This window comes from Hibiscus syriacus, unplaced genomic scaffold (genome assembly GCF_006381635.1).
Source record: "Hibiscus syriacus cultivar Baekdansim isolate YM2019G1 unplaced genomic scaffold, ASM638163v2 tig00116962_pilon, whole genome shotgun sequence".
In the NCBI taxonomy this organism is placed as follows: domain Eukaryota; kingdom Viridiplantae; phylum Streptophyta; class Magnoliopsida; order Malvales; family Malvaceae; genus Hibiscus; species Hibiscus syriacus.
This window is the reverse complement of record NW_024063488.1, coordinates 6,717,336-6,779,673: the sequence shown is the minus strand read 5'-3', so window position 1 is coordinate 6,779,673 and position 62,338 is coordinate 6,717,336. Positions and strand designations below refer to the sequence as shown.

The following is a 62,338-nucleotide window of genomic DNA, read 5'->3' as shown; positions in this document are numbered from 1 at the left end:
TAATATATTATAAAAAATTTAAAAATATTAAATTTTCATTTTATTGATTGATTATTCATTTCAATAAATTATAAAAATCATGCTAATAAACATCATAAGTTAAAATCATCGCAATCAAAATATGTTAATAAGTTACCAAAAGATAGAGCAATATTTCAATACATTCCAATCGGAGTATGTTAATTAGTTACAAAAAAATATACCAAAAACTATTTTTATTCAATATATGAATTAGAAACCCGACCCGACAAGACACAAAATAATAAAAAAAATATTTTTATTCAATAAAAACATTGACTTAATTGGAAAAAATTATATATAGAGGGGTATTATTGTAATTATTCCTAAATATATAAGGTAAAATTATATTTTTTTTTCGGGTCGGGTCCGGTTTTTTTCACCCTAAACCCGAACCCAAACCGACCCGAATATCACACTTAAAAACACGACCCGAATATATGAATTAGAAATCCGACCCGAAATAATAAAAAATTATTTTTATTCAATAAAAACAGTGACTTAATTGAAAAAAATTATATATAGAGGGGTATTATTGTAATTATTCCTAAATATATAAGGTAAAATTATATATATTTTCGGGTCGGGTATTTTTCACCCTAAACCCGAACTCGACCCGACCCGAATATCACACTTAAAAAAACCGACCCGACCCGACCAAAATAAAGTTCACCCGACCCGATCCGAATATATGAATTAGAAACCCGACCCGAAATAAAAAAAAAATTTATTCAATATATGAATAAGTTACCAAAAGATTGATGAGGGTAGTATGGTCAAATTTCAATTCCCTCCAACAAGGGAATTGAATTCCATCAATTCTTGGATGAAATTCACTTTCTCTCATTTGATGGAAAGTTGAAGCCATGAGGGATTTCAATTCCCTTGGAAAACTTGAACCAAACATGGGAAAGTGGTGGAATTGGATTCCAATTCCCACCAATTCCAAGAGATTCATGCCAACCAAACACCACCTAAGGGTCTACTACTTGAATTGGTCTCCAACACGAAACCAAGATTGTTATATCATTTATTAAAATATTTAAAAATAAATATTTTAAATGTAATGTGATAACATACCTATATAAAAATACAAATTTTGAGAAAATTTGAATAAAGAAGAATACTCTTAATTTTTTTTCTATATCATTATTTGACATTTAAAAATAAATTTTTGAAAAGAATTATTTATCGCTATAAGGTAAATCAATATACATTTTTATAAACCTGTTATAATGTTTAACAATAAAATCATTAGTTAATGTTCATTTATTTTGAAGTAAAAGAAATGCATTATCCATATATAGCGTCTGATATAACAATGTCCCTAATACATAAAGGAAAATCAGAATAGAAAACTAAAGTAGAAGACAGCCGAATAATATGATGTTGATGATCCGAATTCAGTGTGTGTGTGTGTATCCTTACTAGAATTTGTAATGTTAATCGTTTCATCGCCTTTGAAATAAATAAACAAATAGTGTTCAACCACTATGTTGTTAATCATCACCATAAAATTACACATTAATAGCCATTAGTTTTCGACCATGTTTATGTTTTTCCTACTATTTTCCGTTATTTTATCATTGCATAGAACATAATTAACAACGGTCAAAAAGAATTTGTAGCTTTGGAGAATGAAAATTTTCTCTTTCCCCTCCCCCTTATTTTGAAGAGAGCCTATTGCTTTATGATACATAAAAATGGATCCAACGGAATTTTAAGGGCTAAAACTATGGCAGTGAAAGGTACGTCACTAAACAATGTACATGCTATTGCAGATGCTAACCATTTGCATCTTTGCTTTAGTAGACTTCTAGTACTTCTTTGCCGCATGGTACAGCTCCATATAATCAAGCGCAGGCCGGTTCCATGACCAATCTTGCTCCATCACCCTCTTGCATAACGTGTAAAACCAGTCCCGACCATCGTACCAAGCAGAGATTGCCCTAGATGGTTCAGTGATAAAATGAACAAATCGAATCAATCATATGAGTATAAACAGGAGAAAATGAGAGAACAAATGCAGCAAATGCTATGTCTCCATGTGAATTATGGGAACTCCGGAAACTAAATGACGATGAAGGGATGGATGAACAAGTGCACTTACAACAGTGCTGATAAACTCACCTATTGAGGGCATAATCGACTCCAGCACTATCAGCTCCGTCGAAATTAAATCCATTGGGCTCAAGGCCTTGTGCTTCAGCTCTAGCTTTATCGTGGTCAACATCAAATACAGTATCATACAGTCCTTGAAACAAAAGGAAACACAAAGTCGATACACTTTGAGATGATATACTTTCCAAGAATAGATGCTAAACAAGATTCATATGACATAACGTCTCCATTTTCCATCCGAGAAAAGCGAAAAATTAAATGAAATCAGATAAAATTGTAGAACATTAGGGAAATCTTTATGTTATTAATTCATATTGGCTATGATCTTTAATGCCCACCGTAATAGTTCATCCACGTATCAACAGATTCCGTAATCAAGATGTAGAAGATTATCATTCAGAGGTATCAAAATTACGGACTTAAGATGAGTACACACCTCCTGTTTTACGAACAACGGGAATGGAACCATATCTCATTGCTGTCAGTTGTGTCAGTCCACAAGGCTCAAAAATAGAGGGAACCAGAATGAAATCAGCACCGGCATATCTGTAAAAATAGTAAAATAAGAATATAAAAAATAAATAACAGATTTAAACTGCTAGGGTCATATTACAGGTATGCTCCTTCAAAGAGTAATAATAAATGAAGTAGACTTTGATAGTGCAAACCAAGTGAGAGAGAGGTTCATCATAGGTCAAAACAAGGCGAGCTCGATCCCCATGAGTTGAATGCAGCTGATTGGCCAAATTCACGAAATCGTTTTGGATGCGAGGATCAGGAGCTGAGCCAAGTAGTACAACCTACCACAAAAAATTCCATCATGCACTTACTAAGATGCATTAAATACAAGTACACAGTCAAGGAAGCCCACGAGAGGCACTAAACTTCCTTGTTTACGCATTCATTCAGAATACATCAGAGAACATGAATTCTGAATAATGCAAGCACACTCATGTTAAGAATGCAAGAAAAAGAATGGCCAAGGAAAGTCCTAGGGAGTATCACATCAATGTCACTACCATGAAATTCAGGCTGATAAAGACCAAATAGTGTGTAATCATACAAGAGATCATGCAGGAGATGGTAAAAGGAGAGAGGGAGGGAACCTGTCCGTTACGTTCTAAGGTGTGCCAAATTGCATGCTTCATAAGATGGATTCCTTTCTGGTGAGTTAAGCGAGAAATAATTCCAACCACAGGAAGATCAGATTTCTTCAAACCAAGCCTTTGCTGCAAGGCTTCCTTGGCGGCTCGTTTGCCTTCAACAACATTTTCTGAAGTGTAAGGTATCTGGAACGACCAGCATCTCACATTAAGAATGATAATAATTGCAAAAATAGGACAAAAGCATAAAAGAAATGCTCTGGAAGTCTTGTGGCTCTTGCCTATGTACAGATTCATAACAGTTCCCTTTTCAATTCATTAAGGGTTGAGGAAAAGTTCATAGGAGATTTATTTATCAAATAACAGTATATCTACTTACAGGAAGGAACTTATCGTTGTACGGATCCCAAATATCCAAGTCAATTCCATTTAATATTCCATGGAACTTGTGAAGATTAGGAGCAACTGCAGGATTTCCAGCAACCTCCTTTGCATATGTGTATGATACCTGCATAATGTGAATAAACACTAAGAAACCATCATAGAAACATGAAAGGTAAAAGACCATCAAATATCTTGTCTGAGATACCAAACATGAATTGATACAATGTAGTATAGAAAATTATAATTTGAATGGACTGGAAGCATCAGAAAAAAATCTATTACATATGCATCACTAGATCAGTATATTCTAAATCTAATGAATTAAACTCATCTTTACAAAAACAATTCAAATTCAAAGAGAAAAGTAAAGACAACGAAACTTCTTCTTTGAAGAAAAAGATTAAATTCCTCAACCACCTAGCGGTTAGTTATATCTCTTCAAAAGAAAATGGAGAAAGCTAATGCATATCAGTATGGAGGTGCCCCAATGACATGGTCCTAAATTGCCCACACTATATACCTTTAAAACATTTAATTTAGATAAAGAGAAACAAGACAACCAAAAGAACCAAAATATAGTCAAAAACCCATGTATAATAGATCATAAATACACTATATATAAGAATATATCTATACATGTATAGAGCTACTACATTAAATACACTAAATTAGCCATAAGGAAATTTAGGTACATACAGTTGTAGCCTTGTCTGCATACTGCATAGCTTTCCCAATGAAGTGTGATCCAAATTCAAGGTTATGTATGGTGAAGACAACCCGAGTTTTGCTAAGACCATAATGCATGTAATTGTCCTTAAATAACCACGCAACTGGGGCAGTAGACCAATCGTGGCAATGGATGATATCCTGCCAAAGGTCAAGCACACTAAAATGGTTAATCGTAGAATTTGTTTTTTGTCCACACATTCAAGAAAGATGGTCTTTTAAGAGAGTGGTGTACCCATAACATTCTTCTATGAATGAATTGTAGAGGCTATAGCGATGAACAGAGAAACAAAATGGGTATTGATAATATATTAAGAACACTGCCATGCATGTAGGAGGTTTGCATGATATACTGCCATGTATGGGCATTTAACTAGTTAAGCAAAATGCCATCAAAATGTTGGCCCAGTGGCAAGAAACTTGTGAAGAATTAGAGCTTTCAAACCCGAGCATCCCCACCCCATCCCCAAATATCCTGTACCAAAACAAAAAAATTAAGCATAAATATAAGTTGAGTCTAAACTTACAGGCTGAAGTCCACCTTGGTGTAGAAATTCGAGAGCAGCATGACAAAAGAAGCCAAACCTCTCTGCATCATTATTGCAACCATAAACACAACCTTTCCAGACAATTCTGCATGCAACAATACACCAAAGCATTCATATGGTTGTAGTTTTCTTATTAAAATGAAACATTTCAATTCTTAAAGGTGCATAGGGATTATTAAAATTACCCATTTTGTGGCTCCAGAAAATAGACTGAAAGGCCTTCCACTTTACCAAACCAAACTTTAACTTCAGTGCCACCCCAGGAATAGCTTCTTTGGTAATGCAAGTCCTTCACCTGTATCATAAAATATCCATTTGACAGGTCTGAAATTACTAAAAGACAACTTCGATAAAAAAAATGAAAAGCAATGAATGTTTTTTTTTCTTCCCTTTTCTGATTATTAAGATATGAATAACAATGAGAAGCAGATTAAACGATACAAAACATTTTTAAGTAGAGTCCACTCATTTTAAAATAAAATAAAATAATCCAATAAGAGAGGTGCATGCAACAATTTTGCACCAATATCATATTAAAGGAAAAGTGCACCTCAGCCAGCTAATGCACAATTGCTAGTGCAACGTGAAAGCGTACAAGCCGCATGCCAAGTAAGCAAGAATTAAAACCAGAAATCCATGATTTAAGGAAATTCAGGCAGCACCTATGAAACCAATCAAGAAGGAAAAAGGATCTTGTTAAAGAAACAGTAATGAAGCTTACATGGCTAAGGTTCAAGCAGTCATACTTTGGAAGAATGATGTTCACGTTGTGGTTTAAATCTTGAACAGCACGAGAGAGACTAGTAACAACATCACCAAGACCTCCAACCTGCAATATTATTGAGGGAAGCAACTGAGAATTTTACTACAGATACGAAATGCTCTATCAAATTCAGTTATATGGCTTATATCAGGTCAAGAGCCCAGATAAATGCATTGTCCTATTTCTGTAAGAGGTGCAGCATCCTCTCCCTTAAAAGGCTCATTTCCGGAATACTTTTCACCGCTGCATGGCGTCTTAAAGAACATTCTCTTCATTATGAGAATGAAAAGGTTTCAGAAAGTATCCACTCCCTTACTGTCCAAAAGTTACCTTTGCAATGGGGGCCATCTCAACAGCAATATGCACAATGTGCATAGGTGGCTCTTTCACAATTCCTCCCAAAACAGGTATATGGTAATCCATACCCTCTTTGTTGTCAAAAATTCCACCATCTTCCCTCTCAGAGAATACAAAGTCCATCATATATGCATCCAATGGAACCTTGACTGCAAAGACACACAGTGACAAGCATCATTCTCCGTGTTAAATAGAGAAGGCTATAACTGGAATTGAAAGAAGATATGCATAATTCAAAATCCCAATTCCCAACAGAGTTGACTACACTTACCAATTGCTTTTACATGAGAACTATTATCTGCAGGCAACATTCTCTGAGGAGGTAATGGACCCATACGGTGAGTCCAACGATTAAACGAACATCTGAACCATACTTCTTGTTTTCCATTAAGTACTGTGTTTGCAGGATTGTAGAAAACTGTAACAGTGCTTCCTGCATGAACATCAAGAGGCTCGGTATAAACTATATGTTTTTGAGAAAGCAGAAATCTCTTCAATGTTCTTTCCTTCAATTCAGCTTTCAAACGTGCTGTTTTTTCAGCCTAAGACAAGAGAAGAAAAAAATAAAACAGTAAATACAACTGAGATAAATGAATTAAATAAATATATATCAGTCAATTAATATGCAGAAAATGCGGGAGTGAGAGAAAATCCTCTCCCTTCTCTCTAGGTTCTCTCTAGGCTGTGATCTGAGGGGTTTAGTGTTCCAAATGGCTCAAAGCTCAGGGAAGGTAGGCGAGATTATAACTTTGTTCGTGCAAAACATTCCACCTAGATATCATTGGAGTGGGTTGAGTCAACTATTCGGGAGGCATGGAGACGTGATTAGTTCTTATATAGCAAGGAAGAATGATAGAACAGGAAAGCGCTTTGGGTTTGTTAGATTTTCCAACAGAGATGACACAGTTAGAGCAGTCCATAGATTAAATGGATTCTGGTTATTAGGATATCGATTATCAGTCAAAGAAGCTCGGTATGGAGTTAGGAATCAAATCTGGAAACTGAAGTATCCATCAACCTCCATTCTACAACCAGGGTAGAACAAGGTAAAAGCGTCAGTGGAGATAGTTCGGAGGATCTAGCAAGAAGGAGGACTAGGCTAATATAGGGGGATGTTGATGAGGAAGCTGTTCAAAAGCTCCAGAAGTGCCTCGTTGGAACGATGGCGTCGTTTTGCTCTTTCAGTCAGGTGGTAGACAAATTACAAGCACGAGGTCTAGGAGATATTAAGACCAAGTTCCTGGGAGGGAGAGATTTCTTGTTGCAAATAGATGATGAAGAGTCATACAGAAATTTGAAGGAGCAAAACTGGTCGATATTAAATGAAGTTTTCCAGGAAGTTCAACCTTGGTCAGAATCTTACAGACCGTCGGAAAGAGTTACATGGATTAAACTGTTTGGAATGCCACTTCACAGCTGGAATCATAGCACCTTTAAGAGGATAGCACAACAATGGGGAGAATGCTTAGCGCTGGGAGACAACGCACTTCAAGAATTGGGCTGCGAGGAGATGACTATTCTGATTGCAACTAGTAGGAAAGAATTTATTGATGAAGTGGTTGACTTGGAAGCAGGTAGAGATATTTTCAGGATTAGAGTAGTAGAATTTCCCACAGTTAGAAGTGATTCTTTGTTTAGAAAGTGGGAAGAAAAAGAAGGTGTTGTTGTAGTCGTTTCTGAATCTCCAGCAGGAAGAAGCATAGACTCATCGGAGGAGAAGAATTCCGAGAGGTGTTCTGAGGAAGAAGACAGTTAGTTTTGTTGTATGGGGAACAGAGCTAGAGGCAACATCTTGTCGGGTGGGAACGAGGAGGAAAGGAACAAAGGGGAGGAAATTATTATGGCTCTGAGGAATAATGTTGTTGGTCAGGGGAAGGTTCAAACGCAATTCGAGGAAGTGGTGGAACACGAGGAAGTGTTGGATCACGCGGAGAGAGAGGCAGAAGATGACAACAGGAAAATTTGTAAGACTGAACGTGTTAATGTGGGGATGCAGGATTAATTAATAGATTTCCCCATCTTGGATGGTCGTTTAGAGTCAAAGGAGTTAGAGGATGGGATTAATATGGGCCTTACAAATAATTGTGCTCTCAAAAGATCCAAGGGAGAGGAAGTCCAACAGGATGGGGCTGTGGTTGACCGGGTGGATGGAAAACCCAAATCGGGGATAGTAAGTGAGGATTTGGACCAGAGACTTTGCTTGTCAACACAATTGAGGGACGATTTCTTCACACACAATCCCAGGCAGAACCACAGAGCAAAGGAGGGGATAAATAAAATTTTTAGCTCTATCCAATTAATTCAAGAGGAATATACAGCTCCCCAAAGGAAGGCTAGATACTGCCGAAGCAAGAATTATCAAAAGAAGGTGCAACGCGAGGAAGAATTGACTGAACTTGAAGGCTCACGTGGGTTTCAGAAAGCTATAGCGGTGGAAGAACTGGAAGTTTAAGGTGTTTCGCTTATGATTATTGATAATGGAGTTGGAGGTTCGGTTGGTCACCGGCGACATGTCGATCAATAAGTGGTAGAAAGGCGGATTGAGTGATTTCGAAGCTTGCTTTTTGTAATCTTAAAGTGTCGAAGCTCATGGCTTTTGTGTTAGAATTTGGCTTCTATGGAATGAGTCAGTTGATATTGAGGCTAGATGATGGGTTCTTTCAGAGTATTTGCAATTCCAGGATTTCCGTTTTTGCTGGAGCTTATTGCTATCAAGAGGGGTCTTCTTCTTTTGAGCCATTCTTCAGAGGTTTAAGAATCGAGGGATCGTTGATTCTGATAGCATCTTGTTGTGGATTGGGTTAAGAATTTAGATTTTGTTGTGGATTGGGTGCTATCAGAAGGGTTGACTGTACAACTTTTTTGGAAGCTGATAACTTAGCTTAGGTTGGTATTGGGTAGTTATTGTTGGTTGGATTAGGATGTTGTTCTATTGTGTGAAAGATGTGTTGTTTGGTGTGTTTCGGGTTGTTATTGTAAGGGGATTGTTGGTTTAATCTTTATGTAATCCTTTTCGTATTAATGAATTTTGAGGCACTCTTTTCCTCCTTCCGCTGATTAAGGAACACCGATTGGTGTTACGTTAATCATAAAGGGGGTTTTTAACGAGGTCTCCACTTCCTATCAAAAAAAATATACATAAAATGCATTTCCAGTAGGCAGTAGCAACCTTTGCATTCTGACAATAGTCCAAAATACACATTGTTTGGGGGCAAAGAGGAACTCTTTTGCCTAATGGGAACCTGTTGTGCAGAAATTCTACAGCACCTTAGCTGGATGGAAGGCTAAATCCCTATCGTTGACTGAAAGGGTTGTTTTGGTGAAATCCGTTTTGTGCTCTCCCCATTTATTTCCTATCTATTTTTCGGATACCAATTATTGTTTTCAACAAGTTAAATTCAATTATGGCAGCTTTTCTATGGGGAGGCTCGGCAGAAAAGAAGAACATTCATTGGTTGAATTGGAAGTTGGTGAGCAAGCCAAAGAAATTGGGAGGTTTGGGGATTCCGAATTTGGCACTTTTGAACAGGGCTTTAATGGGGAAATGGGTTTGGAAATTTGCATCAGAGAAGAGCTCATGGTGGAAGAAAGTTATGTGCAGTGTGAATAATTTGGATCCAAACTCTATGATGATTGGGAACAATTGCACAGCTAGAGTGTCTTGAATATGGAGAGGTGTTGTAAATAATTTCTTTTCTATTGATGAATTATGGACCGCCTTAGGAAAAACATGTGTTTAAAAACTGGAAATGGAGAATCAGTGGAGTTTTGGAATGATATATGGCTGGGTATGGTTCATTTGAAAGAGAGATTTCCGAGACTTTTTGCATTGCCGAATAACAAAAAGGGTAAGGTGGCAGAATTTAGGATGAACAGTAATTCCAGTTCGGTTTGGGATATACAAATGAGAATGAATTTGGTGGATTGGGAGGTTGAGCAATGGTTGCAGCTTATTTCCTTGTTGAACAACACAACTCTTTCATTATTGGAGGAAGATTGTTGGATATGGCTAGGAAATGGGGAGGGTTGTTTTTCAGCTAAATCGTGTATCACAAAATTTTATGATCAGGAGGTCAATGATGGAGAAGAGGGTATTAGGGATAGGCATGTTTGGGCAGGGGTTGCTCCACGTGTAGAAGCGTTTGTTTGGCAAATTGCACATCAAAGAGTTGCAGTTAAGGAGGAATTGTTGAAAAGGGGAGTGACTGGGATTGATGATCCTTTATGTCCGATGTGTGGGAAGTGTGAGGAGTCAATTTCACATATGTTTTTGCATTGTGAGGTGGTTTGGATTCTGCGGTCTCGATTTTTTAGGGACTGTAACGTTTCTTTTGGGTTCCTAAGAAGCTGTTAGACTTTTTAGTGATGTGGGATGATTTATTTCCGACATCTACTATTTGGAAATTCATTCCAAGGGCGGTGGTGTGGTTGGTTTGGAAATGCAGAAACGAGATTATTTTCCAGAAAAGGAAGGTGGATTCTGCAATGTTGTTCTTTCTGTCTAGATTCAGAACTGCTTCTTGGTTTGGGATGAGATTTAAGGATGTTAAAGTCCCTTTTGATTCTCTAGTTGGGGACCTAAAACTGGCAGATTCGAGAGGATTTCAGAAAAAAAGGTGTTCTCCTCCTACTAAGTGGGTACCTCCTCCAGAAGGTTTCCTTAAACTTAATGTTGATGGGGCAATGGCTAAAGGATAGGACAAAGGTGGAATAGGTGGTTTAATTAGGGATGAAAGGGGTCTGTTACTTGGTTCATTCTCAGAAAAAATTGGAGGCGGTCCTCCTATTTTTGCAGAGCTAATGGCGATCAAAAGAGGTTTGACTCTCATTGAAGAAATAGGTTCTTCTCCAAGACAAAGGATTATCTTGGAATCGGACTTGACAACGGCTCTGAAGTGGATTAAAAATCCAGATTTGTGTACCCCTTTATTCCAGGCCTTGGCTAGAGGTGTAGCGTCTTATGTGGAAGGAAAGGGCATCATTTCAAGACATTTTTTGAGAGCGGCTAATTGGGAAGCGGATGAGTTAGCAAAAACTGGTATAGGTTGATCTAGTGGTAATGTGGTGTGGTTCTTAAGTTGCTGTGCTTAGTCAATTTTTTAGGGTTCTGGTTTTACTGCAGCAGTATGTGTTATGTTTTTAAGTCTTATGTTACAAGCAATCTATGATTAGGAATTGATTGTACGTTATGATTCAGATTAATAAAATTCAGAGGCACTCTTTTCCTCCTTCCTATGTCCTTCATGTAATGATATAACATGTAGGATATGAAGGGGGTTTTAATGAGGCTTATCATCTATAAAAAAAATACACATTGTTGTCATAAGAGAAACAAAAAAATGTGGCAAAAAGAAGTCAGCAATAAATAACCTAAGCAATCATATCTCTGTCTCTGCTATCATAGTCAATGAACAAAAGCATTGATCTTTATATACATTTTTGTCACAAGACAAACAAAATAGCGTCAAAAGGAAGGCAGCAGTAAATAACTCATGCAATAAGATCTCCCCCTGCCATCATAGTTAATGAACAAAAACCTTAATCTTTTAATACAATGTTTTTAAATTTGACTACCCTAACCTTTCTGCATCTTGCCATGAAAATTAAACCTTTAATAGAGAAATATTTGGATATTAACTGCATTCTATACTGCTGAACTTGACTATTATTATTCAGAATATCATTTTATGGAAATTAACCTTTGCACGTATGGCCTCCTCTCTTAGTTTCCTCTCTGCTTGAAGCTTCCTAAACACTTGGTGTTCTTCCTCAACCCAGAACAGCTCTTCAGGAATGTTTTTGGGGACAATAGTATGAAAATCTTGACGATTGTTGTTATCATATATAGTGGCAACCTTTGGTGGTCCATTAGCAAATACCCAATCTAACACCAGGGCTCGGTCGGGTATAACAACTGCAGAACAATTCAATCTCAATCATAAGCTAAACAGCCCAGGAAGATTGATTCTAAGTTTTAGACTTACAGGAGATCACCTTTAAAATCATACACGAAGTACTAACTAAAATTTAAACACAAGATAAATTGTCAAACATACCTTCTGTATACCACCAATCACCACCCTCTCTCTCTGATCTGACAAGCTTTTCAACAATTGTTAATCCATCACTCCAATTATTATGCCCTCCATGAATCCAAAGTTCATTGGCATGAGCAAGAGCGCCTGAAGTTTTTTTATAATATAACTTGACCTTGTCTGCCCCTTTGAATTCATTAGGCTCTATGAACCAAATGTTATCAGCCGATCTTGCAGCATTTTTCATCCACCGTTCCAATATTTCTCGCCTCTTTTGAACGACCGCCTTTGCTTGTGCTCTGTCTTCTTCGTTTGCTGCCTTCTCTGCTTCTATTCTTCTTTGCTCTTCTTCCTGCCTTTTCTTTTCTTCTTGCTCTTTTGCAAATTTCTCTAGTTCCCTTCTTTTCTCCTCAAGCAAGAAATCTTCAAAAGCAAACTCATCCATTCCACCCTCCACGGTAATGCAGAAATCTTTTTTGTCATTATTGTCGTATAAATTCTGTCCATTAAAGAACACAAAATCCATCTTGTAAGCTTCCTTCGGAACATGAATCTGGCAAGACCACCAATCCGGTTTGAGATGAGTCTTATTCAACCTTATAGTGAAGGATCTCCATCGCCAGCTATTGAAGGCTCCCATGATTAGAATATCTGGCTCATCATTTAAAGGGGATAAGCTCCTATTAAAGAACACTTCTATTTCTTCACCGGGCCTTACAATCTGAGGATAAACAAAAATTTTGTTCCCCTTCAAGAAGTTTTCATCTGCAAGCCCCTCGATTTCCTGTTTACGCAAGTTTTCTTCCATCTCCAACTTCAGTTTTGCCAAAATATCTTCAACTGTTTTTTCATCAGGCTCAACACTTTCATCCTTTAGAATATCATTGTCATCAGTTTTTGTACCATCCAAATGCTTTCCTTCAGTAACAATGTCATCAGCTATTGTACCATCCAAATGCTTCCCTTCAGCAACAGTCTCATCAGTTATTGTGTCATCCAATTGCTTTCCTTCAGAAATTATATATCTTGATGTACTCACAGTATCATTTTCCAAAATTACTTCTTTCTTCTGTAACCCCGCTACATCTTCAACAAACTTACTTACACTTCCATTTTCTGCATTCAAATTGCTTTTGGCAACAGCTAGCTCTTTTCCAGTTGATGCTACATATCCAATGGTCAATTCTTCATCAGCTTTTGATTCAATTTCCGTTTTGTTGGGCTTTTCAAACTCTCTCGATGTAGGAATGCTTGAATCCTCCTCCTCATCATTATTCTTTTGATACCTCTTCTCGTCACTTGTTCCTGCTTGATTTTTCGGGGTGAAGCCCTTTGGAGATGAACCGGAAGACAATTTTCTTCGTCTCCTCTTTGAAAAATCTATAGAAAGCCACAAATTTTTGAGAAAAACAATAAATCAAAAATTTATTGTCAGGAAAATGTTAATTTGAACCCATAGCACATCAGTTGGCAACAACTAACCTGCTGCACTAGCAGTAACTTTATGTTGAACCCTTCCAGCAAGGCACTCACTTCGCCACGGAATGAACTGAAATCAATAATCAATACAACAATAAGCATAAAACGTAAAAGGCGCCCCAATACAGTTCCACTTGAAATTACACTCAGAGAAATGCTAACAACAGACATACCACCATCAGAACCAGTTGTACTACGAAAAAGAAACGAGATATCTACGGATAACAATAATAAACTGGAAACAAAATGCTCAGCTAAATACAATGGGAGAACAATCATTTTGCTTATTAAACAAAATAGAAATACAATAACCCGACATAGTGAAACCACCAAAGACGAATAACTAGTACCACTTATCAACTTATCATTTCAATTAAGAAAGAAACCAACAAACAGATACACCTACAAACCCAATCCTTGAACTCAAAATCAAACTCAACAAGCAAAAGAAGAAAAAATTAGATAGAAAATTTACCAGTACAGTTCTCGCAAAAGGCAAAGAATTGATCTTGAAACAATCAGTCCTGTGGTTAAGCAGAGCTTTGTATCTCAATGGTCTTTGCAATTGCAAAGACACTTCCATGGATAAATTGTCAGAACACAAAATAGAAAGTTTATAGTTGAGCTTTTGCTTCTATGGAAATCTCTAGCTTCACTGAGATCTACAGCCAACTGATTCATTCAATAACTTTGATCCCTCTCAACAACCGTGCACATCCAAAACCAATTCTTAGAAAAAAAAACCAAAACTTTAAATTATACAGAAAAAGAAGAGAAGATGGTAGTGAGCAGACTGATGATAAAACCCGGCATCAAAAGACCCTAGAATCTCAGCCAGAGAAGGACTACAGTTTAAAATGTTTTGTAAAGGATTGATGACGGCCAAACTTGGATTATTAGTTAATCGTACGGTGGGATATGATTTGTAAAGGATTGATGACGGAAAAACATGGATTATTAGTTAATCCTCCGGTGTGATAAGTACCTAGAATGTTTGTTCTGACAAGTTCGGTTGTAGACAAGAATAGCCCATGACAAACCATGTTATAAAGATCTGTGAATGTTTTGGAAGTAGTAAAAGAAGCTTTTAGAGGCTCTTAGTTCGTGTGAGGGTGAGATGCCGAGAGGGGGTGTAGGAAGAACCATAGATTTGGAATTGAATCAATATCAACTAGGACATTGAAACGTCAAATTGTAACATGCCACGTAGTCATAATCTTTTGTGGATTGTTTATATTCCATTGTTGTTGTTGTTTAGTTTCTCCAAGTTGATTGTCTTCTTTCACTATTCAAAACTATAATTCATTAAACTATTAGCTACCCTTCAATGGTGATACTAAATTTTAGGTAAATCATACCTTGCAGTAAAAAATAAATTCAAAATCTGCAAGCAACTTGCTTATCTTATGGAAGTTATAAAGAAATATTTTTGAAGCAGTAATCATCAATTCCCAAAATCTTTAGTCAGTTTTTTTTTTAATGCCAACTGAACTGAATTTGATGAAGCTTAGCAAACCCAAGAACATGTGAATGCCACTGTGCTAAACTTTTCTTTTCTTTTTCCTTGTTTACCTGCACAAATCTATGTGTTGTTGCTTTTGGACACTGCAAAAGCGGTGGCTTAGCATATTTGGTGTATATCGTTAATAAGGTTACTTAGGCCGCGCCCTCAACGTGCCTTATTTCCGACCTCGAATAACGTATTAAATAAATTTATTTATCAATAGATTTTATCACATTTATTATATAGTTATCACGATATAGGTAAAAAATAATTGCTTTTCCCCCTAAGATAAGAAACTTCAACGTAATTATCTTAAATATATATAATATAATAAATTAAACGACATGATATTTTTATATAATGTGATTAAGTTTAATTTGATTAGTCTTTACGTTGATACGAGGGACGGGATTAAAATTAAACGTTGAGGGTGCAAATTATTTTATATAAAAAAGAACAAGATATATTAGGTATTTGACTAATATTTAAACTAAAAAAAGACCTTAAATGTCTTCATACCAAAAATTTTGAGAGGGCAACGGTCCTTCCCAATCACAAAATAGATTTGTCCCTAGTTGATATAATACAAGTATTATTATATAAACCAAGCAACTTTAGTGGTTAATAAATTGTTGTTAGCCCTTAAGATCTTAGATCCGAACACCACATATATAAAGACGTATGAGCGTTCAAAAATTTTTGAACAAATATTACCTTATATTTACTTCATATTAATAAAAAAACATCAAATCAAACATGCTCAAACATTTAATATTTTTCTAGTTTATGGATGAAGAGTCTAGATAGTATAAACATAACATCCTAAACTACGGGTTAGTGATTAAATTGTAAAATTTCAGAATTTGTTGATTAAAGTGGAAATGTTGAATGTTTCAATGATTTATTTGTGGATATTTCCTTAAAGTTATTAGTAATTATTAAAGGAATTAAAGGGCAAAATGTCATTTGTCATGAAAGATATTTTTCTTATCTCTTTAAGAAGAGATAAACACGTTGGGGGGGGGGAAGAGTATCTAGAAAACTCTTCTTCTTGCTTTCTTCTTCTCCAATGTGTTGAACAAAGGTGAGTTTCTATTTAGTTGATTATTTGTTGATTTTATGAGTTAGTTTTGATCATTAGATGATAACTAAGCTTAAGGAAAACTTAAGTTATCTTAAAATCAAAAGATGAAGTTATGAAAGATTAAAGAGAAAGAGTTTCTAAATGAATTTTCGTAAAAGCGTTGATAAGTTGAATTTGAAGTTAAATTTGATTTGCCATCAGTTTAATTAAGAGATATGAAGTGATAGAATTGAAATTAGAACATATTGAAAATCGGGTATGATTCTTGAAGTTCATAAAGAGGAGAGGATTTTGAGGTTTTAGATGAGATAAATGGATATAAATAAGTTTAAGTATGTATATGTAAGTTAAGAATATGAAAGGGGATGAAATATGAAGTATTCAAGTTGAATTGAGTGAATTTTTGTGTTTAAAATGTGGTTTCTGGGCTTGAACGAAAAATTACAGATTACGTAGGGGGTACAGATTCCCCCCTGGGGGGTATCGATTTCCCCCTAAAGAAAAAAAATGGAATTTTGGTTCATTAAACCGGCTTAAGTTATTAACATCAAGTTTAAGGTTTAGGATTCTGATAATTGTTTTGAAATGTTATATTTATGTAGATATTGAGCCTAAACAAGTTTCGTAACAATCAAAGAATTAGAATCGAATCAAAGCAAGGCTAAGGTGAGTGCAATTTAATTGTACGTATGTTATTGAACATACATTGGCTTGCGATGAGCCAGTAGCGGAGTTACTATGGTAAGAAGTGACTCCTAAAATGTTATATAGTTGATGGAATTCTTATATGTGCATGAGTACATGAAAATAGATATATGTTATTATATGTGATTATAAGAACAATAAAATGAATACATGCATATGTCTATAGAGTAAGTGTATTTCTACATGTGATTTATGTGAATGCATATATGCGTGAATATGTTTGCTACGATTACATGATCATAAAATATAAACCATGTGATAAGTGATATGTGAATATATGAAATTATGAGACAAATGATTAAGTGCTTAAGAAATATAAGTAATGAGATAGGTGACATGTGAATCAAATGGAAATGATTTATGCATAAGTTTATATGTTATTCTATGTGCTATGTTATGTATATATGAAGAAGATGTGACATATGTGCTTGTATAAAAACATGAGAAATGATATAAGTCATATGAAACTATCTACGTGAATACATGCACTTGTGATACATGTGATATAATATGAGATATATGGTTACACATACATGTGGTATGTGACAGAAGAGAAAGAACAAGTGATATGAATATGTGAAATGATAAATAATAATGCCCATGTTATATAATACGAGATCTATAGGTATATTTGGCATGCCAAGAGTCGAGGGTCTACGCGGTTCTACGGGACAATTCTACGTGGTCCTTCAGGACATATATGTAATTCCGTGAAACATGTATGTGGTACTTCAGTACACTTATTTGGTCAATTGTATTATGTATATGGTTCTTAAGGAGTGGTCCTTCGGGACAAATGTGATATGTGGTCATTCGGGACACATGTGATATGTGGTCCTTCGGGACATAGTAGTCCTTCGGGACATTTCTACGCGGTCCTTCGGGACAAATATTCAGTGCCCTAGTGGGAATTTATACGAGCTGTGGTGACAACATTAGTGCACAACCTCAATGTACTCACATACTTTCAGTTCTCAACAATGTACGTAGGTTAATAAAGAGATTTAATAAGTATATTGAATATGATATGTATATGTGGTTTGTTATATGGAATAGATCACAAGATATATGTTTTTAGTTATATGAACTGTATTACATGAATTCTATGATGCTAAGTGTATTTCTTTATGAAATGATATATGATGGGTATAAATGATAAGTATATGATGATATGATAAAAGGTATTAATGATAATAATAGGATAATGATAAGGAAGAAGATAATCATATATGTATATGTGTGGATTTGATATATGAATAGAAATATGATGGTATATGTGCATATATGCATTTTGATATATGAAATGTTTGATGTTTTTTATTACATGTTTTTATGCCTCACTAAGTCATCGACTTAGCGTGTGATTGTTTCACGCGTAGGTTTTAAGAAGAGGAAGATTGATAAAAGTTATGCAAGACATGTCAGTTCCTCCTTTCCAAAGATCAGATCAGAAAAGAAATTAATAGTATGTATTTTGTAATAATTATAGTGGTTGGCATGTAAATAAAGTTTTGAATCTGATATATTCTAAATGGTTAGTAAAATCATATGATTGAGTTTTGTAATGTTTCAAATGTAAATGAAAATTTTATACAAATGAAAACTTAGATTTTTATGAATTTATACATATTTTACGAAAGTACTGTAGCAGGGGATTTGGTTACCCTAAGGACAATTTTATCATTCGGCACTGTTCACTACTGTTCATACGATATTGTTCACTGTTCTACCATATTTTATTGTTCATAAAACGTATATTTTCTTAAATTGATTATAACAAACATGACTCAACAATATATTATCGTATTTTCTTAAAAAGAATTCAAATGTTTTGATATTTTGTAAGAATATCGTTTTTAAAAGTCAATGTAACATCTCGCATTCAAGTCGGATACGGGATGGAGTGTTAAAATAAATATTTTGTATTGAATTGTTCAATAATATATTCCTACTAGCATAACTAATGATTTATAAAGGTAAGTAAATATGGTTTTTAAGTCGATTGCGAACGGAGTTTGACACAAAAAAACTCACCCAAAAATTATATTTAAGTGTAGGTAGATACTAGGCAAACACATAATTTATATAATAATAAAAAATTAGCAATTGGTTTATAAATGCAAAGAAAAACAACAACAATGTCTTAAAATCTATGTAAGTCGGAGCTTTTTTAATCCAAGATGCTTGGATGTGCTTCCCAGAAGCTCTGCTCAATTATATTACAATATTCTGTAATTATTTTGGTTTCAGTTTTCTCAATAGAAGAATCATCATTCTCTTCCATCGAGGTATTCTCTCTCTGCAAAAAAACCCGAATAAAAAATCAAACATCAGTATAATTTATGCAGTAAAACTTCATGAATAAACACTATGCGGAGAAGCAACCTTAACCCGGAAAATGGAAGAACCCTGGCGGAACATGAGTGGCAGTGTAGTGTAGTCGATGCCAAACTCTTTAAGCAACAATTCGTTTTTCTCACGTGCTTGAGTGCCCTGCGATTGCAGAATATATGTGGTTGATATACCAAGGACATACCATTGTTCACTATATTCTTGACAAAACACCATTTTAAGTAACTGTAAGATAATACAAACTAAATTCATGAACGCCATTTCGGAAAACATACTCGAGGGACACTCAGTCAGCAAACTGAAGAATATTCGTTGGCTAAATATGACAAAAGGAACAAGCGGAAAGCTACTATGCAAGATTTCCACACAAGAGTGCTAGAACATAATAACCAGAAAGAGACCTTTAGGTAAATTTGAGCTTCGCTTTTGCTTTTCCCCGATTTAACGAGATTCCAGAAACAGGTATTGTACTGATTATTGATGTGACCTGCATCCAAATATGTAAAAATGCCAGGTTTTGATAAGTGGTATTACACTAACAGCAGTGATCAAGAAAAGGCACGTAATAATGTTTCGTCCATTAAGCCTCCTCCGCTTCACTTTACCAGGGGAAGAAACAATTTGGTTAAAAGACACTCACAATCAACTTGTCTCCACGCCAGATAATCTTGAAGTATTTCATTTGATGGGTAACACACCGCCCGTCCATCAAAAGATGAAGGGTACTTCAAATCTTTGTTCTGGAAGACATCTTTCCATTTCATTACGTACATTGAAGAGAAAAAGGATACAATAGCAGAAACAATTTTGCTGACACAAGTGATATTATCCAAAATTTAGTAGAAAGGAGTGTCAGAAAACAAAAAATTTAAAACTTCTCAAGCTAAAGATAAGGATGATAAGAGATCAAGGAGTCAGTAGTCGCCCATAAGCATCATGCACAGACGGTGTTAAAAGTTGTAACTGTTCAGAAAAATGAAGAACAAGTGGACAACAAACCTGGCTTGCCTCTGATAGAGCTGAGAATCCTTCTTCAAAACATAGCTGAAAGCAATAACAAACTTAAAATGATTTACTTAAGTGTGTAAACAAACAGCCTAAACAAATGTATTACCTGTACTCATCACTAACTCCATAAGAGAAAACAATATCCTGAAACTCTTCTAACACAGCCATTGCACATAAATTCATAAGATCCAGAGCTTGAATATCATTAGGTTTGTTGAATTCATGAACATCAGAAAATCTGCCGAAATGAAAACAACAAAGTTAAGTTTCAAAGCATCCAGACATATAATCAAACAAAATTTTGTGCATCAAATAGATTGTATGTCACAGCAACCCATCTTTTCCAAAATGAATTCACCATTTTCAAGTGAAATGGGGCAGTTATTCCAAAATTGTCCATTGATTGACAGTCAAAGGAAGAAACATATACCTCAGTAGCTGTTTTGCAATACCTGTGAAAATGGCAGCCATCTATTCTAATTACAACCCAAGTAGATGGCATCAGCTTGCTCTCAAATACAAAGGATCTGATGTAATCGGGGTTTATTTTGAAACAGTCATCGGAGAAATTTCCCAGCTCTTTAAGAAGAATTGCATGTGCATTCCAAAATCTTCTACTAGCTATATTTTCTGAGCGGAAAATACTTGTCTTTCTCCGCAACCTCTTCACTGGTGTTCCGTCCTCATTGTACTTTACAAAATCCTCCACCTTAAAAAAGTAAAAAAGATAATATTCACTGAAAAATACAAATATGACATATCGAAGAATATAATAAAGAGAGAGGAAAAGGCTGACAGACCAAATGAAATTGCGTTTGCACTCCTAAGGTGTTGTTTAACTAGAAAACTTGATACAAAATATCAGAGAAAAGGATTCACAATATAGTAAGGTTTTGTTTGAAAAAGTATCATGTCTCAAGTCCCAAGATACAGCAATATATCTAGATCACAAAATGCTACTGAAAGTTATGCGAAGTACTTTGGTATTTGCAGATCAAGGAATGCCCTTTCTGAAATACATGATCGTTGATTCAGATATGACCAGCTAACCTAGGAACTAAACAATGAACTTTTAGAATACCTAGACCATACGCTATTCAAAAGTGTTGAAGAATACCTCATTCTTGAAAATACAAGTTCCTTGACGAAACAATGCAAGACTATCATTGTAGTTAATACCAAACTGTTGATGGAGAAGTTCATTTCTGTCTTGTTCTTTAGCATCCTGCAGAATCAACAGACACAATCATACAAAGCATAAGAACACCCAACCATACATTATCTGAACCTAAAAGGACTTCTGCTCAAATGGAGAGTTTACAATAAGAAGGCAATGGTGGTCAATTAGAATGACACATCAACTATCAACAGCCATGCATGAAATGGCATTTTTTCTCTTAAATGACAAAACAAAAAAGAATGAAATTAACATCAAGAGCTGCACTGTCCATAAACTACCAAACTTCTTGTAGAGAATGGGAAATGTGCAAACACATAGGAGCACATACACCACAAAAGTACACACACATGAAGACCCATACATTAGCAGTTTAGGACCTTTAGAAATTCTTGTGCTTCAGTTTCAGTCTTTCCACCATTTTTCACAAGCTCCCAGAAACAAGTATAATACTGATTCTGATCATGACCTGCCTAACCGTGCAAAAAAAGGATTAATATATTCTAACTGATGCAAATTTATGGCAAAAAGAGTAATTGTTTTTTAGGAATTTCATTGGTGGAGTATCATCACTTACAGTCTCTTTGTCTCCATGCAAGATACACTTGAAGAACCTCTAGTGATGCACAACAAACAACTCGTGAAAGAAATGAGGGTGGATATCTCAATTCCTTATGGGGAAAGAACTCTTTCCATTTTGTGACATATACAGAAGCAAAGCATGATACAATGACGGAGGATATCTTGCTGCATGTTCATTGCCAAATTGAAAAGGCTCAATAGTTCAGTATAAATTTTAAAAACAAATAAAAGTCGCCTAAACATGTATAATTCTAAATAGGAAAAATAAGCGAAACCTGCTTCGCCTCTGGTAGAACTTGGATGTCTTCTTCAAAACAAAACTGAAAAAACAATTCAAATAAAAAAATTAGATATATAAAGTTCTGAATAAAAGATGCCAGATGAATAACAAACTAAATCCTATTACCTGTACTCATCGCTATATCCATAAGAAAAGACAATATCAGGATACTCCTCCATAACAGCCATTGCACATTGGTTCAACAAATTTAAGGCTCTCTCATCATTCGGTTTCTCAAACTCGTGAACTTCAGAAAATCTACCGGAAAAGAAAGAATATATCAGAATTCAATAAAAACGAGTCTATTTTTCATAAAATTTATTTACCTGCGAAAATCGCGTCCGTCTATACGAATGACGATCAAATTGGGAGGCATTATTTCGTCTTCAACCTCAAAAGACTTAACGTACTCGTATTTGCTATTCGCCATTATCTGAAGTTGCGGTTTTCTCTCACCGTACAATGATCGAGCACTTGGTGCGCAACGTTGCGGATGGCACACGCGAAGACAGAAGCTTTCGAAGTTTTAAGTTCACAAAGGGAAGGCGCACTTTTTCTTAAAAAAACTTTACATATACTAGCTGGATCTGGGTCTAACTCTAATTCAAAGTCCAACCCACTAGAGGTATTCGGGGGTGGTTTTTTTTTAATTAATAAAATGATATCTGATTTATTAATCGGTTAATTCAGATTGGATACTGTAAAGGTGAGAGTGACCCTTCCACCTAGCAGTTTGCTCCATTCGCAAATATCAGTATTCGAATCTCTAACCTTACTTAAGGGATTTAGTATCTCATTCCACTAGACTAACTGATTGTTGGTCATAACGGTCTGTTTAGGTCAGCTCAATTCTTTTCTAAAATTTAATTTGTTATTTTCACGTCGGGTGAAATTTCTAAAAGAACCACTGCCTAACTGAATTTTTTAATTAACAAAGAAAAATCTCAAATAAAAAAAAATTCGAAGTGGAGGAGATGGAGAAGTACTGGACTTCAAAGCGGAGAACGAAAGCTGATGCCTATGGCAAGACCCTCTTCTTGGTGTATCAACTCGGTTTATGGTCACTTTTACAAAGCTGTATTTCATAAATTTGAAAGATTGGACAAATGAATACTTATGGGCTACCACTCGTCCAAAAGGTAAATCGTTAATTTCCGACATTTTATGTAAGGAGAAAAAATTGCAAACTTTATGCTCACGTGGAATTTACTAAAACTATTACTCTTTCTTCACAGTTACAGAAATTCAGTTAGTGAAGACATACAATTCATGGGATTTTTGTATTTAAATCAAATGTTTAACGAGGAGATTGGAGTTTGAGCTTTTGCAAAGTTGAGGGAATTTAGTTTGCTATGGAAAAAGGCCCGAGTCCATAGGCTACTACAGCATAAAGCACAAAGCCCATAATTTAACCAAACTCTCCAATTTATCTGTTACCTTTCTCTTGGGTTACCTACCCTCGCGGATCAGAAGGTTCAGCTAAGGGTTTTTGGAGCCGAAAGAGAGAAAAAAGAGATAGAGGTGGCTGGGGAAAAATGGACTTTGACAGGAGGAAGGCATCCACACTAGCATCATTGAGCTCCAATGAAGCAGACAAATCTCCGAAAGGCTCTTTAGACACACCCATCATTCCTCTCATCAACATCATCAACAACCACCTTTCTTACTTCACCACCAGCTCCTGCTCCGGCCGCATCTCTATCCTTTCCCAACCCAAACCCGATCCCAAGTCAAGTAATCCCACCAAAAAGAAAGCCCGAGGAGGCACATGGCTCTTCATCACCCATGACGCAGCCGATCCCGACTCAGTCATCTCCCTCCTCTTCTCTGACTCGATCAAATTGACTCAAAACAGTGAGCTGGTCTTCCGGTTCGAGCCTCTTATCATTGCTGTTGAGTGCAGAGACTTGAATTCAGCTCAGAGTTTGGTTTCTTTGGCGATTGCTTGTGGGTTCAGGGAGTCCGGGATTACGAGCGCCAGCAAGAGAGTGATAGTGGGGATACGGTGCTCTATAAGGGTGGAGGTGCCATTGGGGGATACCCAGAAGATTATGGTGTCTGAAGATTACGTGAGGTTCCTTGTCGGCGTTGCTAATGAGAAAATGGAAGCTAATTGGAAGAGAACTGATGGGTTCCTTAGAGCTTTTCTAAAGAGTCAGGAAGGAGCGTTGGAGAATGGGGATGTTTCAAACTGTAGTAAGAGTGGTGGCGATTGTAATGAAGGTCAAGGTAGTTTCGAGAGAAGTTTTGGATATGCTCAAGTTGGTAATTTTTGTTCTAAATGTTGATTTTATTATTTTTGCCATTATTTAATGAGCCTTGAGTTTTGTGATTAAAATGAAATTTTGCATTTATGCTCGAATCTTTAATTCTGAGCTATTTCATTTATGTGCTTGCAGGACCTTGTTCCTAGTGAATCATTGGGGGAGAGTGAAGTAATTTCCAGATGCATTTTATATATTAGTCCGATGATAATTGCTGGTGAACCCATAGAGAGGTTGTTCCTTTGGGGCCATTCGGCTTGTACATTAGAAAACATGGACAAAACTGAAGTTCTTATATTTGGTGGCTTTGGGGGAAGTGGAAGACATGCAAGAAGAAATGATTCTTTTCTCCTTGATCCATTCCATGGGATATTGAAAGAAATTAATGCGGTAAGCCGTCCATCTCCTCGCCTGGGTCACACAGCTTCTTTAATAGGAGACTGTATGTTTGTTATTGGAGGCAGGGCTGATCCTACGAACATACTGAGCGAGGTATGGGTTCTGAATACGGTAAAGAATGAGTGGAGGCTGCTAGATTGCACTGGCAGTGCTTTTCCTCCCAGGTACTCATATCTTTCTTGTTCCACCTCTTGTTTTCATTGGGTTAAATAAATGTCATACAATTGCAAAATCGCTCCTTCAACATACTATGAATGTGTATAAATTAATGTTCTCATCTCTACTGTTTTCCCTCAACTTGACCGCATCTCTTTTTATTTTAGCTCTTAATTCGTTGTCTATATGTGTCTTGCACAGGCATCGGCATGCAGCAGCAGCTGTAGGATCAAAGATTTATGTCTTTGGTGGACTTAATAATGATACAATCTCTTCATCCTTGCACGTTCTTGACACCAATACATTGCAATGGGAAGAATTGGTGGCCTATGGTGAATGGCCATGTGCTCGTCATTCTCACTCAATGGTAGCATATGGATCTAAGATATTCATGTTTGGGGGGTACTATGGTGAGGCTCTTGGGGACTTATACAGTTTTGATATTCTGACATGTTCATGGAAAGTAGAAAAGGTAGGTGGAAGAAGCCCACACGCGAGGTTCTCCCACTCCATGTTTGTGTACCAATATTATATTGGAATAATTGGAGGTTGCCCTGTAAGACAACATTGTCAAGAGTTGGCATTACTAGATACGCGAAGCCTGTTCTGGAGGCATGTGATCCTCAGTTCAATGGATAAAGAACTGTTTGTGCGTTGCACAGTCAATGTTGTTCATGATGATCTTATTATGGTTGGGGGTGGAGCAGCATGCTATGCATTTGGAACCAAGTTTAGCGAGCCAATGAAACTCAACTTGCTTCCTTTATTATCTCTAAATGACCATGACAGTTCTTCAAGGCATGGAGAAAATCACGGTAATAAGCAAGAGGGAGGCCTGATGGGAAATGATAATTTTCTTTTTCAAGCTCCACATGTTGGAATTGGTTCAACTCAATGTCCTGAGACACAAAGCTTAAATGTTGAGAACCATATGGGACTTACATGTGCTTCAGGTTGGGTTGTAAAACTTGAAAAAAGACATGCAAAATTGGGGAAGGACATATTGAAGAAGTTTGGATGGTTAGATCAAGAGAGAAAAGTGTATGCACACGAGAATGGTTTATTCATCTCTTTCCCTGTGACAGAGAAGTTTTGTGCTATATTCCTAGAAGACAAATTTGAAAGTTCGGGTGACCATCTATTGAAAACATTTAAAGCTGAAAGTTTTCTCTTAAATGAGATGTCCTCCTCAGCAGCTTTGGACGTTCTTAAGGAAATTGGTGCTATTAAGTTGCCAGATGAGGTTGTTCAAAAAAGAAAAGCTTCCAAATCTCCCCTAAAAATAATGACTGAAGCTGTTGCCTCTTTGATTAGGCAAAAGGGGTTATCAGATGAACTTCTGGAGCAGCTACCAAACAGGTTTGTTTCATTAGTTCACTTTATTTGCTCTGTGCCAGTTTCAGTTATGTGAAACTTATTTAGTCAGATATAGAGTGGCAGTGGCTTGCTTCTGTTCTCTATGTGTAAACGTGGATGCAATATCCTCTCAAAATTTTAACATCTTTTGGCTAATTCAGGTGGGAACGACTTGGTGATATTATTGTGCTCCCAATTTCTTCCTTCAGGGACCCGGTATGGGATTCAATTGGAGAGGAGCTTTGGCCAATTATTGCCAAATCCCTTAATACCCATCGCCTTGCACGGCAGGTAAGATATATCGACTGATAATTGTTTCATTCTTTACTTTCTTAAAAAACTTTTGGTCTTAGGTTGATTCAGTCTAACACCGTAAACTATTTTCTTGTATAGTTAGTTGGACAGTTGATTAATTATGACCAATTTTTACATGAAAGGCGAAATTATTTCAAGAGATGAATTTGAAGGTTTTAGTTTGTTTATGTATTTAACTGTTGGTTCCATTTTGTTGTAGGAATTATGAATTGAATTATATTAACTGTTCATATTTAGACGAAGAGTCGATAGTTTCGAATCTTATCGATACCATTCATCATATAATGTATGCCACTTGTGCACTCATTGAATTATTTCTTATAATTTGTCAAGGGTCGGGTTGCTGCAAATGGTACGAGGGACGGTACTTTGGAGATACTTGTAGGAGATAGTGGCTGGGTTGATCATCATGAAAATGGGATTCTATATTCTTTTGATTCTACTAAGTGCATGTTCTCTTGGGGCAATCTTTCTGAGAAAATCCGTATGGCCAATTTGGATTGTACAGATGCAGTCATTGTGGATCTGTTTGCTGGAATTGGATATTTTGTGTTGCCTTTCCTCGTTAGGTATGTTGTAATTATGATTTTTATTTCTTTCAAAATTTTCTCCAAATCTCGAGTATTTTCAGCTTTCTCTCTAATACATGCACATTAAATCCAAATCTAAATGCATGCTAACTTGGTTTTTGCGACCTTTAACTAGAAGTAGACTTATTTTTTCCCACTGATATTGATATTTGATAGATAATTTTGTTGGTCTATCATATTTTGCTATCTGTCTTGATCTACAGTTTATTGTAATAGTGTTGGACTATAAATTATTGAATTAATGGTATGACACTTATCATTTTGTGGGTTATGTAGAGGGTAAGGATTTCTCGTACCATTCCACCATTGTGTTCTTAAATTACAAGATTTGATGGGGAATCATTAGCATAAGGAGATTTGCTATTATAGTTTCAGTTTTCAATCAGCTGACTTACAATGCATGCAATTTCATTGATTCATTTCTCTTTTCTATTCCGGTGTTGCTTTTTTTCTCTTTAAATTGTCCTGCTCATCAATCAGGGCAAAAGCAAAGCTGGTCTATGCTTGTGAATGGAATCCTCATGCCATTGAGGCTCTTAAACGTAATATTGAAGCCAATTCTGTCTCTGATCACTGTATCATACTTGAAGGAGATAATCGGATTACAGCACCCAAGGTATGTTGACATGCTTAATATCTGCATGGATGCATTGTAAACTTCTATACCGGAAGTGTGCAATGTAGCATGTGGAAATATATAATTTTTCATGAAATGATCCGATATTGGTTTTTGAAGTTTTCATCTATTTAGATAGACTAAAAGTAATGTATTGCCATGTCAACATGAGCCTGAAGTATCAAAATGAACCGTGTGTTGATTGATTACTATTGATTATTTCCTATAGGGAGTTGCAGATCGAGTTTGTCTTGGTCTTATCCCATCAAGTGAGGGTAGCTGGCTTACTGCTGTGAGGGCATTAAGGTTCTTTCTTTTGATGTTATTACTTGTGTTTCATTTCATGTCATCTCTTGTACTTGTTTCGACTTTGAATTCAATGATGAAATAGAATGGAGCTGCACGGTGATAGGAAATATCTAGTGATTACCTTCTTTGTCTTAGATTCATTGCTTCTCAGTTCTCCCAATTTGCAATTGTTTCTCAGTCAAGTCCACAACAATATGTGTGTAGTATTTTCCACTTAAAGGAACTGGGGTGTCTGCGCATTCTTCTCTCTTTCTGACCTTGCTTGATGTCACGTTTAATGGTATTAAAAATGCAGGAGTGAAGGTGGGATATTGCATGTCCATGGGAACGTGAAGGACACCGAGGAGGAATCGTGGGCTAATCATGTTTCAAAATCGATATCGGAGTATGCAAGATCTGAGGGTATGACTTTCTTAGCTTATGTTAACACATTTCTACATGCAGGGATTCATGTTTATTTAAGAAATAGCGGTTTACTTGAGTGACTATGGTTGCGTGCAGGCCGTTGTTGGGAAGTTGCTATTGATCATGTGGAGAGAGTGAAATGGTATGCCCCACACATACGCCATGTTGTTGCTGATGTTAGATGCAGACAAATCTAGCATGAATTGTTTCGTGACAATGAGGTTTACCCATTAATGGCCTACTTAAGTAGTTGTATGTGAATTCACAACCTGCTCATTACTCATTTATTCTCCCTAAACCCGAATAACTCTGTTCAGCCTCGGGTAAGTCGGTCATGTAACACAATGTACTGAAATTAAAACATCTTTTACATTTTTCTTTTAATCTAATCTCGAAAGACTCCGTTATTTTACATTTTTCTATTTGAACTCGTTGAAATCGCAATGTCAAAGTCTTCATCATACGAGATTAAAGTCGAAAGCTTAAAGCAGGCATGTGTGGTCATCACAATAATAACCATATTATTACTCTGCTTATTCCGAATGCATGTTTTCATACAAAAGTAGTTAAGAATCTTGAAGCGTCTAGTGTTGATATTTCTATTGTTTACCATGCGAGCAAGGTCACTAAATGTGAAGTTCATAGTCACGCGGTTATACTCGGTACATTTTTTTTTCTTTTCATTTTTAAAATATTTTTACTAAGCTGCCATAATGGATCACCGTTCACGGTTATCCATAAAAGCTAGAGGATTTTAAAAGTGTCGGTGGCCATATGGTGAGTCTGGTCCACCCATTTGGTCTTCGCTCCAAGCCTCCAGCCTCTCGGCTGCCCCAATTTCTCGCATCTACCCTTCATGCAGAGAAAACTAGATCCAAAAAATTAAGGGTAAGTATTTGATCAAGTCGAATAACTAATTTCGAGTTAATTGGGTTGAGTCTTATTTCGTAATTCAAATTTGATTTGAATTTCTTTTTAAGTTGAGTTAAGTTTATAAAATTTTAGTCGAGTTTTCGAGTTTTGTTTAAATTTAAATGGTTTTATATAACTATAACTATATATATATTATTTTTTTTCATATGTAATATACATATATCATACATAGTTGTGTGACTCAACTCAAACTTAAAAATAAATCCACTGATTACTAAAAAATTTAAGTTATTCAAGTTCTTTGTGTTGTATTTTATAATTTGATTTAAACTTAAAAAATATTTTTAATCAAGTCGAGTTTATGAAATTATGACTTGAAATCAATTCGAGTTAAAATTTTCAAATTTAATTTAATTTTTCAAATCGAATTTTATTCATGAACCCTTTTGCTTTTTGGTTTTTGCTAAAAGCCTAAAAACTCACATTATTAAGCTAAATATTTAATTTCAATGAAAGGATGTATGTGACACTGACATAGTTTTTTCTTTAATAATAGTAATAGTAAAACAAACAATAATGTTAGCTTTCTTTCCTTATATTTCAATTATGTATTTGCCCGTACCATTAACAGTAATGTTACAAACAAATTTCTATTATAAAAATATGTAGCTTTCATATGTGTGGACCCGTTGTTTAAATCGTCGAAATGTCCCCCACCCCCACTTCAAATAAAAGAAAGGCAAATGTGTCTCAGTGGTAGGCTAGTGGGGATTGTCTCAGGAAAGGCGGGTTAATATACAGTTAATATATAGCAATATCGGATACATTAAAATGTATTTAATAAATTCGGTTTAGCGGTACCTATTATGTTGACAACTAATAATGTTTTAGGTAGAAAATATGAAAAACTATAAAAAAATTTGGTAACCGGTAAACTTTGGTTATCGGTAAGTATCTATCCTTTTTATAAAAGTGTCCATACTTTTAACATATCAAGTAAATTTGACCGGTTTTGTCATAATGAATCTGGTTTTGTCATATTTTTACCTGTTATATTGTAAATTATCTATCCTTTTTATAAAAGTGTCCATACTTATTTTACTGTGAAAATATATTTATTATTATCTTTGGTTAATATTGTTAAATTTAAATTCTAAATAATATTTTATAAAATATCAAAAAATCAAATAATTTTGTGTGTAAATGAAATTATTAAATTAATATTGTAGGTGGAAAACATGCAAAACTATTAAAAAAAATTGAAACATAAATTACATAACTTTAAAAAAAGTATATATCATTTTTATAAAAGTGTCCATACTTATTTCACTGTGGAAAACATATTTATTATTATCTTTGGTTAATATTGTTAAATTTAAATTCTAAATAATATTTTATAAAATATCAAATAATCAAATAATTTTTTGTGTAAATGAAATTATTAAATTAATATTGTAGGTGTAAAACATGAAACACTATTAAAAAAAATTGAAACATAAATTACATAACTTTAAAAAAGTATATCATTTTTATAAAGTGTCCATACTTATTTCACTGTGGAAAACATATTTATTATTATATTTGGTTAATATTGTTAAATTTAAATTCTAAATAATATTTTATAAAATATCAAATAATCAAATAATTTTTTGTGTAAATGAAATTATTAAATTAATATTGTAGGTGGAAAACATGAAACACTATTAAAAAAAATTGAAACATAAATTACATAACTTTAAAAAAAGTACATATCATTTTTATAAAAGTGTCCATACTTATTTCACTGTGGAAAACATATTTATTATTATATTTGGTTAATATTGTTAAATTTAAATTCTAAATAATATTTTATAAAATATCAAATAATTTTTTGTGTAAATGAAATTATTAAATTAATATTGTAGGTGGAAAACATGAAACACTATTAAAAAAATTAAAACATAAATTACATAACTTTAAAAAAAGTATATATCATTTTTATAAAAGTGTTCATACGTATAAAAGTAGGTCTAAGTCATGAAGAAATATTAAAACGATATACCAGGTAAAAATATGATAAAACCGGTAATAAAATGATAAAACCGGTAAAACGTTACCGGATATATTGAAAGTGTCGATACTTTATATAAGGATCGACACTTTGCGAATTTAAAAGAGAAGCAGTTTTAGCGCTTATAATGTGTCGATACTTTAAAAAAATATATCGATCCACAACGATATAACAGGTAAAAATATGATAAAACCGGTATCAAAATGATAAAACCGGTAAAATGATACCGGATATATTGAAAGTGTCGATACTTTCGTAAGTACGTGTAATAAATTATCGACACTTTCAAAGAAATAGGTAATTATCCTTTCGAAAGTATCGACACCTGACATAAAAGTATCGACACTTTTGTATTTGTATCGATTAAATATAAATAACATATCCGATCAAAATATAAGCTAAATCTCCTCTGAAAATAGATAGAACGGACGAGTTTTTGAAAGCGAAGCGTAATTGTTGCTGATTTTTAGAAGGCGTTTCTAAAGCGAAGTTTGTTTGTTTGTTGCTGCAGTCTAATCGAAAAGTATGTTGTCGAAACCCTAATTTTTTATTATTACAGTAATCGCGATAGGGTTTTTATGTGTTGTTTGGGGTTTTGGAGTAAAGAAGCATTTGGGAACGATTGCAGGTAGAAAGTGATATTCAAGGAAAAATATAAATATCGATACTTTTATTAAATATTATAGGTAGAAAATGATATTATAGGTTGTATAAATGTGCCGACACATTTTGGTGTGGCCATTCAAATTCTTTTGAAGAAAACCGTTTTACCACAGAGTAGTTATCTATATTTGTATATTGAATAAAGTGTATGTAACAAAATAATTTGATTTGCGTAAACTGATATATGAAGGAAAAATGGAGTCAATGGGTTGGAAAATTGTTGGTGGAGCAGATGACTTTGAAATTGAGGCCGAGACTTGAAAGCAACCCAAGGGTGGATATATGTACTTCTAGTAAGTATCAATGTCTTTTTGTTATTATTGTTGAAATGGTAATTGGATTAAAGTATCGATAAACTTTAAATTGATTACAAATTTTAAATGTTGACAATATGGCCGAATGCAAAAGGATGAAGGAAGATGGCACACAGAGCGGTTCGGTATGTAAAATGAAATTGATATTGAGTAGTATTTAGTGTTAATGTATTGATTAAGAAACGTTTATGTTTTATATTAGGTGACAAAGATGTGAGGTCCAAATGGAATTCAATGAGTGATGCTGAAAAGGAACCTTACATCACACAGTCAAGGAATGATAGTAAAGAATACAAAGAACGGAGGAAAGCACATGAAAATAAGGTATTCATTAAACTTGTAAATACGTTGATACAAAATATAAGAACTATAACATTATATATTGTTAAAAAATGTAGGAAGTGTCGACAAGATGCAACATTAAAAGGGTGCATTTATTAATTAAACACCTTAAGGAGAAGGGTCAGTTGAATGTGCTGGGAGAAATAGGTTTTGGATCGTTGGTAGGAGTAAGGGATCGACCTATTCGGAGGGAATTGTGTCGATCCTTGATGGCGCAATTTGATGTCAGGCAATGTGTTGCTAAATATGGTGATTTTTCATTTCCTCTCGGGATCCCATGTGCTGCAGCCGTATTGGGGGTAGAAAATGAAGGCAAAAGTGTTGTAGAAGTCTGTCAGAGTAAGGAATGGAAAGCACTTGCCTCCAAATATGGTTTGAAGCATAAGGTGACATATGCTGAAATTGAAGAGGAAATAAAAAGTGGATCTTACGTTGGGGATGAGCTGAAGGCCAGAGTTCTATTATACCTTGTCGGTATATTTCTTTGTCTAACTGGTAATACGTCAACGAACAAAGAACATATGAAGTTCATTTGTGATGAAGGCTTGAAGGGTGAATTCAATTGGGCTGAATATATCCATTCGAGATTGATTGAATCAATAATCAACTTTAAAAAGGGCAGTCAGAGATACCTCAAAGGGTGCATAGAAATCTTAGAGGTAAATGAGTTGAAGAACTTTATTGTGTTTTTATATAAAAATATAAATTTTATTATAAATGCAGGTTGCATTGTTCGATTTTTGGTCAGGCTGTGAGGCAGTGCCGGCTTATGAAAGAACCAGAGTGGCACGCATCCGTGCATGGGGAAAGGAAGAGGTGGTTAGAGTGATGGTGAAGTTGAAGTTGGATAGAGCGAAGAAGCAAGAAAGGGTAATAAATGTAATTAAATAATATTAAAAATATAATCAATGTCTTAATATTGTAATTTAATTTTGAAGGTTATTGGCAAGGATGTAGAGGAGGCAGTGGAGGCAGAGGAGAAGAAAGGAGGGATGGTTTTATTGGGGGATGACGGTGAGTGGGACGACGGTGAGGGAAAACGTAGTAACTTCGACATTTTGATGTCTGAATTGGCTGATATCAAAAAAATCCAATTTGAAATCATGCAAAGACAATCAAGAGTCGAAGAGAAACTTGAGAGAGTCGAAGATACACTTGAGAGGCATAAGGGGGTAGTGGAAGGAAAATAGATGGAGTGGTGAAAGAAGTAGAGGTGTTGAGGGGTGAAGTGGTGAAAGAAGTTGGGGTGTTAAGGGGTGATATTAAGATGGTGACGGGTGAAAAATTTGAGGGAGTAGTGAAGGAGGTTGTGGAATTGAGGAGTGAACTTACGGGGGTAAAGGGGGTGGTTGATAAATACTTGGATGAAGGAGATCAATTGAAGGGTGAAATAAACGAGATGAAGAGCTATGTAGAAAAAAAATACGATGAACTAAAAAAATATGAAGAAGAAAAGAGGGAGGGGGAAGAAGAAGAGATGGAAGAAGTGAGGAGGAAGGAAGTCAATGTTATTTATACACCGGAGAGTGTTATAGCAGCAGATTTGGATTCGGAATGTCCTGCACCCTAGAAGAAGAAGCAGAAGGTAAATTGAATAAAAGAAAACTTAATTTGATTTTTATTATGTTGTTGTGACAAAAATTTGTATGCAAAATTGTAGGTTGAAAAAGCGGATATTCCAAGCGGAATTGATGACATCGAAGCTACAATTTGTGATTATTTATGGAATAGCGAGTTAGAATCGGAGTAAGTGAAATATATTGTTTTGTGAGTGATATTTAAATATTTCATGACAACATATTAATCCTAATGATTCATACAGATATTCTGTAATCTCAATGGGAAATCAATTCGCTACTGTATACGACGTTGCAACGTTGAAGCCTACGGAATGGGTTGGCGGTATGGTAAGTAGAAAATAGAAAATGTTAAAACTTATTGAATATGTTCTGATTGTGTAATTAATTTTGTTAGGTTATCGATTTGCTCGCCTGGACCATATGCTACGATTCTCAAAAGTCACTCCGGAGGATTGGCTACCTTCCATACCTCTTAGCGGTGAGTTAAATTAATAAATATTGAAAAGTAGTGTTATAGACGGTAAATTAATAATGTTTGTTGCGTAATTACAGCAACAGGCGTTGGATGCCAACAACAAAGAAAGTGTTGAGAGTATTTCTACCTTCTGGGGTCTCATATTGGATAACTATGTGAAATTCACCGACTGTGAGAAGGTAAGACACCATACCAATTGCAAATGATGTTTCGGATATAGAATGTTGAATTTTGTCAAATTGGGTGTGAAATTTGTTGCAGATCATGATCACAATAAACTACCATAATTCACATTGGTATCTGTTGGTGTTGGATATGGTAGATCGTGTTGTAACAATATATGATAGTATGTTTACAACTGAAGCAGCTAAACAGAGAGTGAAGGATGCTAAGAGATTAGTATGTATGTATGTATGAAAGGACATTATGTAATTATAATGCATAATTTTTTTGGTGCATAACTTCTTCTATTTTAATGCAGATTAAAATATTAGATTCTTATAATAAGAAACGCATTTGGGTTGAATCCTGTGGATCTCTAGGAAAGTATCCCTTGAAAAATTTCAAATTTGTGGAGCATAAGAAGAATAAGCTATTGAATGGGTATGAGATGTTATCACAAATAGAAAGCTTAATTTATGCAGTATTCATCATAATTGACATGTGTGGTTTTCAAATTTTGTAACAGACATGATTGCGGCATGAATGTGATGATGTGGATGGAATCGATCGGTTCTACAGGGGCAACTGGTGATTTTGTAAGTGGATAGAAAAATTCATTTGTGGTAAAATTGTTAAAAGTCGTAGATTGAATGCTGTAGTTGACAATACTTAACGTTCTGACAATTTGAATATAGGTTGTTGGAGACTGGGATCGATCGCGAATATTAAACGATCTCGTAAGCCACAATCAAAATGAACGAAGACAGGAGATAACAAAAGCTGCAATATTACATAAGAATAACAAAAGGATGCAATGATGTAAATGTAGGGTTAATTTTGTATAAGATTTATAATTTTGTATACGATTTATATTTTTGTATGTGAATATAATTATGAATGAGATGAGAAAAGTGTCGATCCATATATAAAAAGTGTCAATCCCAAAAACATAAAGTGTCGATCCATATATAAAAAGTGTCAATCCCAAAAACATCGAAAACCAAAAGTATAATGTAATATGTAATTTTTCAATCTAACCGGTACAAGTTTACCGGTTTTATGAGAGAATATGTCTAAATGTGTCGACACTAATTTAGTTTGTGTCGATATTTTGTTCCAGAATGAATGGAAAACAGGGTGCAACCATAAAGTGTCGATCCATATATAAAAAGTGTCGATCCCAAAAACATCGAACCCAAAAGTATAATGTAATATGTAATTTTTCAATCTAACCGGTACAAGTTTACCGGTTTTATGAGAGAATATGTCTAAATAATGTGTCGACACTAATTTAGTTTGTGTCGATATTTTTGTTCCAGAATGAATGGAAAACAGGGTGCAACCATAAAGTGTCGATCCATATATAAAAAGTGTCGATCCCAAAATCATCGAACCCAAAAGTATAATGTAATATGTAATTTTTCAATCTAACCGATACAAGTTTACCGGTTTTATGAGAGAATATGTCTAAATAATGTGTTGACACTAATTTAGTTTGTGTTGATATTTTTGTTCCAGAATGAATGGAAAACAGGGTGCAACCATAAAGTGTCGATCCATATATAAAAAGTGTCGATCCCAAAATCATTGAACCCAAAAGTATAATGTAATATGTAATTTTTCAATCTAACCGGTACAAGTTTACCGGTTTTATGAGAGAATATGTCTAAATAATGTGTCGACACTTTTTAGTTGGTGTCGATATTTTTGGTCCATAATGAATGGAAAATAGGGTGCACCCATAAAGTGTCGATCCATATATAAAAAGTGTTGATCCCAATATCATCGAACCCAAAAGTATAATGTAATATGTAATTTTTCAATCTAACCGGTACAAGTTTACCGGTTTTATGAGAGAATATGTCTAAATAATGTGTCGACACTAATTTAGTTTGTGTCGATATTTTTGTTCCAGAATGAATGGAAAACAGAGTGCAACCATAAAGTGTCGATCCATATATAAAAAGTGTCGATCCTAAAATCATCGAACCCAAAAGTATAATGTAATATGTAATTTTTCAATCTAACCGGTACAAGTTTACCGGTTTTATGAGAGAATATGTCTAAATAATGTGTCGACACTTTTTAGTTGGTGTCGATATTTTTGGTTCAGAATGAATAGAAAACAGGGTGCACCCATAAAGTGTCGATCCATATATAAAAAGTGTCCATCCCAAAATCATCGAACCCAAAAGTATAATGTAATATGTAATTTTTCAATCTAACCGGTACAAGTATACCGGTTTTATGAGAGAATATGTCTAAATAATGTATCGACACGTTTTAGTTTGTGTCGATACTAATTTAAATATCAAGTGTTTTTCCACCGTTTACTATATATAGTACTCTTAATCGAGAAACCCTAAACATAAAGGCAAGCAGGCAGAAGATAACTCTTCCTCTTTCTTCTACCGTTATCATAAGTGACGATCAGATATTCAGGTAAATTTATCGATATTTTATGGGTTTGATTAATTTCTATATTGGAGTTTTTTTTCCTGAATGTGTTTGTGTTCCATTGTAATAGCATCCAACCAAAATGGCTCCAAAACGTCAGCGTCAGAAGCGAGGTCTTTCTCAAAGCTCTTCTCAACCCAGTTCTTCTCAACCACCTCCTTCTGTAACAAACGATTCTTCTGAGAAAATCAGGTCCTTCGAAACTCTGAACTTTAGATCCGACATGGAGAAACAAAGATGGCAGACGAGTTTTAAAGTAAGGAAGATTCGTCCCGAACGTGTCATTGACCTGGGTTTCTTGTTTGATGATAAATATGCATTTAGTATTAAATCCACATTTACATCTTGGGGTTGCTTGAATTCCTTGGTGTAGAACCAAGATATTATCCCAACCTAGTTAGAGTCTTCTACAACAATGCTTCCTTACAGCACGAGCCTAATAAGACTAATATAATAGGAATTAATACACATGTCATGGGGAAGGATATATATATATCTCCAGAAACTATTGCGGAGGGTTTAGGTGTAGCGAATACAGGGGATTCAGATGAAAATGGTGTAGATTGGTCTATAATTAAACGGGTTACTAGAAATAGCCCAATTCACCTTGATGTAGAGTCGAGAGTGTTTCACAAAATGATCACATGGTATATCCGGCCTAGTGGGGGAAAACATTCAACGCTTCGAGACAGCGATTATTGGTGGATAGCAAAGTATAAATCCAAAACGGCTCCAAACATTGCAAAACTCATATTTAATACAATTGTATATATGGTCACAAAGGGAGCAACAATTTCAACTACACTACCATATGGATGTGTCATCACCCATCTGTTGAAGAAGAAGGAAGTTGATTTTTCGCATGACGCCCCTGTTCTATTAACCCGCAAGATTGACATGGTATTTATTAAAAAAGCGGGATATGATTTTGTTGAAAAACTCAGTTGGAAGCGTGTCAAGGAGGTCAGATTAGATCAAGAGAGGGAGGAAATGGACCCCGTTGGCCATGAAGAAGAGCAACCAAGTGGAGACGCAATGATGGAAGAAGCTCCAGTTGCAGAGGATGTCACAATTAAGACCGTGATGGAATACATGGTCAATTTTCGGGAGCATATTGATTCCCTTGTGAGTGGAATGCGATCCGATATTTCATCATTGCAACGTGAAGTCTCCATGTTGCATAACGAATTACGTCAACGACATCAAACGAGTTAGGTAATGCATTATCTATGTTTCTTAACATTTACACGTTCTGAACTTTATTTTCTTTTAACAGATGTGGACAACCAAGCGGTCGCAGAAGATGAAGCTGATGATGAAGATGACGATGAAGATGACGATGAAGCTGGCGATGAAGATGATGACGATGATGATGATGATGATGAAGATGATGATCCAAACAAGTATATCGTGTCTGCAACGCCGCCTTCAAGAAAACTTTTAATTTTTGATCTCAATGGTGTCCTTGCCTACATCCCAAGACTGCCTGCAGGTTTTAATTCTATTCTTTTGTATCCATTATTTTAACATACAAGCGTAGAACTTTAATCTCATTTTCTTCATGTTGTAGATGTTGTCCTCAGAAGAGGATTATTTGAATTTATGCAATTTTGTGTCGACAATTTTGTTGTTGCCCTTTGGTCTTCAAAGATGAGGTTAGAACATGTTTGAAGCAATTGAATTACTGTAGTCAAAATCGTTAATATACATTTGAATGTTAACATTCAAACTTGATTACAATCTCAGACATAACGTCGACCGTGCACTTGAGAAACTACCTGTATTTTCCGAGCATTTTCTATTCGTGTGGGTAAGATGAATGTCATTACAGTTTGCTGACTTTTCGTTGTCTATGATTCCTACATATTTATGTTCGACTGTTTGTGAACAGGATCTAAAAAAATGCAAAACATACGATTCTGTTACCTACTGTAAAGATCTCAATGATGTTTGGAACGCGTGTCCAGATTTTAACGAGCTAAATACACTTTTGGTCGATGATTCAGCGGAAAAATGATTTATAATCTGGTAAGTTGCATTTATGCAATATGTTTTTCCAGTTGAACAGGTGTTCAGACATTGATTATTTTAACAACTTATGTGTTTATATAGAAATACAATTACATATGTCCACATACCTTTGACACTGCTTCCCATTCGAACGACAATGCTCTAGGTATGACACAAATTTATTCATGCTTATGCGAATTTAGTTTATTGTTAGTAAAATTGCACCTCATTAGTTTGATAATTGAAATTATTTATGTATGTCCTCAGAAAAAGGCGGAAACATACGAGAGTATTTGGAAAATTTGTTGAAGGCCTCTAATGTTCCGGACTTCGTTAGAAATAACAATTTTTCATCGAATTAATTTTGTTTGTCGGTACTTTATTTGAACATTCTTGTGTATTTATATTTTGGTGTGATTATATTGTGTGTATATTTTCATTAATTATTCCATATTTGCTTCTATGTGTACATATACATTTGAGTGTCTATACTTTTTTAATATATTGTAAAGTATCTATCCTTTTTATAAAAGTGTATATACTTTTTTCACTGTGGAAAACATTAATTTAAGGTTATCTTTTGAGTGAGTTTTAAGATATTAATTTAGTAATTATAGGCGTCTAATGATTTATTTTTTTACGTTACGATATATATTATTATTAAATTAAAAATTCTTAATATTATTTTATAAAATATCAAAACAATCAACTAATTTTTTGTGCAAATGAAATTATTAAATTAATATTGTAGGTGGAAAACATGAAACATACTTAAAAAAAATTGAAACATAAATTACATATCTTTAAAAAAAGTATCGATCCTTTTTATAAAAAGTATGGACACTTTCAACATATTATAATAAAATAGGTAAATTTGCAATGCTATCGGTATAAATATACCGGTTTTATGCGCGAATAGGTCTACAACCTATATCGACACTTTTTAATCTTGTGTCGGTACTTTATGTCCAGATTGGAAGAAAAATGTGTCGATACATTGTTAAAAAGTGTCGATATTTACACATCGGAACCCATAATTATAATGTAATAGCTAATTTTGTAATATAACCGGTATAAATGTACCGGTTTTATGCGCGAATAGGTCTACAACCTATATCGACACTTTTTAATATTGTGTCGGTACTTTATGTCCATATTGGAAGAAAAATGTGTCGATACGATTTAAAAAAGTATCGACATTTACACATCGGAACCCAGATTTATAATGTAATAGATAATTTTGTAATATAACCGGTATAAATATACCGGTTTTATGAGCGAATAGGTCTACAACCTATATCGACACTTTATAATATTGTGTCGGTACTTTATGTCCAGATTGGAAGAAAAATGTGTCGATACCATTTAAAAAAGTGTCGGTAATTTTAAGTAACGCGGTTTTTCTTCCTTCATTCAAAATATTTATATGTACATACAATAGGAGTCATGTTGATACTTACGATATATTATATGGAGATCGTTGTCATTCCATTCCGTCTTCGAAAAAATCAGTTGATGTAGGCTGTGTGCTTGTACTCAAACTGAGCTTGACTTGAGGACATGTTAGTTTGTTATGCCCCTCACCGTTGCAGTACCCACATCGCCTAATTTTCTTCTCGACCTTGTTCTTCGGCACTTCTTTTCGCTTGCGTTGTTTTCGTTGAGGGTCACGAACATTGTTTACTACAATGCTCTGGTTGACTGAATGATTCAAACCAAATGAGTTTTCTAATTCTTCTATTAGTTTTTTCATATCATCTCTTGCGGTTTTGAAAGACTCGTCTGTCTTTGATGCAATGTAGCATAACCTACTTGACGTTGAACGTAGAGCAGCGAACCTTGCCATTTGCATCACTTCTGGAGACACATTCAAATCAACATAGCTGGGTGCAGAAGCCTTCGCATCATTAGTCCACCTACTTTGAATCAAAGTCCCGGGCAAATATGTGTAGTCCAATTGCTTCAAAATGTGAAGTTGATGGCGACACGGAAGTCCAACGGTCTCGAATTTTTTGCAGGAGCAAATTAGAGTTTTCGTACGAGAATCAAAACTAATTTCAAATTTCCTATTTTTTCTACGTACTTTGACAAAATATAATGTTGACATTCATCTGATAAGGACTTAATCTCTGCCTCAATCCGGTACAATGTCTCCCGTATAAGTTCATCTTGGAACACACGAAAAGATTCGCGGGTAAAAATCGCAGCGGCATGGCTTTCAAGGTCGACCAGTTTTGTGATCTGGAAGGGCTTTGTATGGGAACTTAAGTAATCCGCTTTCAACTTGGTCATACGCATTCTACTAATTCCATCTTCAATTGCACGAACAACATCTAAATATGTCTTCTTGTGTTTCAGTGCAATAGCTAGTGAAGCATTCATAGACTCGCACCTTTGTGTTGAGCGAATATTGGCAAAGAAATGACCGGTTAGATATGCTTGTGCCCATAAGTGTCGTGTATTTCCCTTCTCAATCACCCATGGATGCTTTTGGACGTTGAATTCTGAAACAATCGAACGCCATTGAATATCAAATTCCTTGGTTGTCCACCAGGAAGCCATGCATTTTGAGAATGCTGCTGTAAACTTTGGGTCACCAATGTTAGCTTGTGCATTGCGAGAAAGATGCCAAGAACATAATCTGTGCTTAGCATAAGGGATAACAGATTTGATAGCCCTCTGCATTGCCCTATCCCCATCGGTTACAACGGAAATAGGTGATTTATTCATCATGGCTTCTAAAAAATTCTGTAGCACCCACTCGAAAGATTGAGACGTCTCGTCAGCGATTATGGCAGTGGCAAACACAATTGTGTTATGATGATGATTGACACCAACAATAGGCATAATTGGTCGACCATACAAATTATCTTTGTACGTTGTGTTGAACGCAATTACATCACCGAAGCATGTGTAATCCGATCTCGATGTAGAATCCGACCAAATAAGATTATACAATGCCCCCGATTCGTCTACCGAGTATGTCATAAAAAACCCGGGATCATCATGTTTCTTATAATCAAAGTAGGCAATAAGCGCATTCACATCCCCATCGACGATTTCCTTTGATTTACCTCTTTGAAGTGCATTATAGAGGTCTTTATGTGTAAATCCAACATTATGATAGCCCCCTGCCTGCTGCGTTAAATAGTTCATTACTTGTGACGTACCAACACCGACCTCTTTCAATGTTGTTGCCTCATCGATATCAGCCTTACTTACAGCTCTATTAGAACGCATAAATGGTGTCATAGCAGATGTGCACAATGCATGATTATGTTTCTGATCAGACTTACTTATAACCCACTGATCGTTTGTATTTGTTGCTGTAACTACGACTCTAGCCTTACATCATGTTCTTATGACTGGCGTATGAGCACGTTGAAGATCAACATTATTAACTTTTGATACTCGAAACCTTCTTTGGAACAACAAAATTCTTGTGTCTTCACATTCCCTTCCACGTCAAGCCGTGTTGTTCCCTTACGTGCACTAAACCCATGTTCCCGTGCGAATCCCTTGTAAAAGTGCCAAGCTTGATCACGTGAACAGAAGAGCTGACCAACCAATCTGTCAGATTCATCAACATTATGTACTTCATGGCATTCCTCGGTTGGCTTAACATTGTCTACATCAGTATTATCCATGGCAAAAATTTTGTTGTGCAAGTTCAGTGCTCCAGGAGTTGATGGAGATGTAAGCAAAGGTTCATTTTGAACATGTTTCAGTTGTGCTGCTTTCAATAGGATGTGGCATTGGTAGTGGTAGTTAAAGGGTGGGTACAACATTAAATTCGCAGTACATATTTAGCTATGTACAATAACTACAAGTATATATTATCATTAAATTTAGGTATGTACAATAACTACATATTTAGGTATGTTTGTTAACTACATATTTAGGTATATACATCTTTTGAGTGAGTTTTAAGATATTAATTTAGTAATTATAGGCGTCTAATGATTTATTTTTTACGTTACGATATATATTATTATTAAATTAAAAATTCTAAATATTATTTTATAAAATATCAAAACAATCAAATAATTTTTTGTGCAAATAAAATTATTAAATCAAATTACTTTATTCCAACCATGTGACAAGTGTGACAACTCCATCAACTCACAACTCAGCTTTGAACTCAATCAATATTGTCTTTTAGCTTGATGGTTCATAAAACATGTTACTTGAACAGTATGAATCAATTATGCAATTTTCATGTTCAATTTAACACTGCATTTCAAATTCATTTCATATGTAATTGGAGTTTGAATTTAAATTTCAATTTGAGTTTGAATTTCAATATATATTTCGGCTCCACTATAAATATTAGCCCAAGCCAATATGCATGTTATCATTGATTATTCCTAATTTCCATTGTTTTTTTTCCAACGTTTAAACGCGAGGGAAATCCCGACCATTGTATTTTTTGGTCAACTTTAAAGCGTCAGAAACGTTTCGGGCGTATGATCTGGGTGGTAAACAAATAGCAACTAAAATCATAAGTCCGAAATGCTTCTGAGTACCACCCAAATCATAAGTCCGAAATACTTCCGATGCTCATCAAAATCCAAAGCTCATATGGTGCCAAGCAAAAGGAAATCAAAATTCAAATCTCATATGATGCCAAGCAAAAGGAAATCAAAATCTACAACTTGAGTTTGAACATTGATATGATATGTTCAGTTGTATCATGTTGGGATTTTCTCGTTTTTGATTGCTTGGATAGTTGTTCTCTGCTTCTTCAAGTGTCCTTAGCTTGTAATTTATAGCTTGGAATGTGTTTGATGTGTATATATTATTATTAAATTAAAACAATAAACATATATATTACATATTTATTATTATCTTTGGTTAATGTTGTTAAATTAAAAATTCTAAATAATATTTTATAAAATATCAAAAAATCAATAATTTTTTATGCAAATGAAATTATTAAATTAATATTGTAGGTGGAAACATGAAACACTATTAAAAAAATTGAAACATAAATTACATAACTTTAAAAGAAGTATCGATCCTTTTTATAAAAAGTATGGACACTTTCAATATAATAGGTAAAATATGATGTAATAGGTAGCGCTTATATAATGTAATAGGTATCGTTTATATAATGTAATAGGTAGTGGTTATATTGTAAAGTGTCTATCCTTTTTATAAAAGTGTCCATACTTTTTTTCACTGTGGAAAACATTAATTTAAGGTTATCTTTTGAGTGAGTTTTAAGATATTAATTTAGTAATTATAGGCGTCTAATGATTTATTTTTACGTTACGATATATTATTATTAAATTAAAATTCTAAATAATATTTTATAAAATATCAAATAATCAAATAATTTTTTGTGCAAATGAAATTATTAAATTAATATTATAGGTGGAAACATGAAACACTATTAAAAAAAATTGAAACATAAATTACATAACTTTAAAAGAAGTATCGATCCTTTTTATAAAAAGTATGGACACTGTCAATATAATATAATGTAATAGGTAAATTTGCAATACTATCGGTATAAATATACCGGTTTACTTATAAAATAGGTAAATATAAGCGCTACCTATTACATTATATAAGCGCTATCTAGTATGTTATTGTACTTTATAATATTTCCGGTTAAATAATATAACATAACCGGTATAAATTTTAACCGATCACTTGTTTAACCGATTACACAGTATATTAACCGTTTTTTATGTACCGCACCGCAGAACTACCCAGGCTAGTGGGTTGCTTCTTTCCATCCAAGATCTAGACGAATCTAATGTCCTTGTTTCTTTTTCATGGCCCTGTTCAATTTTATATTTTATTACCACTCCCTTTTAACTTATCTGTTTTCTCAGCCCTACTATTAATTATCTCTACCAATCTTTCAAATTTTTTTGTAGTATCTCCTATGTACTTGAAACATCGCATTACTCTTATTTATGGATAAGAATTAAACGAATTTAATAGATAAATAATTGTTGTTATTCTTTGAGATTTTGAGTTCGAGCACGATAAATGCATGAATATATGTACATTGAATATTAAATAATTGAATCTTTGAACATCTATTATCTTGTATACACTCCAGATTATTAAAAAAAAATCCTCACATACCAGAGTGGTATTATTTTTTGCAAAGATTTCATTGGCATAAATTTCAGTTTTGATATTCTGACTCTTTTATTGTAATTTTTTTATCTAAACAATGGGACATTATTAAACAGTAAATGCCTTTATTCTAATAAAAAAAAATCCTCATCTATCCATAATTATTACTTCTATTAAAGATACATTCCATATACAAATCTCTAATTTTTATTTGTTCAATCTAAACCTCCAAAATTTACTATTTATCCCCTCAACTATAATTTATTAACCAAACTCAATAAAGGCGAGCACAAATGGGGAAAAACGGTAGGAAACCGACATGCATGTGAAAGTTCAAAGTGTCAGGTGTATAGCAGTTTCATTAAGTTTTTAACGGTGAGATATCAAAATAAAACCTAAATTATATTTAGGTATGACTTTGAAAAAAAATAGATACCAAAACAAAACAAAAATAATAATTTAAGTATTAAATACGTAGTTTTATATATATATATATATATATATATATATATATATATATATATATATATATATAATATATATATATATGAGAAATCTAGCCTTACTCCTTGAGATCCTGAATTGCAACAATAGAAATACTAACCCTTCACAAATCACTAATGTGTGTATTTTTTTTATGTACATAAAAAATTAGGAGTAGTTTTCGAGTTCAGGGTCAGAATATACCTAAGATTAAATTAAGATTACTTAGGAATTTACATATTACTTCTTAATAGTAATGTGGTAAAATTCGAACTTTACCTTATAAACTCAAATTTTTCAATCTCAACCACTTGTACCAACCCTCATGGACCAAACGTGAGTGTAAATAACAACCCACGGGACTGTTAACAAATCAACCCTTAATTTTGCATCAATATTTCGCATATTTTTATAGGTTTTACTGATTATGGAAAGAACAAATCTTGTACGAGAGACAGAGTAACAGTAAGATCCCGGTTCAACATCTTTCAACAACAGCAAAACCGGATATTTTGCAGCCATGTTTCAAAAATCTTCTAGGAACTTACCTTAAAAGGTTAATTTGATTTTGACATGGGATTTCAATATTACAGCTTCATTGCCAGATCTTCCACCACACACCGTTGGATCAACTGGCTTTGGGTCTCGGTCCCTCTGTCAATCTTTCTTTTTAACTCAAGAATCTCTGCATTTCCCGTTGTTTAACTGTTACAGGTGTTCCTAACCTCGTAAATGCTGCATAGTATTAAGGACAAGTGTAAAAAATACACGTGACTGTACTTATTTTTTAATACCACAATCCGAATTATTTAAGCAAGCATCTCACAAGAGATCAAAAGCAAGGCCAGTGACCTTTGGTTTAGTGAAAGAAAAAAATATGGGTGCCAAAGCTCTCTTCTTCTTTGCTTTGCTTTGCTTTTCAGCAGCCTCTGCATTTGCAGAGAATGAGGAAGATCCAGGTCTTGTTATGAACTTCTACAAGGATACTTGTCCTCAGGCTGAAGACATTATTAAAGAGCAAGTAAAGCTACTGTACAAACGACACAAGAACACTGCATTTTCTTGGCTGAGAAACATTTTCCATGACTGTGCTGTTCAGGTAAATGTCCATACAGTGTCTTTTTCAACTTCTGTTTATAGCTTTTATATACCTTAACATGTACTGTTTTTAATTTTCATCTCTTTTTTGGACTAGTCATGTGATGCTTCACTGCTGCTAGACTCCACAAGAAGGAGCTTGTCTGAGAGGAGACAGACAGGAGCTTTGGCCTAAGAAATTTCAGGTACATTGAGAACATCAAGAAGCTGTAGAAAGGGAGTGTCCTGGAGTTGTGTCTTGCGCTGATATCCTTGTTTTGTCAGCTAGAGAAGGCATTGTTTCGGTAAAATTTCTTTTGATCCCTCTTTACATCACTACTTGTCTCTGTTGAGAGTTTCTTTTAGCTTTTTCAGTCCTCTGAATCTGAGGTTTCAACTTCAATTTCATGCGTTGAGATCTTGTTTAACCGTAATAAGTACTCAAAAACCTAGTATCATGGAAGAAGAGACGGTCGAAGGAGCAGAGCAGATGTTGTGGAGGAGTATCTTCCAGACCACAATGAGACCATCTCCGGCGTTCTCGACAGATTTGCCGCCATGGTATGACACCCCTGGAGTTGTTGCCCTCCTAGGTAACCTTTGCACCTTTACACGAACATCAGTAATAATGCATGCGACTATGTTTGTCGAATCTTTTTGGCTCAAGTTTAGTTTTCTATATTGTGCAAACAGGAGCTCACAGTGTCGGCAGAACTCACTGTGTGAAGCTGGTGCACCGTTTGTACCCAGAGGTTGACCCTGCACTCAACCCTGACCATATTCCACACATGCTCCATAAGTGCCCTGATCAGATCCCAGACCCCAAGGCCGTGCAGTACGTGAGAAACGACCGTGGGACACCCATGGTTCTGGACAACTACTACTACAGAAACATACTGGACAACAAAGGCTTGTTGATTGTGGACCACCAACTGGCTTATGACAAAAGGACCAGACCTTACGTGAAGAAAATGGCCAAGAGCCAAGACTATTTCTTCAAGGAGTTCTCCAGGGCCATTACTCTCCTCTCCGAGAACAACCCTCTCACCGGTACCAAGGGTGAGATCAGGAAGCAGTGCAATCTTGCAAACAAGCTTCACTAAAATGCTTCTTCTTCGCTAAAGAGAGCCGTATGTGGCCGATAAAATGGTTGTTTCTTGTCCTAGTGAAGTTTGTTTTTTGTTCAGTGATCAGTAATGGATAATGGTGTACTGGTTTGATATTGTCAATTGCAGTTTTTAGGATGGATGTTAGTCACGGGCGCTGTGGATGTTAGGATGGATGATGTAATGTATGTATGTAAGGATGGTGTTGATTGTGTATGATGCATGGATTTAAATGATTTTAATAGTTATGATGAATGATGCAAATACCCCTTCCTTCCCGATTACGACATCGTGCTGATGAGTGCACATTATATGGATATGTGTCATTATGAAAAAGACCCATCCCGAGGACGACAATATAAAAGAGACTATGGCCCTCCAAGTGTCCACCAAATTGGGTAAAGAGATTCCAGCCAATGGGATATTTAACTGGGTTGAATCTCTGTTGATCAAAGAAATATACACACATAGAGTGGATATGAGTCTTTGATTTATATATATATATATATATATATATATATATATATATATATATATTTTGTTGGGGGGGGGGGGACCCGACTCTCAGTCAAGGAAACCTACACTATAATATGAATTATAACGCTATGGACAAAGGGTCCAATGTACGGAGATGGCATCGATAGTGATGGCCATTAATTATATCATTTCATTCATTCATCTACTATATAACTATTTAAAGTTGGGATTATTGGTAACGAGTTATTATCAACTTGAACTTTCTCTTTTGCTACACGTCTGCAATTTATATGGCGTGAAACACTATGAAATACGAATCTTGTAGTTAAGAATGGATCTAAAAATTAAAGATTAGAGATTCGGAATTTTAATTTAAAATTTTAATATTATTTTTTAAAAAAACAACGAATATGTTAAGTTTTTTTAACACAATAAACTAAATTTAACTATTTTGGCTAATATAATATTTTTTAAATAACGGATATGTAAAATTTTTACTTTTATTTTCTTAATACAATAAATTAAATTAAATTAATTTTTTAAAACTCCCATGTGGCTAAAGAATTGCAAGTTGGTGGTGTTACGGGTGGAAGATGTACAAATATTTCTTGTCTAGTGAAGCGTGTTTGAAAGTTTCATAATGTTACGTTCTATTATAATACGAGCTTTAATAAGTGACGAATACAAATAGGATTGAGATTTGCAAATTACACGCCCTAAAATCTAAATTTTATTCGATCAGTTTTCTTTTATTAATCATATTTACCTTAAAAATTTATTTACATACACCTTCAAAAAAGTTACACTATACACCTTCAAATAAAAGTTTACACTGAAGCTTACCTACAATATGCAAATATTATTGATATTGGCAATGCCAGAGATTTTATGGGTTTTCTCTTATGTGTGTGGGCGGAGCTTGAATAACGATGTCTAAATCAGGTAGTCAAGCCCAAATAGAGTTTCATCACCCATAGGCTTGCCATCCTACGAGATAAGTACCTGTTATTTGCCGACACAAATTATAAGGTTAAAAAAGGGCCAAAGCCAGTGAGCCCAGATTCTTGTAAATCGCAAAGATTTCGTTTTCAATTTTCTATGTTAGACGGACACAACTTTTTGTAGATAAACCCAAAGAGCTTTTGGTTTCCTAATATTGGGTTTGGACAATAACACTGCGAATCTTAACAACCAATCAACAAGGAAGTTAAAGACTTGGAAGAGGGGAGTTGTGAGGATAGAGAAGAGATATTGCTGTTTCATTTTTGGTTTGGAAGTGATGTCAAATTGCATGGATCACACAAAAGAATCTAAGAACAAAACAGCTTTAACCAATAACCCATTGTGAGCAACCACTGGCCCCCCAAAATATCCAAAGAGAGAAAAAAAGAGTGGATGCAATGGTTCTAAATCTACAGAATTTGAGGACTTGAAAGTCATATTCTCGCAAAAAGGCAAATGCCCCATTCAAGCATCATCCTACATTCTTGTTTCATCTTTGGCTACCCAAGCGCTGTCTCTCACTCTCCTGGAGCATTGTTGCCGTCTAGTTGTGTTATCATGGGTCCTCACCCTATTTTCTCCCCACCCATCACATTCAATCTAAATCCATTTTGCCTTCATTTCCTTCCATACATCAATTTTGGCTTTGGTTATTTCTTTTTACCCTCTTCGTAAGTACTCCTTCATACTCGCTTTGTTCCACTTGCAATTCTCTCTGCATTACAGTATTGAAAAACGTTAAATGAATTCGATGTCATGAATCACAATTACTGAATTAGCTAAAAATTCATATTGTAAATCAAATAATAATGTTATTTGTATTATTTCAAATTTTCATGTAATATATTAATTGAATCATAATTTAATTGACACTTATTTTGTTACAAACACATGGGAAATAAGAGTTTAAATAAATCAAAACATACAACATGTTATTCATTTGAGTATTTATATTTATAATAACATCTTTTATTAAGTTGATGTGTTATTCATTTGAGTATTTATATTTATAATAATATCTTTTATTAAGTTGATGCCGTAAATTAATTAAACGTCAATCAAATTAAGATTATACAATAAAATTAACTTTTCATAGATTACTAATACACTTTTTATTTTTTTTAAGAAATCACTAATTTTATTTAAAATAGGAAATATCCTAAATCACAATAAAGAATTACAATTATAATAGCAAATTAAGCATATAATTAGGACAATTTTCTATAATCATTGAAGCAAAACTAACAATTAAGATCACATAAGACCATACAAAGAAAGATTAAAATCTAACCAAGAAAACTCTAACAAAGATAGATACAAACAGATCTGATCGCATCGGCAAACAAACCACAAAATGAGATCAAACTATTGAAAGACCACTAACAAACTGCAAATCAACTTGAGCGACGTGAAAAACTATCAACGAACACATAACAAGTATCCAAATTCAATCAGAGGTTTCAAGCAGGGAATATCAACAATATAATAAATAGACACATATGTCCATCTTGATCAGTCACGGTGATGTCTAATCAACTCTTAAAAATAAATGCAAACAACGGCCAAATAACATGAAAACATGTCATATATGCATACTTATTGAAAATAAAAATAAAAACTAAGAGAAAATAAAAAGATAATTAAAAAATACTAGTTGTCGGCAACTAATATTAAAATTGGTGTCGTCGTCCATCAACAAAGATAAAAAGAAAAAGAGGTCAACGACTTACCAATGAAAGAAAACTAGCATAGCAAACTAATACACTTAATAATAACTTTTAAGCATATTTAAAAGGACATAGACGATTAATTTTAAATTCAATTTAGTTATTTTATGAAAATAATATTCATTAAAAATCTTTATTATAGTTAGATTTATAAAATTATTTATATATATGATAAAGACATTTAGTTAATTACATTTTACCCTCACATATAATTAAAATAAAATTTTTGACATGTTTTATCACTTAAAACAAACACACATATAATTAAAAGCATCTTTAACAAGACATGACAAAACTGAATACATCTTTATTTTACGTGATTAAAAAGGATAATGCCTTTTTAACTATTATTTTAATATTATTATGATAATTAATTTTCAATGATTATTATTCTCATAAATGTGTATTCTCCATTCAAAACATTTTAGAAATAAGATCATTTTTATTGTCCGCATTAAATGTAAAGTTGACGTTAATTGATTTTTTTAACAAAATGTAATTAAATTTTTGGTTAAGTACAATGAAGCTAAATAATTTACGAGTCAAAAACAAATTTGAAAAATATAATTTAAATTTCGGTATGTGTAATTTATGAATAGCATAGTTTCAAATAGAAGTATGTTCTGGAAGGACCTAAATGGTATCCTTCAAATTAGAGGCAGTTTTTTGGAAAGTGCGGAACAGTTTTCAAACAAAGGCTTATTGGAGTTATTGTACCAGTGAGATTATGGATGCCCTAAAATTGAAGTTTGTGTCCAACAGTTTTGGTTTTCCTTAGCTTATTTTGGTTCTAAAATTATGACTATTAGAGAAAATTGAAACACAATTTAACTTCCAATTTCCAATCCAATAACACGGTTTGGTTTTAGTACACCTCAATACAAAATCCTGCTTGAGCTCCCTCGCCACCAAGTTGACTCATCTGTGTCAACTCAGCCGAATCATTGCCCAATTAACAAAAAAGATTAATCCATACTGCATCCAAATTGGTTAACCATCGAACCCAGTTTGGCTCCATACTGCATCCCTGACCCGGCTCATATCCCGGCCCTTGAGGGTCCGACCCACGCCTTCGAACACCGAAGCGCCGTTAGATTTCTTACTCTGAGCGTACACACGCGCCAAGTATTCGTGTGGCGGCACCATCTCCGAATCACCGTCATCCAACCCATCATCCGAGCCATGTACCCACTCCACCGAGTTAACTCTGTAAATCTTACTCCAGTCAGGCACGTTCACTGGAGCTGACGTGGCCATATGGTGCCCACGTGGAGAAGCTGCTGCCCCCACGCCGTCTTGACTACAAACCTGGTGCACGATCCTAGGTTTCGTTGAAGAATCCTCGAAAGCCAAGGACAGCCCACCCAAGTGGCGATCGCCTCGTGGAATTCGACGGCGATAACTCCCCCTCGCGTCCAAATTCCCATTACTCTCAGCTTCAGCGCGTGAGCTCCACGGGCGTCGAGAATTATCGACAGTGCCGTCGTCGTCTCCGTCTTCGACGTTATCACCTATCGGCCAAACATCTTCCTCACCAAGTTCCGCGTCGTCAACGGCAGTGCCCCCTTGGCCGTACCCGTAGCTAAAGCTTCTTAGAAACCGCTCGCTTCTGCTGGTGGTTAACCGCCGGCCTTTCGCCATCAAACAACCAAATACTATTCAATATCAAAAACCAAATATCAAATATCGAGAAAAGGAATTGAAAAAAAAAAATTAAAGAAGGGAATTAAAAAAAAGAAAATTAAGAATAATATCTAAGAGGGAATGGAGAAAAGAGGGTGGGGTAATTTGAAATGGAGTCGATTAGAGAAGGGACTCCAACATAAGGAGGCTTTGAAGGGGGAAGCCATTAATATATAGCATTTGGGGAATGCGACAGTGGAAGCCATTTCCATTTCATGTGAATTTGGAAATCATTTTGTCCTCATTTCATCTCACTCCCACAACCTTCAATCAGATCAACGGTGAGAAAATGGGAGATGCCAATATTAAGACGGAACTGTACCATGGCAAATAAATAAAATAATAAAGGACTAAGAGAGAAGAAGAAGAGTAGTCCCACACGCTCTCTTCTCTGAGCGTGTGAAACATCACACTTGGTTGCTGTACGAAATCCTGGAAGTAAACGACAAACTTAAATTGTATTTTGGATCATTCCTTGTAAGTTATAAATAACTTCGCTATTCACTTCACGTATTTATACAGATATATTTTTCTTGCTTTTCTTTCTTCTTCTTTTTACCAATAAATTTTGTGCTTACGTTTTTAGAGATTACATGGTTGATTAAACGAATTAAACGAATGAATCGATTTAAGTTCTTGATTTAATTAGTATTTGATTTATTAAGTTTTGAGAGTTTATTTAATTTAATATTGATTTATCCTATCAAGGTGAGACTTCCTTAACATTAACTAAGAAGCGTCAAGCGTGTAGTAGGCACGCAATACGCATTTTTCCAGATAAAATATTCAGATGACGTTGATATATATATCCACGTCAGATTCCATTCACCTCTTTTGTTAGTGGAGCCCTCCATCTTTTTTGACTGCATCAATTTTTCATCTAAAAGTATGGGGCCCTCAATCCACGTAGATGCTGACACTAACCCCGTGTTCTAACACGTGTATAACTGCGTAAGTTGGGTCCCAAGTGTCGCATCCACAACACACCACGTAGCAAATGGCTAAGTTAAAAAAATTGCTTGTGGAAGATACTAATGTAGTAATGATGGTTGTGGGCAGAAAATTGTCCTAATGGCCTTCCACGATTGATGGTTTAGCAGAGGTAATATAAGTTTATATAATTTGTTAATATTTTATTTAATTTGGGTGGTTTAAAGGTTAAATTAATCCCACTTGTGGATGAGGGTTACGAAAAGCAAAAGTCTCTGATGTGATTGCCACATTTAGCGGTTGACAATAGAAACATACAATGTGCGGGGCCTTTTTGGTACAATAATATGATTTTTAAAATATTTTTAATAAATTAATCATTATAAATATTAATTTAATTCAAACTAACAATCCCCCCCCCCCCGAAGTGAATGAAAAAAACTTAACCACCCTTTCAAATTCATAAACATTTAAAGTCCAATATTAGGCCTGTTTTGCCACACACACAAAATGTACTTGAGTTTATTTTTTAAAATTTCGCTATTAAATTTATTTTACCTGATTTTAAGATGAATTTATGGAAGAGTTTGAAATTTTTACTCATATCAAATAATATATTTATGCTCATGGAATTGATTCTTTTGAAAAAAGATATTGTATATAATTATAAATACCGTGAGTAAGTAATTATTAGGTAAATTTATTTGACACTGTTTAAATTTTGATTTGATACCCAAAACATATTCTGTTGATTGAATTAAAAGAAACGTGAAGTTAGTCGTATTTTTCAAAAACATTAAAATGTGTATTTTTAATTTCGTAGTTAAGGTTTAAATTAATTATCAATAGATTTTAAGTTTAAATTATATTATAAGTAATGTTTTAATTATGCATATTTTTAATAAAAATATTTTTTATTAAATGGTAAGATTAATGCTTTAGTTATGTAACATTAAACCTCTTTATTAGTTTTATGTGAAAATATTAATCTCTTGATTAACTTTTATTCAATTTTTTTAAATTGAAAATGCATTTTACTGAATTTGCGGCTTTATTACTCATTCATTATAAATAATTTATTTTAAATATCGATTCTATATATAATCTTAAAAAATATTATATTTCGGTAAAAAGGACTAACGACTAGGAAATAAAATGAATATCAAATAGCATGCTGTAAAATATCGACTTGTAGAAAATAAAACATGTTTCTATTGTGAAGGGGGTGGGACACGGGTTCGCAGTGACCGGACCTGCCCCATGGACCCCCTTCCCTGAACCAAATCTGTGTACCTAATATATGGATCCATATTTGTTAATCAGTATCCTATGCTTTGTTAACAGGGCGGTCACTTATTTTCCATATTTTGTTACTGCATAACTTTTGGTATATATTATAGTACGCAGTTATTTGCATTCCATTTACGGCAGACCCAGCAAGTGAACGGAGGAGAATCAATTGGCCGCAATCATATCAAAAGAAAAAAAAACCATCCAATACCATGGGATCTGCTGATTCACATTTAAATATTCCTTAGAGATGCAACTAATTAAGCCCTCACATGACCCACTGCTGGTGTCCTTATGCACCAAAACACGCATAATGACAACTCAATTACACTTGCCATAATCAGCAAATTTATCCCATCATTGTTTGGGATCTGGGTCCCCTTTCATTTATGTTTTGGAAGAGTCCAATCTCTCCTCCTCTCAGCAACAAATCTACAACCCTACTGAAAATTTTAAACATCGTTATTGGAGGGATGATTAATTTTTTTTACGGGTTCAATAAGTGTAATGTCTGAAAAAGGTGACGCAGACGTACTAGGGGAAAGAATCAGCAAAGTTTAGTTGTGAGACTTGGAGTTGTCGGGCCAGCCAATGAAACCAGATTCTTTGATTCTTTCACGAGATACTCGAATCAAATGTTCCACTGTACTGGGATCCATTGGTTCCTGGAATTTAACCCCATGACCCACGTCTCTAAAACAGCTAGCGCGTACAAAGCCAATTTCCATTGTAAAAACAAATATTTCTCTTCAGTGCAAGGCTCGTCTGGCAAGCACATACGTTGGTGCCAAGTAGGAGACAAAGATTTTCACTTTACTATAGGAAAACCATCAGCGATGTGAATGAAAACAGTGATGAGTCAGGAGAGGATGGGGTATCGACAAATCTATTGATCAGTCGAGCCATTAATAACAACAAAATGCAAGTTGATATTGCGACATTTTCACTGTAGGCATGATTCTATCTTTTAGCCATGACAGATTGAAACAGGCAACACTTGTCAACAGATCCCTACTTGGAATTGTTGCTGCTTTCAGGTTGGCCCCATTGCCTGTCGTATTAACAATATACATGTGCCCACTCGTCTCTGCAATCAAACTCCCCCGTCTATCTTTCTCTTGGGTGCTCAGTTACCAATATTATTGATATTTTATTTGTGTGTATCAGAGAAGTAATAGGCTACCTTAAGTGGTATGATGGTTTATTAAATTAGTGGCGTGCCCCACTACAGGTGTTCTCTTGTTCTTTTACTTATACTGACGATGCAGTATCATCAGCCTTCGTTGTGATTGAGCTGAAAATGCCAACCTTGAGCTCGGTTTAAAATTTGGTGTTCGTTATTTGATTAGAATTCGATCAAGTTTCAATATCTTTCATCGAAATATAATAATAAAACTGGTAGCAATCATGCTTTCATCAAAATTAACCATGTGCATCTCACCATGAAGACAATATTCCAAGTTACAATTGTTAGATTTGGCTTGAAATTAAGTTGACAAATTGGAAATTTCATCTTGGTTGGTGGCCAAACTTTGAACATGAGAATTTCATATTTGGTGGCTAACTTGTACACATTGGAAAATTCTTTGGTAGGTGGCCAACTTATTTTTCATGTTTAATCCTAAAATATTAGGTTATTTATAAGTTTAGTCATTAAAACTCAACTATAAATAGGCCTAAGTATTTCATTAGAAATCATCCCAAAAAAACAAGTTCTCTCTTCCTCTTGTATTCTTCATTCTCCCACATTGGGAATTCTAAAGAATTCCATTTGTTGTAATATTTGCGATATAGTGAAGTTATCATCCGGTGTGGTGCCCGAGAAGTAGACGATATTCTCGTCGAACCTCGTAAATTTGGTGTGTTATCTCCTTTATTGTTTTTATTCGGTTTTTCCATTGTGTTTCAATATTCAATAGTTTGACAGGTTTATCCGCTGTGCAACCTTTGGTGGTTTTGATCTTGACATTTTAGGTCATTTTTGAAACTACGTTCGTGTGGTAAATAACCCGATTTCCCCAACAATTGGCATCAGAGCTTCGGTTGAGGTTATCCTGGTGGTTTCGTTGCTGAAAAGATACAATTCGTGCTATTGAATATTGTTCGTTGGAATTAAAATGCCAAAATACGGATCAGGTGATATATCAAGCTCTTCATCCGGACCGGTGAGGAGGATGATGTCAAATGCAAATTTCTCGGTGGAGGTGTTCGATGGATCCGATCATTTTGGCATATGGCAAGGCGAGGTGTTAGACGATTTATTCCAACAAGGTCTAGACATCGCCATTGAGGAAGAAAAGCCCGAATATATGGAGGAGAAAGAATGGGGAACAATCAATCGTTTGACGTGCAACACAATTCGATCTTGTCTTTCCAGAGGGCAGAAGTATGACTACAAGAACAAGACTTCTGCAAGTAAGATGTGGAAAGCATTGGAGGAAAAATTCCTAAAGACAAGCTCTCAGAATCGTCTCCACATGAAGAAAAGATTGTTCAGATTTGATTATCAACCAGACACCAGTATGAATGAACACATCACTGCGTTCAATGAGCTAGTGACAGACTTATTGGGCATGGATGAAACCTTCAAAGATGAAGATTTGACCTTGATGTTGTTGTCATCTCTTCCAGATGAATTTGAGCACCTTGAGACAACACTACTTCTTGGTAAGGATAATGTTACCCTTAAAGATGTAACTGTTGCTTTGTATAGTTATAAGCACATGAAGAAAACCAAGAAGGAGAGCAAGTACGAAACAGCGGAGGCTATGGTGGCAAGAGGTCACTCGAAAAGTCAAAAGCCAAAGTGGAGAGGGAGATCAAAGTCGAAGTCCAGACTGGGAAAAGATGAATGTGCCTTTTGTCATGAGAAAGGTCATTGGAAGAAAGATTGTCCGAAGTTGAAGAAGAAAGGAAAATCTGCTCCAGATCCATGTGTTGCAGAGCATGATGCAAATGACTCTGACATATCATTGGTTGCTTCATCAATAACATTCCATTCAGATGAATGGATATTATATTCGGGTTACACCTATCATATGTCCCCTAATCGGGAGTAGTTTTCAGATTTAGTAGAACTAAATGCAGGAGTTGTTTATATGAGCAATGACAATGCCTGTAAAACTATTGGGATAGGTTCAATTCGATTGAAGAATTAAGATGGATCAACCAGAGTTCTGACGGATGTCCGATACGTGCCCAGATTGAAGAAAAATCTCATCTCGTTGGGAGCCTTGGAATCCAAAGGCTCAGTAGTCACTATGAGAGATGGAGTTTTAAAAGTCACATATGGCGCACTTGTGATGATGAAGGGCATCAAGAAAAATAATTTGTATTACTATCAAGGTAGTACAATTATTGGAGCAGTTGCAGCAGCTTCTGGAGGTGATGATTTGGACGCAACCCAGTTGTGGCATATGCGGTTGAGACATGCTGGAGAAATCCTTGCAAACTGAACTTTTGCAAGCATTGTGTTATGGGAAAGCATAAGAGAGTAGGAAACCATTATTTTGTAACTTTTGTAGATGACTTTTCTAGAAGAGTTTGGGTGTATCCGATGAAGTCTAAAGATGAAGTGCTTCGAATTTTCCTGAAATGGAAAAATATGATTGAGAACCAGACTGGTAGAAAGATCAAACGTCTTAAGACGAACAATGGAGGGGAATATAAAAGTGACCAATTCTTTGACGTTTTCCATGAGTATGGTATTGTTCGACACTTCACTGTTAGAAATACACCACAACAGAATGGGGTGACAGAGCGTATGAATCAAACATTATTGGAGAAAGTTCGATGTATGTTGTCTAATGTTGGGTTAGGCAAGGCATTTTGGGTTGAGGCTGTGATATATGATGGCCATCTCATCAATCGTCTACCGTCATCAGCGATAGGAGGAAAAACACCATTAGAGGTATAGTCTGGAAAACCTGCTACTGATTATGATTCCTTACATGTATTTGGATCCACTGCCTATTATCATGTGAAGGAATCCAAGCTTTATCCGAGAGCAAAGAAGGCTCTCTTTATGGGAATCACCCATGGAGTGAAGGGATTCCGCCTTTGGTGTTTAGACACCAAGAAGATAATTTGTAGCAAAGATGTTACCTTTGATGAATCTGCCCTAGTAAAGAAGGTAACAAATGAAGCTGTCCAAACAAGTAGTACTCCGCAGCAGGTGGAGCATACTCCAAAACAGGTGGAGTTTCAGCAGACGATGATCCCAGAAGTTGATGCAACTGGTTCTTCAACTCCAATAGAAGAATCAGAAGATGAAGAAGTTCACACACAATAACCATTGGAGACACCAGAACCACTTGCAGTTATAAGGCCAAGGAGAGAAATTCGTAGACCTGCTCGATTTATTGATATGGTGGCCTATGCTCTTCTAGTTGTTGATGATGATATCCCTATCACTTACCAAGAAGTAATACAAAGCTTGGGAAGTGATAAGTGGAAAAGTGACATGGATGAAGAAATGCAATCTCTCCAAAAGAACAACACTTGGAAATTGGCTCAATTACCGAAAGGTAAAAGAGCAATTGGATGCAAGTGGGTATTTGCAAAGAAAGATGGATCTCATAGCAAGAAAGATGTTCGCTACAAGGCACGGTTGGTAGCTAAAGGCTATGCTCAAAAGGAGGGAATCAACTACAATGAAGTATTTTCCCCAGTTGTGAAGCATCCCTCCATTAGAATATTGTTGGCCTTGGTAGCACAGCTGAATTTGGAGCTAGCTCAACTTGATGTAATTTCTTACACGGTGATTTAGAAGAGGAGATCTATATGACTCAGCCAGAAGGATACAAAGATGGTGGTTGTGAGAAATGGGTTTGTAAGCTGAACAAATCGTTATATGGATTGAAGAAATCTCTGAGGCAGTGGTACAAGCGATTTGATAGCTTTATGAGGAGGCAAAAGTACACTAGAAGCAAATATGATCATTGTGTGTATTTGCAAAAGCTCAAAGATAGATCTTTCATTTATCTTCTCTTGTACGTTGACGATATGTTGATCGCTTTGAAGTGTCAAAAGGAGATATACAAATTAAAGGCTCAGTTGAATCAAGAGTTTGAGATGAAAAATCTAGGCGAGGCCAAGAAGATTCTTGGTATGGAGATAAGCAGAGATAGATAGAGAGGGAAGCTTTGTTTAACACAGAAGCAATATCTGAGAAAGGTATTACAATGTTTTGGCATGAATGAAAATACCAAACATGTAAGTATCCCACTGGCTTCTCATTTGAAACTTAGTTCTCAATTATCTCCTAAAACTAACGAAGAACGAGAGTATATGGAAAAAGTTCCATATGCTAATACAGTTGGGAGCTTGATGTATGCAAAGGTGTGTACGCGTCCTGACATTTCACAAGCAGTTGGAGTTGTGAGCAAATACATGCATGATCCTGGAGAAGGACATTGGCAAGCTGTGAAATGGATTCTACGATATCTCCAACAAACTGTGGATGATGGTTTAGTTTTTGAACAAGATGAAGCACTTGGTCAATGTGTGGTTGGATATGCTGATTCCGATTATGCTGGTGATTTGGATAAGCGTCGATCAACTACTGGGTATTTGTTTACTCTTGCTAAATCCCCAGTAAGTTGAAAGTCTACATTACAATCTACGGTGTCCTTGTCTACTACAGAGGCAGAATACATGGCAGTTTCAGAGGCTGTAAAGGAAGCAATTTGGCTTAACGGGTTGATGGAAGACTTGGGAGTTGTTCAAAGTCACATTAGTCTCTATTGTGACAGTCAGAGCGTTATTCACTTAGCAAAAAATCAAGTCTACCATTCAAGGACTAAGTATATCGACGTGAGGTATCACTTTGTGCGGGAGATCTTTGAAGAAGGAAAGATTCTACTTCAGAAAATTGTGACATCAGAAAATCCTGTAGATATGATGACCAAGGTGGTAACAGTAATCAAGTTCAATCATTGTTTGAACTTGATTAATATCCTGAAAGTGTGAACACCTTCGGGTGTGTGGCGCTTGTGAGCGCAATTAGAGGCACTACAAATTTGGGGAGTTGAAGAAGTTGAGTAGACTTGGTAATTTCAAGCCAAGGTGGAGATTTGTTAGATTTGACTTGAAATTAAGTTGGCAAGATGGAAATTTCATCTTGGTTGGTGGCCAAACTTTGAACATGGGAATTTCATATTTGGTGGCTAACTTGTACACATTGGAAAATTCTTTGGTAGGTGGCCAACTTATTTTTCATGTTTAATCCCTAAAATATTAGGTTATTTATAAGTTTAGTCATTAAAACTCAACTATAAATAGACTTAAGTATTTCATTAGAAATCATCCCAAAAAAACAAGTTCTCTCTTCCTCTTGTATTCTTCATTCTCCCACTTTGAGAATTCTAAAGAATTCCATTTGTTGTAATATTTGCGATATAGTGAAGTTATCATCCGGTGTGGTGCCCGAGAAGTAGACGATATTCTCGTCGAACCTCGTAAATTTGGTGTGTTCTCTCCTTTATTGTTTTTATTCGATTTTTTCATTGTGTTTCAATATTCAATAGTTTGACAGTTTTATCCGCTGTGCAACCTTTGGTGGTTTTGATCTTGACATTTTAGATCAATTTTGAAACTACGTTCGTGTGGGAAATAACCCGATTTCCCCAACAACAATATCTTTTTACACCAAATTCCCTCGTTCTTTGGGTGAAATTTTTTATTTCATCTCACTTTACTTTCTTTTGTAGACAAATCATTTCTCTATCATAAAAAACAATTATAAAACTGAGTTATTCTTTTATTAACATTCATGGTTGAGATTCATTTCAAAAACGTAGTACCTCACCTAACTGAACAAGTTTTTTTAGTCAAGTATTATCTAATTCACTTCCCACTTCCACGAATCTCGTTTCAATTCGTTTGTTCCAATTCGCGGTTCGTTC

The 62,338-nt window shown here is 35.0% G+C and overlaps 4 protein-coding genes, 1 long non-coding RNA gene and 1 pseudogene across 9 annotated transcripts; 2 read left to right on the top strand and 4 right to left on the bottom strand.

Annotated features, from left to right (window-relative positions):
* Positions 1-1,680: 1,680 nt before the first annotated feature.
* LOC120190793 (starch synthase 3, chloroplastic/amyloplastic-like) lies at positions 1,681-14,402 on the bottom strand. Of its 2 annotated transcripts, XM_039193847.1 has the most exons (17): positions 14,010-14,402; positions 13,538-13,604; positions 13,056-13,435; positions 12,077-13,010; positions 11,720-11,934; positions 6,292-6,562; positions 5,994-6,169; positions 5,622-5,729; positions 5,086-5,195; positions 4,880-4,985; positions 4,323-4,493; positions 3,622-3,750; positions 3,246-3,428; positions 2,808-2,939; positions 2,576-2,687; positions 2,149-2,272; positions 1,681-1,967 (listed from the first exon to the last, which is right to left on the bottom strand). In XM_039193847.1, the coding sequence occupies exons 1-17, from the start codon at positions 14,115-14,117 to the stop codon at positions 1,835-1,837; spliced, it is 3,459 nt and encodes a 1,152-aa protein (XP_039049778.1). In that variant the 5' UTR covers positions 14,118-14,402; the 3' UTR covers positions 1,681-1,834. The 2 variants fall into 2 exon arrangements, with proteins under 2 accessions (XP_039049778.1, XP_039049777.1); XM_039193846.1 differs by having other exon boundaries at positions 2,576-2,685; positions 2,806-2,939; positions 12,077-13,435.
* A 4,546-nt stretch (positions 14,403-18,948) lies between these two features.
* LOC120190794 (tRNA(His) guanylyltransferase 1-like) lies at positions 18,949-22,718 on the bottom strand. Of its 3 annotated transcripts, none has more exons than XM_039193848.1 (13): positions 22,553-22,656; positions 22,353-22,484; positions 22,222-22,266; positions 21,942-22,111; positions 21,745-21,833; positions 21,305-21,412; positions 20,640-20,896; positions 20,294-20,425; positions 20,179-20,223; positions 19,820-19,989; positions 19,581-19,666; positions 19,213-19,320; positions 18,949-19,126 (listed from the first exon to the last, which is right to left on the bottom strand). In XM_039193848.1, the coding sequence occupies exons 1-13, from the start codon at positions 22,654-22,656 to the stop codon at positions 18,998-19,000; spliced, it is 1,575 nt and encodes a 524-aa protein (XP_039049779.1). In that variant the 3' UTR covers positions 18,949-18,997. The 3 variants fall into 3 exon arrangements, with proteins under 3 accessions (XP_039049779.1, XP_039049781.1, XP_039049780.1); XM_039193849.1 differs by having other exon boundaries at positions 18,953-19,126; positions 19,218-19,320; XM_039193850.1 differs by lacking the exon at positions 22,353-22,484 and having other exon boundaries at positions 22,553-22,718.
* A 1,043-nt stretch (positions 22,719-23,761) lies between these two features.
* Positions 23,762-35,487, top strand: LOC120190462 (tRNA wybutosine-synthesizing protein 2/3/4). 2 transcript variants are annotated; one of them, XM_039193539.1, is made up of 10 exons: positions 23,762-24,487; positions 24,626-25,053; positions 25,247-26,404; positions 26,563-26,692; positions 27,050-27,285; positions 27,787-27,922; positions 28,152-28,228; positions 28,527-28,633; positions 28,733-28,857; positions 35,476-35,487. In XM_039193539.1, exons 1-9 carry the CDS (start codon positions 23,762-23,764, stop codon positions 28,831-28,833), a joined length of 3,099 nt encoding a protein of 1,032 aa, XP_039049470.1. In that variant the 3' UTR covers positions 28,834-28,857; positions 35,476-35,487. The 2 variants fall into 2 exon arrangements, with proteins under 2 accessions (XP_039049470.1, XP_039049469.1); XM_039193538.1 differs by lacking the exon at positions 35,476-35,487 and having other exon boundaries at positions 28,733-28,960.
* Positions 35,488-38,036: 2,549 nt separating this feature from the next.
* On the bottom strand, positions 38,037-53,530 carry LOC120190662. Its single transcript, XR_005522632.1, has 3 exons — positions 53,408-53,530; positions 50,218-50,229; positions 38,037-38,048 (listed from the first exon to the last, which is right to left on the bottom strand). It is a non-coding gene; the product is annotated as an uncharacterized LOC120190662 (long non-coding RNA).
* LOC120190661 lies at positions 46,974-48,588 on the top strand (annotated as a pseudogene).
* LOC120190660 lies at positions 52,346-53,254 on the bottom strand. The gene has a single exon (XM_039193716.1). It carries the CDS (start codon positions 53,169-53,171, stop codon positions 52,521-52,523), a length of 651 nt encoding a protein of 216 aa, XP_039049647.1. The 5' UTR covers positions 53,172-53,254; the 3' UTR covers positions 52,346-52,520.
* Positions 53,531-62,338: the final 8,808 nt, after the last annotated feature.

Coding starts and splice junctions, on each gene's coding strand:
- LOC120190660 (XM_039193716.1), bottom strand. CDS start 53,171: ATGGCGAAAGGCCGGCGGTTAACCACCAGCAGAAGCGAGCGGTTTCTA.
- LOC120190794 (XM_039193848.1), bottom strand. CDS start 22,656: ATGGCGAATAGCAAATACGAGTACGTTAAGTCTTTTGAGGTTGAAGAC. Junction 21,413..21,744: donor AAGCACAAGAATTTCTAAAG/GTCCTAAACTGC, acceptor TTGATTCTGCAG/GATGCTAAAGAACAAGACAG. Junction 19,990..20,178: donor CTCTATCAGAGGCAAGCCAG/GTTTGTTGTCCA, acceptor CACTTGTGTCAG/CAAAATTGTTTCTGCTATTG.
- LOC120190793 (XM_039193846.1), bottom strand. CDS start 14,117: ATGGAAGTGTCTTTGCAATTGCAAAGACCATTGAGATACAAAGCTCTG. Junction 6,170..6,291: donor TTCTCATGTAAAAGCAATTG/GTAAGTGTAGTC, acceptor GTGTCTTTGCAG/TCAAGGTTCCATTGGATGCA. Junction 1,968..2,148: donor GTCGATTATGCCCTCAATAG/GTGAGTTTATCA, acceptor TGAACCATCTAG/GGCAATCTCTGCTTGGTACG.
- LOC120190462 (XM_039193539.1), top strand. CDS start 23,762: ATGGACTTTGACAGGAGGAAGGCATCCACACTAGCATCATTGAGCTCC. Junction 26,405..26,562: donor CTGGAGCAGCTACCAAACAG/GTTTGTTTCATT, acceptor TGGCTAATTCAG/GTGGGAACGACTTGGTGATA. Junction 27,286..27,786: donor GTGTTGCCTTTCCTCGTTAG/GTATGTTGTAAT, acceptor CTCATCAATCAG/GGCAAAAGCAAAGCTGGTCT.